At 35.2% G+C, this 63,158-nt stretch overlaps 1 protein-coding gene and 1 pseudogene across 1 annotated transcript in view; both read left to right on the forward strand.

The window, feature by feature from the left end:
* The window catches only part of LOC132162077 (DNA/RNA helicase protein), a 10,384-nt gene extending 151 nt beyond the window's left edge, over positions 1 to 10,233 (forward strand). Inside the window, exons 1-3 of the mRNA XM_059572325.2 lie at positions 1 to 1,772; positions 7,769 to 8,060; positions 8,985 to 10,233. The exon at positions 1 to 1,772 is cut by the window's left edge and continues 151 nt beyond it. Coding sequence (XP_059428308.1) covers positions 219 to 1,772; positions 7,769 to 8,060; positions 8,985 to 9,790 — 2,652 coding nt within the window. The 5' untranslated portion in view covers positions 1 to 218 and the 3' untranslated portion in view covers positions 9,791 to 10,233. The remainder of the gene's footprint in view (positions 1,773 to 7,768; positions 8,061 to 8,984) is intronic.
* Positions 10,234 to 23,033: 12,800 nt separating this feature from the next.
* On the forward strand, positions 23,034 to 49,494 carry LOC132162265 (putative mediator of RNA polymerase II transcription subunit 26b; annotated as a pseudogene).
* The last annotated feature ends 13,664 nt before the right edge of the window (positions 49,495 to 63,158 follow it).

Raw genomic sequence — 63,158 nt, forward strand, 5'->3', positions numbered from 1 at the left:
TTTGTACCTTCACAAGGAAATACCGGGTATTGGTATTTGCTCTGCCTCGCCGCTGACTAATTTATCTTCTTCTTCTTCTTCTTCTTCTTATTTACTCTTTTTTCTCTCTCTAAACCCGCCTTTCTCTTTGCATTCAAAACGACCAACCCGAAACTCGGCGAACAGAGCCCACTGCCATAACCCTAACTCTGCAGTCTGCACCTCCGGTGTATTTTGCCATGGAAGATGAAGACCCAGTAAGCCTTTTTTTGAGTCTTGACAACTGGCAGGAGTCCCAAGCCGACCCAGATGAGCTTTCGCTCTCCCAGGACTCGCCGCCGCAATCTCCCTCCGAGACTTACCTGTTGGGATTTATAATCGCGAATATAGTCGGAATCCAGTACTACTCCGGCACCATCAGCGGTCGGGAAATGGTGGGTCTGGTCCGGGAACCCCTCAATCCGCACGACTCGAACGCCATCAAGGTCCTCAACACCCGAACCGTCCAAGTCGGACACATCGAGCGCTCTGTGGCGGCGGTCCTGGCGCCGTTGATAGACGCTCATACCATTCTCGTCGAAGGCATTGTGCCCAATACTCGTGCCTCGGGAAACAGGGTCAAGATTCCTTGTCAAATTCATGTGTTTTCGAGAATTGAGGCATCTGAGGCAGTTAAATCGGCGATTTCGGGAGCTGGGTTGCACTTGATTTCGGATTCAGACGCGTCGTTTACGCTGTCCGAGGCCATGGTGGTGAAGGAGCAGAAGAAGGGTGGGAAGGAAGGCAAGAGTCTGGATGAGATTTTCAAGCTTGTTGATGAGAATGTAAGCAAGAAAGGTGCGTTGGAACCGTTGGAGCCGCCGAAAGATGTGATCAAATCGGAGCTCTTTGTGCATCAGAAGGAGGGGTTGGGATGGTTGGTTCACAGAGAGAACTCGGACGAATTGCCGCCTTTTTGGGAGGAGAAAGATGGGTCTTATGTCAATGTTTTAACCAATTACCATACGAATGTGCGGCCGGAGCCTTTGCGAGGTGGGGTTTTTGCGGATGATATGGGTTTAGGTAAGACTCTAACTTTGCTCTCTTTGATTGCTTTTGATAAATGCGGTAGTGCTCTTGCTTCTGCAATGCATAGCGCTAGTTTAGAGGTAGAAAAGTCTGATGAAATGGGTGAGGAGAGTGGTAAGAAGGGTAAGAAGGGAAGAAGTAGCAAGAAGGGTGCCCTATCCCGGAAAAAACGAAAAATTGGTGATGTGAGATTGGATGGCAATGTGAAAGGAAAATCTGTTAGTCTTTGTGATAAGTCTTTCTGTGATTTTGGCAGCAAGACAACTTTAATTGTGTGCCCGCCTTCTGTGTTTTCAACATGGATAACGCAGCTAGAAGAGCATATTTGGCCCCGAAAGTTGAAGGTGTACATGTATTATGGGAATCGGACAAATGATGTTGGGGAGCTCAAAAAGTATGATATAGTATTAACTACATATAGTACTCTGGCTACTGAATATCGTTGTTCAGAATCCCCTATGAAGAAGATTGAGTGGTGGCGGGTCATTTTGGATGAGGCACACTTGATAAAGAATGTAAATGCTCAACAAAGTCGAGCTGTCACTGATTTGATGGCCAAGAGAAGGTGGGTTGTTACGGGAACGCCCATTCAGAATGGCTCATTTGATTTGTTTTCTTTGATGGCATTCTTGCGGTTTGAGCCATTTTCAATCAGGAGTTACTGGCAAAGCTTGGTACAGCGTCCACTTGCTCAGGGAAACCAGAAGGGGCTCTCACGTCTGCAGGTAATATTATGTGATAGATTGGATGTTAATGTTGTCTTACTGAAGTACGCTTGCTTTGGGGTTGGAATCTCATGTTCTGTATGGCTAATTGCTTGAATATTTTCCTGAACGTTTTCTCACATGATACTTAGGTTCTTTGCATGTAAAATTTACTGGTTTCCGATATGATTGCAAAGAATAGGGAGTGTCTTTTGTACTGTAAGTATCGTGTATGTTTTTTGGAAACTTATATTGTACTTTCCATTTAGAACAAAATAAAATATATAGAAGTGAACCACAGGAGTTTGTTCATATATCTATTTGAAGATTGTGCTGCTTTTGGTTGTTTCAACTCTTCTTTTTATGTTTCTGGTATGACTTGGAAACAATTTTTCCTTGCCATGTGAACCTTAAATGTCTTAAGAACTCATGAAACTATTGCTTCTTAATCTCTTTCTACTTGATTACAGCTACTGGAATCAATTATTTAGCTTTGCTTGATCCTAACATCTTTCTCTCTCTCCAGTCCCCATTACTCACTGCTCTTTATTTTCTCCTCTGAACATCTTTTTGGTTCAGTTATTTTCTTCTTCAAAGGAAATATCCCTCTTGCCATTGCCATTGCCATTGCCAAAGAGTTGATTTCCAACTGCATATTAAACAATGCTGGGAATTCATCACCAGTATTAATGAGGTATGGTTGAAGGGTAATTAATAATAAGCATTGGGTTTTGATTGTTAGGTTGATATGGATGGCTGATGAATGGTGCTCTTTCCAGTTTATGGGAGAGGGGAACGTGTTATAGTCTTATAGGTGCATAGACCATCAACAATAGTAGGAGTTAAAATAATAATAATAATAATAATAATAATAATAATAATAAGTATAGGACTAAGATATGTACTCGAGGGAATCAACCATGTAACTGTTATACCCATGACTGCCAGATGAAACTAGTACAAACCATGGCATGGGGGAAGAACGTGAATAGAATTCCCATTTCACTCAAATAGAGTTGTCATAATCTTATTTTCTCTATGAAGTAGTGGTTAGCTTTGTAATATACTCATTTAATTTCTCTCTAGATATCACTAAATTGATTTCAATACCTAATATGAATGATGAGTTTTTGCATTATTAAGCTTCTTATTATTTTTTTATTTTTTTATTTTTTTTACTTCCTCTATCCTACTAAGAGTGCTTGTCTCCTTTGAAAAGTCAAAATATTAAGGAGATTGTATCTGGTGCATTAGAACTTACCTAGTTAAGCTTATCTTTGGGGTTTTTTTCCTCTGAGTTTTTAACTCAAAAATATGGGCAACAGTAAAATAAGATTTGTTGGAGTTGATGTTTCATGCTGCCACTTCTGTATTTGATCATATCATTTGATAAATGTGAAGAACATTTTTTTAGCATATTACTAAAGAATCTAGTGTAATTCATATTGGTATAAAATTATGAAATAGAAACTGAGGTACTTAGATTATATGTGGCGAGTCTTGTTGAGCTGTAAGTGGTCACAACATTCTGCCCAAGCCATTCAGTAGTTGATCGTCGAAGATGGGGGTGGGATTGTCTTTAGGCCTGGGAGTTTTCCTCGTCTGGGTAGGCAAGTAGGCCTCCACGAAGGCTCTGTGTCTGATTCTGTTTGCTTGAATAAAGTGGATTTGAGGGCCTGTCCTTATGAGGAGGTGCTTCCCTCTAATCTGAGCACTTTACAGGCAAGCTTAGAGTGGGTTTTTATTTCTAGGGGATGAGCGGGTTCCAGTGCTGAAGTATTTTTTCTTCTCTTCTCCTTCTTCCAAAGAGGTGTTGTAGGGGGCTGTGCGAGTGTAGCAAAGGATGTAGTCTTTAAATTTGCTGAGTTGGGGAGGGGGGGGGTTGGGTAGAAGCAATGCTCTTGTAACCCGGCCTTGTCTAGAGTTGGATTTGTTCTTTGAAGAGTAGCCCATGCCGTTGAGATTCTGTTCAGCAGTTGTTAGCAAGAAAATAGCAGGGACTCTGCCTTTAGCCTGGGTTCTGTAGATAGTGAAGGAAATTGGTCATTTTTTTGTGGGGCTTTCGTGCAAGGGTTTAGAAGAAGAAGAGCTGCTGGCCTTGTTTGTAGCCATTGAAGTGAGCCACTTTGAGCAGGTGTCGGACTGTTGCTCCAATTGAGGAAAAAAGGTAATAGAGAATTAAGAAGGTTATTTTGTTCCATAAACTATTATGCGAACAATGGTAGTGTTTGCCGCGGTAGAGTCAGTAGAGTCAAGGAGAGGGCTGCTAGTCTTTATGCCACCTTCATTGCTCTCATTTTGAAGAAATCCGGGGCTATTGATCTTAAGGACTTTCGGCCTATTAGTCTTGCGAATGGAGTTCATAATATTATTGCCAAAGTCCTGGCCCATAAGTTGAGAAGGATTATGGAAAATATTATTTTGAAGCCCAATAATGCTTTTGTTAAAGGTATGCAATTCCTTGATTCATTTCTCATGGCAAATGAATGTCTGGATAGTAAAATCAGATCTGGTGAGCCAGGGGTGCTTTGTAAACTGGATATTAAAAAGGCCTATGATCATGTCAATTGGGATTTCTTACTTTACTTGTTGAGCAGGTGTGGTTTTGAGGAGAAATGACGATCTTGGATAGCACATTGAATTTTTTTGTTGCCTTTTTTTTTTTTTGGTGTTTTGGTGAATGGCAATCCGTCTAGTTTCTTCAATATCTCCCGTGGTTTGAGACAAGGAATCTTCTCTTTGTTATTATTATGGAGGCCTTAAGTAGAATGCTTTTTGCTATTGTTAATAGGGGTTTTCTCTTAGACTTTTCTATGGGGTCGTGGCACTTTGGTGTGGTTAACATTTCATACTTGTTTCCGTATGACTCTTGGTTTTTTGTGGGGCCCATCGTAACCACCTACTCTATCTATTTGCTTGTTTGTTATGCTTCGAAGCTGTCTCCGATTTGAAGATTAATCTAAATCATAATTAGTTCCTATGAGTAATGTTGATAATTTGGATGGGTTGGCCGGCATTTTGGGTTGTGGGGTCTCTTCTTTGCCTTTGAAGTATTTGGTCTTCCGTTGGGGCCCTTCTATAAGGGCAAGTCTATTTGGGGCAGTGTTATTTAAAAGATAGAGCGTTGGTTGGCTAGTTGAAAAATGATATACTTTCTAAGGGTGGTATGGTTACCCTTGTAAAGAACACACTTTTCAATTTGCCTACATATTTCATGTCTTTCTTTCCTCTCCTAGTGGGCATTGCAAAGCACATTGAGAAGCTTCATCGAGATTTCTTATGGGGTAGGTTAAGCAAAGAGTTCAAATTTCACCTAGTAAGTTGGCCCTAGGTTGGTTCTCCAATCTCCAAGGAGAATTGTGGGTTCAGAACTTGCTGATATTCAATTGTGCTCTTTTAGGAAAATGACTATGACTCTATGTGCATATGGGAGAGAGGCTTGGTGGAGAGTTGTGATGGATTCTAAATTTGGTAGTTTGTGGGGTGGATGGTGTTTTAATGAGCCTCTTGGGTCGTATGGGGTGGGGTTATGGAAGAATATCAAGCGGGGTTGGGGGATGTTTTCAAGTCATACTATATATGGGGTGGGAGATGGCTCCAAAGTTAGATTCTGGCATGATTTGTGGTGTGGGAATAAGGCCCTAAAGGAAGCCTTTCTAGATTTATATGGTATTGGTTGCATGAAGGATACTTCTATAGTGGCTCACTTTGAGCTTTCTAGTGACTTCAATCAATAGAATGTAAATTTTGCTAGAGTGGCTCATGATTGGGAAGTGAATGTCTTTGCCTCATTCTTCAATTTGTTATATTAATTAGAGTGAGATGGAAAGGTGAAGACAAGCTTTGGTGGGCCTCTTCCAAAAGAGGTTTGTTTGATGTTAGATCCTTCTATTGTATCATTGTTTGTAATGATGCCATTCCTTTCCCTTGGAAGTTTTTTTTTTTTTTTTTGGATAAGTAATGTATATTCATTCAAAGCGCAGTGAGGCGCAACCCAATTATTTGGTAAACTAAGGTCCCTTTGAGAGCGGCTTTATTTGCTTGGTTGACAGACTTAGGTAATGGACAACCTTAGGAAGCAGTATGTCATTTTGGTTGATGGGTCACGTGTTGTATGTGCAAGAGGAATGGGAAGTCTGTTGACCATTTTCTTCTCCATTGTGAGATTGCTTGTACCTTATGGAATGTTTTATTTTTCAATCGTTTTGGGCTGTATTGGGTTAGGCCTAGACGAATAGTTGACTTATTTTCTTGTTCGTGGACTGTTGTTAGCACTAAGAGTGTTGTTGTGTGTAAGATGGTGTCTTCTTGCCTTTCTTTGGAAGGAAATAAATGATAGAAGTTTCGAAGGTCGCAAGAAGATGTTGGTGGAGTTTAAGTCCTTTTGCTTTAATACTCTTTATCTTTGGATATTTGTGTTTGTATCTCCTTTGATGCTTAGTTTTCATGATTTTGTTGTTCTTTTTTCCCCTTTTAGTTAGGTGTTTCTCTTGTATACTTGGCTTTGCTTTACGATTTTAATGATATCTCGATTACTTTAAAAAAAAATAATAATAATAATTGTTGGACGCAGGGTTTGTTTTGCAAATAAAGAGAGAATACATTTAAATTGACATATTTTTGTGATAGATTGAATGGGATGAAAGAAATCTTAGTGGGACGCAAGGAGATGTGTTTAAGTAGTTGAGTGTAAGTATTAGGCTTATTGACCATAGACTATGAAATCTATCTATCCTATTGCACTATAGCTGTTCAAAAATTTACAAGCCACCTTGTTGCAATTTTAATGACTTCAACATTAGTATTGGATATATTTGTATACAAAATTGAACCAAGTATCCACTTTTTTTAACTCATGATAGTATCTTGCTAGAAGTTCAGGTCATTATTGGACGAGTTGTTCATGAACTTTTCTTTCATCACCAAGAGTGGGAGGCAACTAGGAAAACATGAAATAGTTTCTTCTGTCAAATTTTTATTTTGTTAGAAATTTATAATGAGCAATTAATCTATGTAATTATGGGGTTTTGGTTTTGGCAATAGACTTGCTTGGGTGGCTGTGTACTAGAGCTGCAGGGTGTGCTCTAGCAACCTTAACTAAGAAAGAAAAGTTAAACTTAGCTAAGGATTTAGTCTACTTTACAAGTATGTTTTTTTATGAAAGGTATTTTCTCATATGGTTAAATATTCAAAGGGGTTATTATAAAGCTGATCCGAAAACCATTGATAGATTTGTTGCATACTGTTGATGAATTATTGCTATATTTGTATCTAGAGAACATTTTTCTTCTGCCGGAAGCAGTATGTTTTAGTAGTCGCACTATTTTGAGTTTAAACCTTTTTCTGGAGCTGCCTGCCTGAAAAAAGAAGATTAAAGACACTTGTAGAGTGAATAATTTATTTACCAATATGTTTTTTTTTTCTTTTTTTAATTTTTTAATTTGTATTGACTTGTAGGACTTTTATCGAAAGACCTATTCAATCAAAGAACATGCTTTACCCCCTAAGCCAAGGCCCAGGGGTAGTTCTTACCAGCATAATTTTGTGCGACACATCAGGTGTTTATTTTAGGATGTTGATAAACCAGAAGACCTTTTTGATGTTTGAGGCAGTAAAAAGTCTGAACTTTATATGTAAACCATGCAATGCACAAACTAGGTTTTAACAGATGAGTTTTTGAATTGTATATATATAACTAGCTACTGGTTTGGAGGAGAGAAAATTGATTCCATTGGAAAAATAAAGAGATCTAGTTAGTAACATGAAGTTGATATCATGGATTAATAAGAAACCTTTTAGGTTTGTTAAAAGATAACAAAAAGGTTTTAGAGCTTCTATTTAGAGAATGATTTCTCTATACTTTTTCCTTAAAAGTGTTTTTCAGTTGCTGGTAATTAATTAAATTGCATCCATTTCTGCTTTTTGATTGCATTATGTGTTTTGTTTTGTGTGATTGATTCATCTGTATGTAATTTTCTAATGCAAATTGGCTATAATGCAACTTAATACAATTTCAGGTTCTAATGGCAACTATTTCTTTGCGAAGAACAAAAGAAAAGGGATTGATTGGGTTGCCACCTAAAATTATAGAGACTTGTTATGTGGAACTTTCTAGAGAAGAACGTGAACTGTATGATAAGATGGAAGGGGAAGCTAAGAGTGCTTTCCGGTATTATATCAATGCTGGTAATATGATGCGCAACTACTCAGCTGTACTAAGTATACTCCTCCGACTTCGCCAGATATGTATTGATTTGGCCTTGTGCCCTTCAGATCTCAAATCACTACTCCCTTCTCAGAATATTGAAGGTACCGGGGGAAATGCAAATTAGTTCATCTATTCTTCTCCTACTTTTTTTTTTTTTTTTCAATTTATTTTTTTAAGTTACTGCAATTTCGTTGCTTAGATTCCATGAAACCCTTCTACTATTCCTAGATAGTTCTATCTTTGCTGTTTTTTATCTGCCATCTCATACTCTAGTCTACATTTTCAGAATTCCTTTGGGTGTTGCGATTTCTGTTGTCTCCTTTTTGCAATAGAGGTGGTATTTTTCTTTAGAGATATTACTAGAGCTTTTCAACTTATATTATAGAAGAATTCTGAAGAGAAGATGGTGGTCTGTTGCTTTCATAACAAGGCATCTGAAGGGTTTATTAAAGACTGCGCTGCCTAAATTTATTGTGTGATAGATTTAAATGCTAACAGCTTAGAAAACTAGCAAAAGAAGAAAGAAAAGGTTAACAGCCTGGAGGTATGATAAGACCAGTGTTGTATATATTATTTTTCATATCTGAAGTACAAAATGTAAGGAATTTGAGTGCAAAACTCAAACACCATAAATGACAAAATGTTACAAAAATATTTGGAAGTGAGCCCTGCATTATTCTAGGCAGAACCTTTGAAGGGTATGATAACAAATTTATTCAAAATATAAGAATTATCATAACATGAAAGAGATATCATAATGTGTTATGGGAAGTATGACCTTGTGGGTTCTTTAATTGTCAGTTTGCAAACAGAGGCTGCACAATTTGGGTGATCAATAAGAGAAGTCTTTTTGTGAAATGTTGCACTTGTATTCCAACACTTTTTAAAGTGGTTTGGTTTTTTCTAAAGGATTTTATACTTGTGTCATTGAGTTGTCATTATCTCATGCACATTACAATCGCTACCATTGTCTTCACCTGGTGTGTTTATTTTGTACTTACAACTTATATATTGATTATAAGCAGATGTATCCAATAATCCGGAGTTGCTGAAAAAGATGGTTGAGGTGCTGCAAGATGGTGAAGATTTTGACTGTCCAATATGCATTTCACCACCAACTAATATTATTATTACACGTTGTGCCCATATTTTTTGCCAAGCCTGTATTTTGAAAACCCTACATCACAAACCCCGCTGCCCCCTTTGTCGGGGTCCTTTGACACAGTGTGACCTGTTCTCAGCCCCTCCGGAAACTTCTGATAATGATGACACTGGAGTACCCTCTTCAAAAACAACCACATCTTCCAAAGTCTCTGCTCTTCTAAAATTTCTCATAGAGTCTAGGGATCAAAACCCAGCTACAAAATCAGTAGTATTTTCACAGTTCCGTAAGATGTTGTTATTACTTGAAAAGCCCCTAAAAGCTGCTGGTTTCAAGATTTTGCGCTTAGATGGGTCAATGAATGCAAAGCGAAGGACTCAAGTAATTGAAGAATTCGGTGTCCCCGGACAAGATGGACCCACAGTTTTGCTTGCAAGTCTTAAGGCTTCAGGAACAGGCATAAACCTCACTGCAGCTTCTAGAGTCTACTTGTTGGAGCCATGGTGGAACCCAGCAGTTGAGGATCAGGCAATGGATCGTGTCCACCGGATCGGGCAGAAGGAGAATGTGAAGATTGTGAGGTTGATTGCTCGAAATAGCATCGAAGAGAGGATAGTAGAGTTGCAGGAGAGGAAGAAGCAACTTGCAAGGGAAGCTTTTGGAGGTAGGGGCCCAAAGGATAGGAGGGAGATTGGTTTAGATGATCTCCGTGCCCTCATGTCGCTGTAAGCTCTTTTTACCCTTACCATATACATGTGTGTGCATGAATATTACATTTGCTAGCGCAAATAGTCGAATGTTGCACCCTCCCATTGCAGAACTTGTGCACGCTTCTAGATACACAGGCAAATCTACACATTTGTGTATATAGAGGATAGATTTTTGGACTTGCCAACAGTTTCTACAAAGTTTAGGTGCTAAAGAGAAAGATCCAAATTGGAAGTTTAAATCCACTTGTACGCTTGGAACTGTGGCCAACAGGAATATATGCAGAATCTTTGAACATTACTGTTAGCTAGGTTTCAGGGCAATGATAATTTTCATTCTCTGCCTTGTTTTGAAACCCTTTAGCAAGTGTAATTTGGGTGGGATGAAGCAATATTTTGATTTGCAAGTGATTGCTCATGGTCATATCATGTTTACAGAGGCAAAATCTATCATGCTTTCTTTTCTCTCTTGTGTGCACGAGTATATTTGTCAATGTGTTTGGATGGTGTTTTTTGTTTTTGGTTTGAAATAGTGTTCTTGACGTGACATAAACGTAAGAACAGTTTTGAGACATGTTTTTTGGTGGGAAACATTTGCTTGCAAAGGAAAACTAGTCTTTTGTGATATTATTCTGGCAATGATAGTTGGAAATATTCTAAAAACTTGTGTGAAGATGGATGAGTTTAGATCAATTGATATTTCTTTTTCCTTAAAATGAGTTGAGGATTAATCCGTGGTTTCAAGATTCACCTTTTCATATGTTTGAAATTGGGTTAGAACCTCAGGTCAACTCTCCATCATTTGTGTCACAAACTTCCCCATTGTGCACGAACTCATCTATCACATTTATTTTATTGATTACCGCATTTTTGGCAGCCAAATTGTCTAATTCAGATGTTCATCTTTCACTACGGAAATAAACTTTTGGGAAAGTAGTGTCAAATCCTGTGCAAGGACCGATCAGGTCATGACCATTACCTTTTGGACGGTTGTGATTATTTGACCCAGTGGTTTGATTTAAATCATAGGATACTTGTGAGTGCAATCCGACAGTAAGATTTATATGATAGTTAATAAAAGTTGTCATTTTTATCATGGATTTGTATCAAATTGATCCCTAAGGTACAAAAATTATGTTAAGGATCTTTGTGGTATGATCCCATATAATATTTTGATCATTCCATAAATAAATCTTTGAGATCTGCTAATCAATTCATAAAATATATTTATACAATCGATATACCAATACAAAAAGGCTGAACACAAGCAGTATCATTTTCTTTTTGTTATAATTTATTTTTTAGGCAAGTGCAGAAGCAATATTTCCCATATTCGATTACTCTGATCACTTCCACATCTTCTACAACATTCAAGCCCCATGCATTTGAGTATGCCACAATTTTCATGAATTTTGCCGGTGAGACTCAAGTCTTGGATCATATTAAATAGAACAATTCTTGTTGAAGGAGATTTTTGGATGGTTAGATCGGCAATAAGTCACTCTCTACCCGGTTGACGTCATCTGGAGGGGGCTGGCGCTCTGATGCGTAAGTCAGTCAAGCTCATTTTGAAGAGAAAACTAAGTAGAGAGTTCAAGAGAGGAGACCGTACTCGTGCCAGGGTGGTGTACTTCTTTTTATGAGAGAGGCTCCTTGTCTAATATGGTTTATAGGGCATTATTATTTGGGAAGATCATTGATTTATTTTTCTGATTAAGTTGAAAAGGAGAGAACTCAGTTGCATCTGAAAATATGAGAAAGCTCAAAAAGAAATCCAATATAAATTAATAATTTTCTGTGCGATAACAGATTCAGACCCATTTGAATGTAAGATGGAATGGAAGTACTAGATGGGCCCTTGTGAAGAGGCTCACATGACTAATTCCCCTTGGGCCACAACTGTGACACAAAGATATGGCGGGTTACTAGAATGGAAGCCATGCTCCCACTAGACAATTGGCCCAAACACAGCTTGCTTGAGCTTTGAAGCACACATCCATACCCTATATGAAAAGCAATGTATAATAGAAATTAGGGAATGACAACTAATTAAAGGGTGGTAGAATTCATGACAACTGCCTTATGAGACACACGACATAAATGTCATTTACCCTATATAAGGTAAGTATGAGGTTAGACTCAGGTTTGCTCGTATGCCCTAATCTCCATCTATATTCTTCATTTTCGTCTCTATATACTTTATAGACTTAAACATCGGAGGTGGCATCGGTGCTCCCCTACCTCCTTTGCAGCAACCCCGAATTGAGGACTAAGCATGAGTGGTCACTGGTTAATTGAAAAGGAGAGAACTCAGTTGCATCTGAAAATATGAGAAAACTTAAAAAGAAATCCAATCTAAATTAATAATTTTCTGTTTGATCACAGATTCAAACCTATTTGAATGTAAGATGGAATGGAAGTATTGGATGGGCCCTTGTGAAGAGGCCCACAAGACTAATTCCCCTTGGGCCACAACTGTGACACAAGGATATGGCGGATTACTAGAATGGAAGCCACGCTACCACTAGACAATTGGCCCAAACACAGCTTGCTTGACGCACACATCCATATCCCATATGAAAAGCAATGTATAATAGAAATTAGGGAATCACAACTCATTAAAGAGTGGTAGAATTCATGACAATTGCCTTATGAGACACACGACATAAATGTCATTTACTCATTTAGCCTATATAAGGTCAGTATGAGGTTAGACTCAGGTATGCTCGTTTGCCCTATTCTCCATCTATATCCTTCATTTTCATCTCAATATACTTTATTGAATTAAACATCGCCGGTCTAACTTTGGTTGTCTTGCAAAGACCCCAAATTGAGGACTAAGCATGAGTGGTCACTGGTTAATTGAAAATGCGAGAACTAAGTTTCATCTGAAAATATGAGAAAACTCAAAAAGAAATCCAATCTAAATTAATAATTTTTTCTGCGATCACATATTCAGACCCATTTGAATGTAAGATGGAATGGAAGTGTTGGATGGGCCCTTATGAAGAGGCCCACAAGACTAATTCCCTTTGGGCCACAACTGTGACACAAGGATATGACAGCTTACTAGAATGGAAGCAACGCTCCCACCAGACAGTTGGCCCAAACACAGTTTAGTTGAAGCACACATCCATATCCTATATGAAAAGCAATGTATAATAGAAATTAGGGAATGACAACTCATTAAAGGGTGGTCGAATTCATGACAATTGCCTTATGAGACACACGACATAAATGTCATTTAGCCTATATAAGGCCACTATGAGGTTAGACTCAGGTATGCTCGTAGGCCCTAATCTCCATCTATATCCTTCATTTTCATCTCTATATACTTTATTAACTTAAACATCGGAGGTGATATTGTTGCTTCCCTACCTCCTTTGCAAGGCGCCAATATGACTTTGGTTGTCTTGTAGAGACCCCGAATTGAGGACTAAGAATGAGTGGTGACTGGTTAGTTTTCTTCATCAACGTAAGAAAACTACAAGAACTCTAGACTACTAAGAAATAAAACCTGTTAACATGTTTCTACTCTTCCCAAAAAAAAAAAAAAAAAAAAAGAGTAATAAAACTAATTAGCAATCATAATGACATTATAAAGCATGTCACGTCAATTGAGTATGTTAGAAGAATACAAAATAACATTTCTTGATAATATTAACCTCATATTGCTTTTTCATAATGTGCCACCCGGATGTTGACAGTAATGCTAGAACGTATATTTTTGATAGAGTTGAAGTATATGGAAACTTGAATACTTTTTTTTTTTTTTTTTTTGAATCATTGGAACTTAAGATAGCTAATACTAATTAGGCTTGTGTGATTAGTTCTCCATTGCATAAAGTAGACAAACTTGAATACTTGATCGGTAACTTCATAGATTATTATTTTATATTTGGCTACAAGTTTTGCCTAAAAATTTAATCTTTTTTTTTTTTTTAAAAAAAAAAAATGATTGAAAATTTGTGATAAAATTAGGAAGATTTTTAAATTAGGGTTACCTTATTTCCCATGTGGTTTAACTTTTTTTTTTTTTTTTTTTACCCCCTAAGATTTACTTTTTATCACAGGAGAGACTTCTGATTTGCTTAAATACGGAGATAGAACCTCCGTCCAAAATTTGACGGAATGTCACATTAGCACTAATAAAAAATTAACATGTGTCCATATAATTAATTAAAAAATAATAATTTTTTCAAGACATAAAAATTTTAAAAATTATATTTAATTAAATTTAGGGGTAAATATTAAATACTCCCAGGGGTTTCACTTAATTTTTTTTTTCCCCCAATGGTTTATTTTATATTACAGGAGGTCCTTCTGATTTTGATAAAAGACCAAATTTGTTCTTCCGTCCATTCACCGTTAGTTGACCTAACAGAACTCCACGTGGACCAATTAAAAACTGACATTTGGCATAAGTGGTCATGTCATCAGTGATGACGTGGCACCTAACTAATTTTTTTTTAATTAAAATTTAAAAATTATATATATATATATATATATTTCTTTAAAAAAAAATTGGGGGTGGTGGAGCCAAGGGGGTGACCGAGCCACCCCAAGTACCCACCGGGGGTGGTTTAGGTGTGGTTTCGACCACCCCCTTGGCTCCATCGACCACCCACAGTACCCACTGTAACGCCCCGAGATTTAAGCTAGCAAATATCGAAGTCGTTACGCTGCAACTTTAGAAAATATAATCTTACAACGAAGTATGTATATTTTTTTTCTTTTTCTATGACCTAGGAATAACTTACACAACACAATTGAGCTGATTGAAATACCTTAAGGTGATATAAAATAGAAACATGGTTTTCATTACAACATATGTACACACTAGGTGTACCAAATATATGCCACAGACGACACCTAAATTAATATAGTAATATTTACTAAGTTCACACACATCACCATACATAATAAAAGCGATTAACATAAATGAGTCTTGCTCCATAGAGTAAGCATCAATCCTGCAGTAGATGGTTTATCAACCATCAAAACCAGTAAAAGGACCATTGTCCTCACTTTCTATTCCTGCATCAAGATCTATGCAAAGATGACGTTATCATATTTACATAGGCAAACAAGTGAGTAACCTATTTTCCTAGAGATAAAGACTAAAAGGACTAGTTTGAACAAGTAAAATTAAAGACTAAAATATATAATAATGAATGAGTTGTGAATGCAGTGTAATGACAGATTAGTTTGTGTTTTATAATAATTTTTCTTTAGATCTCTTGTCATGAGCTCTCAGCCCGCTTACGTCCGTTATGTCTTTCACACTTTAGTGATTTACCTGTTTGGTGCTGGCAACTACACCGCCCCAGCTTAGTTATATATTAGGCCTGTTGGATGGTTATATACCTCCATCCACTGAGATACCAACAGTTCCTCGCGGCAATCCACCCAGCTTGTTCTTAAGGTGGCTATCTTATCAGCCCATTTTATTAGACACATTATGCAGCAGTTGTATTGCAAAATTATAATAATAAGACAAAATAAGAATTCCTATAACAATAAAACAAAGCTAGTACTCAGTAAGTATATCCATACTTACTCTCTTTAGCGTAGTATTCTGCTCCACTTCTGCATATAATACATACATACAAACAATACTTAGTTCATTCTCCAATAATATCATTGTTTAAAGACCCTCATCTTTTTATATTTATTTATTATCTGTCACTTCATCTTTACTTACTCATTTTATTATATTAATCTAAGATAGTTACTTATAACTAGCTTTATGCCTGAATTCATTTTTGGTGACGAGGCTAATGGCCAGTATCACTAAATACAAATTAGTATTATATATATATATATATAAAGCACGACTCATATTTTGGAGATGAGACCAATGGTCCATATCTACCAAAGTATAAATCAAAATTTAAATGACAATAAAAGAAATGACTGAATGTAAATATTAAATTCATATTTCGGGGATGAGACCAAATAGTCCTTACTGCCAAAAATATGAACTAAAATTTAAATGACAATAAAAGAAATGACTGAATGTAAATACTGAATTCATATTTCGGGGATGAGACCAAATGGTCCTTACCACCAAAAATATGAACTAAAATTTAAATGACAATAAAAGAAATGATCGGATGTAAATACTGTAAAGTAAATACTGTAAAAATAATATTATAAGTCCTTAATTGATTTTGTCCACTAACTCATTTTTATTAATTCACTTGTATCTATTACTTTATTTTACATTATACGCTTATTGGGTCTTTAAACAATTAAATGAGAACAAGTGATATAAGCAATAAATCATTATATTTAATTATTTATACAAGAAACAATTACCCAATAATCCTTAGAAGTAAAACTCCACCAAATCTTCTCTAGGTAGCTAGTTTAGAAAAACACTTGGACACTACAAGAAAGATCTAGGCTATATGGTATTTGACTAGAACTAAGAAATAAAATGAAAGGAGGAGTAAACAATTTTACTTGTTCTAAGATTGTAAAAACTCAAGTGAAAGTGAATTTAGCTTAGGCTCTATTTATAAGAGAATGAATGGTTAGGATTTATTTTTACACATTTGATCTAAGGGTTGAGATGTATTTAACCAAAAGAATGAACGTAGTCCATATTTCATTCTCTATACCAATTAGAATTTTCGCCCAAAATGAGGGCAGTGTATCCCGATCAATTTTTCAATGTCCAAACGTACTCTGATTGACATGAAATTTTGAGAGTAGATAGAGGACTCCAAGACAAACATTTTATATTTTTGGTTTGACTTCATCCGAGTTCATTTGAGTCTATTTTTGGCCTGTACAAAGTTTCCGATTTAACTTAGACTTTAATTATTTGCATTCCCACTTAGCCACTTGTCGTATTACATTATTATAATCATGATATTTCCTATAACCCTTATTATTAGAAGCTTTAAGCTTTCAACAACAAAGGTGGCTAGCCTTGGTGTCTTTCTTTTGCAGTTTTAATCTCATTTAGACAGTATGAAAATTAAAAAAACTAATTTTTAGGCTAAAAACTGAAAAGCTTCAAATTAATTTATGACTTGGCTAAACGCCAATATAAATAATTATTTACTAAATTGGGTTTAATTATGCCCATAAACATATTAGTGAAGCTAAATTTTAGAATTGAAGTAATATACATAAGATGTCAAAAATCAATGTAATATACCTTTAACACTAAATAGTTATTTAATATCATTAATCCACATATCATTGTTCTAATTTATCGATTATATTTTTAATCTATTTAATATTATTTAAATAAGAGTTTTAAAATCTAGGTCGTTACACCCACTGGGGGTGGTTTCGGCCACCTCCTTGGGCACCAAGGGGGTGGCCGAAACCACCCCCAAACCACCATTGGGGGTGGTTTCGGCGACCCCCTTGGGCACCAAGGGAGTGGCTTGGCCACCCCCATCAGGCCAGATGGGGGTGGCTTGGCCACCCATATGGCCAAAGGGAGTGGCTCGGCCACCCGCAAAATGGCCGAGTGGGTGGCTCGGCCACCCCCAAATTTTTTTTTTTTTTTTTTAAATGAAAAAATATATATTTTTTAATTTTTTAATTTTAATTTTTTTAAAAAAAAATAAAAAATTTAATTAATTACATGGACATGTGTCAATTTGTTATTGGTGCTGACGTAGTATTCCGTCAAATTTTGGACAGAATTTAGACGGAGGTACCATCTCCATCTTTAGGCAAACGAGAAGTACCTTTTGTGATAAAAAATCAATCATAAAGGGCAAAAAATAAATAAGTTAAACCACATAGGGAATAAAGTATTTAACCCTTTAAATTATCATAAGGGTAAAGATAACATGAAGAATTGCTTGAATGCCTTTGAACCAGAGTCTTTTTTCTTTCTTCTGTTGGATATCTATGAGGTTTTAATCGCCAACCACAACACAAATGCATGCTTTGGAACGGCCATGAAAAACCAAGAATTGCTTGAATGCCTTGGCTGCTTCTCATAAATTGCTTCCTATTTTTCCTGTGTATCGCCCTCAAAATTAAATAATTTAATTTATTTAATTTGAGTGTTACTTATATTGTATTCAAACTAATTAAGGTAATTAGCTGAAATCACTACTCAGCATTAATCATCAAAGTATACCATAGCAAAAAACAGAAATAAATGATTAAAAACAAACTAATGTATATACCTGCAAACTAACACCTATTTATGCAAACTTGACAACACGAATGATTCGCTTAGTATCTTAATCCCAGCCAATTCTCATTCTATAGGCTGGCAACATGTTAAGCTGCAAAACATTGAAGTATTTCAAAGGTGAAAAAGTAATTGTGTAAGTCCATGACTTAGTATGTAAATTAATATGAATTTGTTATGTAAAGAGCCTGTAATGACGTTTCTTGTTTTCACAAAATTTGTAACGTAGAGACATCATGATATTTTTCAAAAGATTTTATGTTGCCTCTATTATTATGCTGGTATAAAGATTAATGTGATTTGAAAATAAGGTACGCATAATCCCAATGATAAATCACTTACTTTAATGCAGATAAAGCATGCAATATTAAATATAAGCACTCATTGTTTTCTTTTGTATGGCCTATACAAGCCTTTTACCCTTTATTGATAGGGTTGGTACTGTTTTGAAGGACTTGTAATACAATACCGGTGCCTTGGACATTAGCACATACGGTTTATATTAGTAGCTCGACTGAATCTAACCTTAGGTTGCTCAAGCAACTAGCAAAGCCGTCTTGGTGATCCCATCCTTTCATGGTACGTCGGTTACAAAGAACTATTGAATCCAAGGCTAAAACATAAAAATAAATCTCTCTAACCACAAGGTCAGGCCCATATATAACATGTACCTGCCATCCGTTCATGACAATACACAAAATATGTTCAATTATTATAAATCGTATGATAAGAAATATCCATATGAAACATTTATAAACATGTTATAAAGATCACTAAGTTGATGACATATTCTTTTTGAAAATTAAAGCATGCCCAGTTCATCGACATATTGCATGTTCAAATAAGACAGTTTCGTAAGCATTTACTTACCTCAAGCGATCATCCCCACTCTTGGACATCTTAACAACCAAGTCACTTCAAATCATACTCTAATATTAGATACCAACATACTACAAATCCTAATCTTGCACGTAAAACCTTAATTATATAATAAAAACCCTAATCATGTAGATTACTACATTCACCGAACATTCGGTATTGGGGTTGATTGTTCGGCCAACAAGGACCGAACATTTGATATATACAGTGAAACGTTCGATGAATACCAAAGTACATGAATGACCCAAAAATTCTATCCAAACTCATCATCCAACTCAACCATAACGCCTAATGATCCTTAAAGGTCTATCAAACAATATTAACGTCATATAACATGGGAAGTATGAGTAAGTTCATATCTTTTTGAAACTATAACTAACCCAATTTTGTTTTAACAACTTTTGTGTTGCAAAACCTTGACCCTTTTTTGATTTTATTTTAGTCATGAATAGTAGGCTAAACATGCATTGACACAAGTTAACCATTCAGCCGACCATACCCAAACATCACCTCTGCATGAATATTATAAACCCTAACATAACATACTTAGATGTTTTTAAAACCTACATGATGAATGTTAAAAAACTAAGATGAGTACATCAAAACAAACAAAAACATCTAACATACACAAAAATGAGATTGAACTTTAGGGGTTACCTTCCCTTGAGGATGAAGTCACATTAAGAGTCACATTTTTTCTCCCTAAAACTACTCTCTCTCCTCTAAGGTTTTAGGTCTGAAAAATTGGTGAATTTATGGTTCTATGATGTAACGCACGCGTAAGGATGACTTTATATGGTTTCTAGCACAGTCAAAGGGCTGAGGTGGCTAAAAAATAAAAATGCTCTTAGACCGGTTCAACCAGTTGAGAGGAATCTCAAACGTTCGGAAAAGAAGAGCTTGATCGTTTGAGTAGGAACTCGAATGTTCGAAAATCAAGATTCTACTTAAAAAGTATATAAATTGTTATAAGGCCTTTGAGAGCTTCTTATTTTTTTTTATTTTTTTTTTTCTTCTAATTGAACGAGGAAAGGACTACAAGGGAGGATCTTTTCCATTCTTGATCCGAATGAAAGAAAGAATGGGGGATCATATGAAAATGCTTCCAAACACATGATGGGAAGTGGCCTACTTAGCTAAAGCATGTGTTCTAAAGTTGGCACATCAAGACACTTTCAGAGCATTCCGTCTTCGAAAGGAGGAAAGTTCTAAATTAATATCATAAACAAAGCTAGCAAAATTCCAAGAAAAAAAGAAGAAGAAAGAGCAGGATTGTTGATAGCCAACAAAACCAAAAGAGCATCTCCTTCAAGAGAGAAGGAATCAAAACTGGAAGACACAGCCAATCTAGAGACTAGGAGAGCAGCAGCAGCTTCTCCTTGAAGAGCATCAAGACCAACCAACTTGAGAGTGGCAGCCATAATAATTCTACCCGAAGAATCACTCACCACAGCAGCTGCCACGGCAAAGAAGTCCCTAACCGCCACATTGAAATTACCTTTAATGCAACCCGGGCTAGGAGGAACCCAGAGAGAAAGGAGAGAAGCATCATTCCAAGCCAAGAGGTGGGCATCCAAGGAAGAGGAGATCTGCTTGATAAGCTTACTAGGAACCGGTTGGAGAGCATCATGGACTAATTTATTCCGTGAAAACCAAATTAGGTCCAAAGTAAGAGAAGCAAAGAGTTGAAATCTTCTAACTTCAATCTTGGGAATGGCCAGCCAAGCAACCGGATTAATGATAGCAAGGATCCAGTCCGAAATAGGCTTGGAAGAAAAACCTGCAGTAATAATGGGCCAAGAAGAAGATCTCCATAGGATCCTAGCCGAATCACAGTACACCAAAGAATATATGGCTCAAGGTCTCTAAGGGGCCTTTACAAAAGGGACAAACCCAGGCCAGGCCTTTGAGAGTTTAATTTAGAGAATTACAACACTTCATTGGAAAACCTTTTCTATGTGAATTGAAATAAGGGTTTTCAGGTTTTTAATTACTAAGATCATTGTAAGTTAAATATAGAGGTAAGTCCACGTATCCCCTTCAAACTCTCATTCAATTGACAATGTTTCTTCTAATAGATAAAATAAAATAAATAAATAGATAAAACTAAAAATTTAAAATCGGAGTGGAATTTTTCAAAAAAAAAAAATTGTTTTTCTTTTAAGAAAAGAATTAAATTATTTTTTTTTTCGAATTTATTATGGGTATTTTTGTCTTTTTGACAAAAATTTAAGGTTATTTTTGTCATTTTACTAGCCTTGGAGGATATTGGCAAGTTTTTGGTAGTTTGAAAGACAATGTCCCAATTAAACGTTGTCAATTGAGTAGTTTTGAGAGGGGTATATAACCTTTTTCCTTAAATATATTTATTTTCGTTGTTTTAGACCCTACTTGTGTAAGTGTTTGACTTTCAAACCATCCATAAAGGTCTATCAGCAACCCCAATTCAGCTTACTTTGAATGTTCACCATACTTTCTGACCTAGCAAGTTGCCATTCCCACTCTTTCCCATTTATGACACTTGATAATTTTGCATCCAATTTTCTCCTTGCATCATAAACAACTCGATAACCATACTGATCATAAAGCTTATGGTGCTGCCATCACCCGCCAAAAATTTTAAGAATTGCTTTGTTGTATCCCAAAGCTTGAGAAATTAGATAAGGACTGTGAGAAGTCATTTATGGTATGTGAATCCATCAACCTTTTCCAGATTACATTCTTTTAATTAAGGGAAAGAGCAAATCTTCGTCCCTGATACTGTTAACTTTTTTTTTTTTTTTTTTTTGGACATGTCCGCATAAGAGGGAGGAGGGAAATTCGAATTAGTGACCTTTAGTTCATTAAGTGTAATCCTAACCGATTGAATTACCTCTTGCGGACCCGAATAATGTTAACTTCTTTTATTTTTAACGTAGTTAACATATGATATTATATTGTATGAACTTCTTAGATATAAACGAGTTATTTTTAATTAATAGGGGAAAGTCCACATACCCCCCTCAAACTACCACTCAATTGACAATGTCTCCTTAAACTTTCAATTGTGACAATGTTCCTCCCAAACTACAAAAAATTATCAATGTTCCCCCTAATGACGAAAATACCCTTAATAAAATAAAAACAAAAATACTAAAAATAAACATAAAATCCAAGCGGTGGCCAAATTTTATTTTATTTTATTTTATAAAAATTAATTTTTATAATAAAAATTAAAATTTTCGTTTTTTTATAAAATTTTTTAAAAAAATCGCTTCTTGTTTTTTTTAAATAGTTTTTTTAATAAAAATTTCTGTTTTACAAAAAATAAAATTTAAGTTTTTTTTTTTTTTAAATTAAAAAAAATTTCTTTAAAAAAAATTAAAATTTTCTATTTTTTTTTTTTTTAAAAAAAGTAATTATTTTGTATTTTTCCGAATTTATAGTATTATTATCTTATTTAAAAATATATAGGGTCATGTTTAAATAAGATAATAATACAATTTTCATTGTATTTTTGCTAGCTTTGAGGGGTCATTGTCAATTATGTGATAGGGGGATATGTAGACTTTTTCCTAATTAATATTATGAAATACAATGAAAATTGAATTTACCTCTAAATATTTCAAGATATGCATCTTTTACCACACCAAATAAGTTCTCTCGTACTAAATACTGAGCATATATGGGATATTATTTCTTTTCATGAAATAAGCTCTATTTACATTTATACCTCCAGGCTACATATATGCATATATTACGAATATATGTAGCCTGGAATTGAGCATATATTACGAATAGAGGTCAACAGGTTTCACTCAAAAAAGGATTTTTAGTGAACCAAAATGTGATGATCATAATATTACGAATTGAATTTAATTATTTAATTAATATTCTAATAGTCTGTTACGAGAAGAAACAGTAAAAAGTCATCTCTAAACTCCGACACCTATGAAAGGCTTTTCAGAGTAATGTTAGAAGTCACACTTGTACTTCTCTTGTATCACTCCAAGAATGATGTGGCATTTAAAATTACTATTGACCTTGTGATTGATCATTATTGAATTTTGATCAAATATTAATTTTAAAAGTCACCTCATCCTTAGAGTGAAACAAGAGTGATTTCTAAATTTACTCGGATTTTCAACATCCTGAGTCCTCAGCAGTAGCTGGTTTACACAAAATTGGTAAATTCTCATCTTTGGTACCTATACAAAATATTGTAAGAACATAAATGCCACTAGCATTGAAGGAAAGGCATTTACCAACTTCACTTTCCTCGTATTTTTACAAAAACTGGGAAAGTAAAAGATTATCTGAAAATATTGAAAAGGTAACAGCAAAGAACCTACACTTTGATTCCACCAGAGGTTTTGTACAAAACCCGCTTAAATCTCCGACATCTCTTTGGATTTTTCTCTAACTTATTTGGCAGTTTTCTTTCATTTCCACCATAAACTTGTCTTTTTCTTGAATAAGTACTCCAGAAAAAAGAAAACATTTTCCCTTCATTTCTTTCTTCTCTCTTTTTCTATTTTATCTGTTGTAAAAGCACCACAGTTTTTGGTCACGTCAGATATGTCATGTTGATCTGAGAACCCACGTCTTCTATGCTCCATCTGCATCTAGAGAATAAAATATAAGGAAAATGATGTACACCAAATTGTTCATGTCATTTATTTACTTCAAAATATTGCAGTAAATGTCTGATTTTTGGCTTTGAAATGTTCCTAGAAGTCTCCTTGTAATAATAATTTTGTTTTTCAGGTCATCAGGAGGATGAAGGAAATTAAGAATCTTGATTACTGGAGAAATTACTTCGAAGGAGTAAATTCTACTATCTTTGAGATTATTTACAATGCAATCATAGTGGCAGCTACAGATCACCCAAAGGAGTTTAGGCTCCAAAGGGGTCAGATTGCAGAGAAACTCTACTGGTGCCACTGGAATCAATGTTGTGGGCATGATGATCACAATGAAGAATGTGCAAGTGATCTGAAAATTGGTGGGGGTAATAGGCAGAATACTGTCAATAGCAGTAGGGATGTTCATGCAGAGATGAACAAGGGCAAATTTAGTTACAGCGAAGCCGAGGCATTAACCGATGAGATTGATGAAGAAAATCAGATTTTTGGAGAGGTTATAAGGATCAAGGAGATTCTTGATCATTTTCAAGATGAGGTTTGTCAAAGATTCTTTGATAACTTTAAGGATTCATTGTTTGGTTTCAAATGATTTGTTGTTTATTTTGTTATGGTACTTCAGTCTGAAACAGGATTATTCGAGTCCTTAAGGAGGCTACAATTGATGGTTCCTTCTGTGGAGATTCTGCAGGTAATTTAAAAGCTGAATCCTTTTGGAGAATTAATGTTGATTTGTTTTTTTTTTTCTCTTCATTAATGTTTACTTAGCATGCTATTCTTAGAACAATTTAAATCTCTCATGGTGCGCTCTTATCATTTGAATAGAAATTAACCAAACACTCGTTGCATTCTATATATATTTTTTCTATTTTTGGAACAATTTACATCTCTCACGACGCGGTTATACTTCTAATAGAATTGACATGCGGCAATGTTTTATAAGTCTTATGTGGTTTTTTGTGCACGTGGCAAAAATTCTGTTAATATTTTAGACAACTGATAGATAGAAAGACCTTAAATTTTGATGAAGGTAGAAATCACGAGGATTAAATTTGGAGTAATTTTTTTTTTTTTTTTTTTTTTTTTTTGACATGTCCACACAAGAGGGGGGAGGGGGATTCGAACTAGTGACCTCCGCTTCATTAAGCGTGGTCCTAGCCGATTGAGCTACCTCTTGGGGACAATTTGGAGTAATTTTATGTGTCACTCTTGTGTCTCTCTTAAGTCCCTCCAAGAATGATGTGGCTATTAAAATTATCATTTCATCAAAATCCAATAATGATCAATCACAAGGTCAATGGTAATTTTAATAGCCACATCATTCTTGGATAAACTCCAAAAGGACATAAGAGGAACTTGTAGCTTTACAATTTCCTTTATAGAATTTAAATTAGTCAATTATAAAATTGTCCTCAGTTTTGGCTTGAATTTATTTTTACCTCTAGCAATAAGTAATATATGTCAGCTTTTTTGTTTTGAATTTTTCTATGTATATATGAGCTTGTGCCATTAATTTTTTTTCCTAATAATATTGCTTGCATTTATTTCCAAAATTTAAATCTCTGAAAGCTTAACGTTCTATGTAACAAACTCATTTTTTGACAAAAGCTTAAAAATGAAGCTTTTACAAAAAAAAATGTTTTTTGACTTCAAAACTCTATTTTTTTAACACAATCACAAATATGCTCTTAGCAATAAGGAAACAACATATAGGCGACTATAAGTAGAAGGATAGAGAACCTTAAGGGCATTGAGGAATATGACGTTATATATTGAGGTTTTTCTCCCACCCTAGGCGAAGATAATTATCATATTCAATATTCTTTCTTACAAGCATTAAGATTTCCTTATCCATCAACTTGGTATCGGAGCCATGGCTGCCTGCGTACAAAGACATAATCGAGAAGCTGGAGTTGGACATGTATAGAGCCGGCTTAATAGATTTTGAGGGATAAGACGACAAACTTAGGTGGGGCCTTTTTTATATTTAAATATTTAATTAAATAGTTTTAATTTGAAATCATTCTTCTTGCTTTTCGCCCGTAATTTTTTTCCAAACAACTTGCATAATTCATCTCCGTTATGAGACATTTAATTTCACAAATGTCATATTTTGTGTTGAGCTATATACAACTCTTTTTATGTAGAATTTAATTTGCGCTGAAATTTACTTTATTCTAAAAATTATTTTAATAATAGAACTTAAGCAATATGTTGGTCTTTAAGTTCATGTGAAATTATGAGTTTAGTGACTGCATTAGGGGTGCAATTAATGTGACTTTCTATTTTTCTTTCTTTTACTCTAAAGTCTTAATTAATATATTGGAATTCAATTATTTGTATTTATTTTTTTACCTCAATAGGTGCCTTAATTAAAGAGCATTGACTAACTTTTTGTCATAATTGGAGTTTAAGGTTTTTTTATTTTTTTTATAGAAGGAAACTTAATAAAACTATAATTATTTGGGGCCTTATTTTTTTCTAAAAAAAAAATCTTAATAATATTTTCATTATTCGGGGCTTTATTTATTTATTTTTAGTAGAAATTCGTGATCACTTTTATAAATCAATCAAATAGAAGGAGTAGTAAGCTCCCTCAAAATTATCTTGTGGATACAATCAGAGTACACACCCCATCAAGTCCTATATGTCTCCTCTAAAGTAGCCATCCTAGCGATAGTATGCACCGCATTGTTGGCGTCACGTCCCACCGCTTGTACTTGCCATTGTGAAAAGCTTTGCAGCAATGTCTTCATGTCCTCCGCAAGGTGTCCTATTTTGCTCCAGTTGGTATCCTCTGAGTTAACTACCTCCACCACTAGCTTTGCATCACCTTTCAAGACAAGATGAGGCAAACCCATATCCTTCCCAAGCTTTAGAGCCTGAAATCCCACCCACGCCTCTGTAGCCAGGGGGTCAAGGAAACCCCTTTTAACCATGCACCGAACACCTAGCACCCTTCCTTCCCAAATTCGTACCATAGCCCCCTTTCCAATCAAGCCATGTTTTGGACAGGGCCGCATCCCAGTTTAATTTGTGCCAACCTTGGTGTGGAGCTACCCAGCTAGGCAAAACTACGTTCCTCTCATCGTTGTGTGGAAGAGCATTTATGTATTGTACAATTGCAGAACAATAATCAGCCAAAGACGCCATAGGTTGTTAGTGCAGTACATTGGGGTGAGTAAAGGATCCACCATGCAACACTTCATTCCTACGAACCACATTTTCCTTGAAAGCCCCACAAAAAGCTTTATTTCCTCCTCCTCACAGCTCTTGAGAACTCCCTCCACCATGTGAAAAAAGGTTGGTCCACAGGAGGAACTTTTCTGAAACTTTCTAGCGCTAATGCCCCACACATCCCTCGCAGAGGGGTAGTCCAATAGAATATGAAAACTTGTCTCTGCAGCTAAACCACAAATAGGCACTGAGCATCGGTTGTTACCTTTAGTTTGCATAAGTAAGCTTTAGTAGGTAGGATCGCATGGCATGCTCTCCAAATAAAGTTCTTTTCAACATAAGGGTGCTTGTAGTTTCCACAAGGAGCCCCATATTTCACTAGATTTCACCCTTGTTGAACATTCTGCCTACATCTGCATCTCTCTATCCTTTGGAATAGGATAGGCACTTCTAACAGTGAACACACCCTCCACATCAAAACACAGCTTGGTTTGTGCTACTAAGGGGGATCGACAAGATTGCCTTGACCTCAGTTGGAAGAAACAAAGCCTCAATTATTCCACCATTATGTGTCTCTATCAATTAATTCACTTACAGTCGCATCTGGATCTAAAAGCCGAGGAGGTGATTGGATGGAAAAAGTAGCTAGAATTTGAATCCATTTATCCCCCCATGTTCTCATCTTTTCCCCATTCCCAATCCGCCAAAACAAACCCTTCTTTAGCAATTCACTCAAACCCAAAATGCTTCTTCGTGCAAAGGACGATTTATTCCCCAATTTTGCTTCTAGTATGGAACTACTTGTGTAATATTTTGCCTTCATGATTTGGGAGGCTAAGCTGTCGGGTGTGTGCCAAAGACGCCAACATTGCTTGGAAAGAAGGGCTTTGTTGAAACATTTAAAATCCCAAAAGCCTATCCCTCCTTTTGCTTTAGACACACCCATCTTGCTCCAACTCATCCAAGGAATATAGGCCTCTCCCCACCAAAATTTTGCATGAGTGAATTAATGTTTGAACACAAAGCTTTAGGGAGCATAAAAACACTCATACAATAAGTCGGAATGGCTTGTATAACCACCTTGAGCAAGATTTCCCTCTCCGCTTGAGAAAGGAATTTACGCTTCCCATCTTGTAGCTACTTCCACACTCTATCAATAGTACCATTGAATTCTTTTGTACGTAATTTACCCACCAGCGCTGGCAAGCCTAGATACGTGTCATACCTTTGTGAGCTGGGGATGCCTGACACTTCCAGGATTTGTTGCTTATTTTCCATAGGGATATTACGACTATAAAAAATGGTCGTCTTTGAAGCGTTCAACTGTGGCCCCGAAGCGAGCTCATATATCCTGATAGTGTTGGACAACATGTTCCAATGAGACATATTCGCTCTGCCAAATAAAACACTTTCATCAGCAAAAAATAGAGGTTGAGACGAGGGCCCCTCTTAGAGGTCAAAACCCCCTTCAACTCACCCACACTATCGACATGTGTCAATAATGAGCTCAACGCTTCTGCACAGATAAGAAATAAGTACGGGGAGATAAGGTCTCTTTGCTGAATACCCCGAGTCAAATTAATCCTCCCCGTTGGTATCCCATTCACCAAAACTGCATAGTGTGCCGTGGTAACACACATCATAATAAGTTGGGGAAACTTCACTTTAGTCCCCTGAATTTCTACTCGATTTTACAAACCACCTATGAACTTCCAAATCTCTCATTTTGGACCCCTAAACTTTCAATTACTCTCAATGTGGACCCCTCCATCAGATTTTAAACGTTATATGACACTTATACCCCTGACTTTTGTATAAAATTTCAACTTCCAAAACGTTTTTTTATTTTAAAAAAAAATCAAGGACATTTTTGTCTTTTTTTTTTGTATTTTTAACGGCTAAAATTAATGGAAGGGTTCTAATTGAAAGTAATTGAAAGTTCAGGGATCCAAAATGAGAAATTTGAAAGTTTAGGGAGGGTTTGTAAAATTGAGTAGAAGTTCAGGGGGCCAAAGTGAAGTTTCCTCTAATAAGTTTAACCCAATTTGGTCCAAACCCCATCCTCACCATCACTGCCTCTAAGAACCCCCATTCAACCTTATCATACTCCTTGCTTATGTATATTTTTACCGCCATATAACCCTTCTTGCCACACATCCTAGAGTGCATCGTGTGCAGGGTCTTGTAAGCAACCAAGACATTATCCATGATCAATCTCCCCGGGATGAAAGCACTCTGAGTTTGGGAGATGATGTGTAACAAAATTGGACCTTTGAAATAATTTTATAAAGGACGTTGAAGAGACTAATGGGTCGAAACTCGGTAACACAAGTGGGATTTTTAGTTTTTGGAATAAAAGCTAAAAAAGTGGAATTTAACTCACTATCAATGACACCATAATTAAGAGAATGAAGAATAGCTTTGCAAACCTCAGGGCCCCCAATATCCCAGCTCTTTTGGAAAAACCTAGCATTGAACTCATCTGGTCCAAGAGCTTTTAAGGGAGCCATCTTAAATAAAGCAACCCTAACCTCATCCTCTATAAACGACCTCAAGAGAGAATTGTTCATAGACGCTGTTGGCCGCCCCTCCAAAGCTCCCAAACATCCATCAATATTCTCAACACCCCTGTAGAAAATAACCTGCCAAAATAGTAAGCAAATGCACCCCCAATCTCCTCTTGAGTTTCTCACATCATGCCCCTGTCATCGCTTATGTTACTGATTTTATTCACCTTACACCTCTGATTTGCACAAGCGTGATAAAACTTAGAATTCTTATCTCCAAATTTCAACCAGTCAACTTTAGCTCATTGTCTCCATTTCAATTCGTCTTGCTTCATCAAAAGTTTGAAGTCATTTTGGATCTTTGAGGCTTGTTCCAAGTCTGGATTGTTGTCCTCCCCTTGTAAAACAGCAAGCTTTTTGCATTGCTCAGTGAAGACCCAGTTTGACCTGCCCACCTCATCACGTCTCCACTTCACTGAACCTAGTCTGCAGCTATCCATTTTATAGGAAAGGGTATGCCATAGGTTTGCATGAGGCTATCTTTCACTCAAAGCCTAAGCAATAATATCATGACACTTTGATTCCAACTCCCAGCCTACTTCAAACCTGAATTTCCGTTGCCTTTGTCTCCCATGATCCTGACCCTTTAATTGCAAGAAAATAGGGGAATGATCAGAGCAAATAGCAACCCCCACAGAGACCTCCGCACCATGGTAAAGCTCAAACCAACCTTGATTGGCCACCACCCAGTCTAATCTCTCCTAAGTGAAAAAGGACCCCTCTCTACAGTTGTTCCAAGTGAATTTGGGTCCCCTATACCCCAAATCAGAAAGACCACAATCCTCCAAAGTATGCTGGAAGGCTTCCATCAACCCCCTTGGGCGGCCATTCCCACTAAATTGTTTAAAGAAGCATAGTATTTCATTGAAGTCACCTAGACAGACCCAAGGATCTGGATCCAACCGAGCAATGTGTCGAAGTAAACTCCAAGCTTTCGAACGCTTACTAGTTTCTAAGTGACCATAGAATCCGGTAAATTTCCAAGGTGGGTCGGTCATAAAAGAGCAAACAATTGCATTAATGTGCCGACGACTGAAATTTTGGATTTCCACCCCAGTTTCCTTCATCCATAATAATGCCAGCCTCCCACTACCTCCCACGCAATCCACCACAAACATATAATCAAAGCCTAGTTGAACCCTCACTCGTTTCATCCTATTAGTACGTGGCTTGGTTCCCATGAGGAAAACCATATCGAGCTTCTTTTTTTTCACCATCCAGCGAAATTCTCAAACTGTCCGAAGGTTCCCATGCCCTCAGCAGTTCCAACTTATAATACTCATTGCGGTCGGTGGGACTGTTTTGCAGTTGCCGCCATTCCCGATCCATATCTGTCTTCTCGTAGCACCACTCCACTAGACTTGTTAAAATGCCCTCCTTTTGTACGTCCTTTTTCAGCATCTCCTCCCCTCCTTCTTTGGTTTCTCTCATCTTTCATTTCCCCAAAGTCTCCACACTGTTACTCACAGGTTGCACCATCTGCCCCATCATTACTCTGTGCTTTCAAGTGTTATCACTGGCCCCTCTCCTCGCAGGTCCCTCCCCTAAATTTACGCCTTTCAATCTTTTCTTCCACACCAGCCATAGTAAAAAAATTACCATGCACTTTAGGTCCCTCTGAATGTGGCTGAGAAGCAGACCCATTACCAACGTCATTGCCCAGTGGGTTAAAATCACCATCTTGCCCCCCTGCATTTGTAAGGGTTTGCAAAACAGGTCGGCGGGTCAACCCGTTTACGACCTGCCACCCGTTTAGTGTAAACCCAGACATGACCCGTTTAGCTAACGGGTCACCCTCCCAAACCCGGACATGACACGACTATTTCACGGGTTACTCGACACGACCTACTTAACCTATTTAAAATAATGGATCGTGTTGGGTTGACACGACCCAACACAACCCGTTTAACCAAGTATAAAGTAATAGGTCGTGTCGGGTTGACACGACCTGTTTAACGTTTAACCCGACACAACCCATTTAGCTTAGAAAGTGATGTGATAATATCATTGGCATTCACAAATCATAATAGTTTTAGGTTTAATTGTCTATTCAAATAGCAATTCATCTCTTCAAATTAAACTCCTAACACCAAATCACTTAATATGTTTAACTGTCTAATCAAAATATCAAATAGTAACTCCATCTCTTCGGAATTAAACCCACAATCACTTATCAAATATCAAGTAAGCTAAAAGCCTAAAACAAAAAAAGCTAGTAAACAAGAGCTACCAAAATCATAGTAAATTTAGTAATAACGAAAAAAGAAACAAAACTACATCATCATTACAAATACAAAATGGGTTCCCATTTTTTTCCAGTGTTGTCCACTCTTGAACGATCCACAATATGCTCATTTTAATATGTTCCAGATGAACTTGGAATGTCACAGGAATTGATACTATCCAATGTTAGAACATCCTCTTCTTTGTTATCCAACTTCATTAAACGTTGTTCTATATCAAAAGATAAAAGGAATTAATGTCATTAAAGTAAGATAAAAAAAATACAACTAAATGAAGAAATTAAATATGCAAATAACTAATATTACCTTGCATTCCATATAACCAATCTCTAGTGCAAACTAGTGCCTCAACAATATCAGGTTTGAGTAAAATCCTATACTGATCAATCACAAGTCCACCAATACTAAAAGTGGATTATGAAGCAACAGTAGAAACAGAAATACTCAAAATATCATGAGCCATAGCAGCTACCTCAGGATTACAAAATTCATTTCCTTTCCAAAATAAAAGGATGTCAAATGTCGCATTCATAGTAGCTAATTGATTCTTTAGGTTTAGGAGGTCCTCCGCCCTTTAGGGGTTTTTTTAAAATAAATAAATATATATATATATATATATATATATATATATATATATATATATAACGTGTCAAGCAGGTCACCCAAGGGTCACCCGCGGGTTGACCCGCCAGACACAAAATAAACAGGTCAACCTGTTTATGACCCAAACCCATTTAGGGTAAAGCCAAACTCGGTAACTTCGTGTCGTGTTCATGTCGAGTTCGCGGGTCATGTCAAAATTGCAAGCCCTTTGTGTGACTCATCTGGTGCCTTCTTACTCGCCAACTCATTCAGGAAAACATTAAATAGTCCAGCATAATTCACACTTTTCTTCCGTGATCTGCTCCTTCATATAAGAAAAATCTTATGTCCCCCCATAAACTGCCTTTTTGTGCGTAGGATCCTCTAACGGTTTTTTGCATTGAATGTCTCCATGATTTGCAGCCCCCAAATCCACTCCCTTTTTGCCCCCTACCATTTTCATATAGAAGTTTGATCCCTGGAAGGAAAGGTTTGGCGCCTTAACTCAGTTTCCAAAGATGTCCCTGCCATGCTCGCTGACGTACTGTAACACTCACCGCCACCCTCAGAAGTTTTGCTAAGGGTCCCACTATAAAAAACCTTTTGATTAGTAACAACACTTTAATAACATGCCAATAGGATTGACACATTACTAAATGTTAGTAATGTGTGCGGCGTGTTACTAATTTGGATGTTACTAAAAAACATTTAGTAACGTGTCAAACTTGACACGTTACTAAAGTATAAAAAATTAATTAAAAAAATAATAATTTTTTTTTTCAAATTTATTTCCGGAATTTTTTTTTTCAAATAAAATCATGATACTATTTGAAAAAAAAAAAAAAATCCAGAAATAAATTTGAAAATCAAATTCCATGATCATCGAATCTGATTTTCAAAAATCCAAACCCATGCAGTAGCAAATCAAAATTTAATTAAAAAAATAATAATAATTGAACTTGGAATACGGTAAGAGCAAATATGGTAAGAGCAAAAAATTGAACTTGGAATACAGTAAGAGCAAAAAAATTATTAAATCCAAACCCAAATGGTGGAGTTTTGCAACTTTCTGCTTCAACTTGGCCACATTTGCTTCAGCAAGAGCAAATAGAACACCCCAATCGGCTATATAAAACAAAGACCCACCATAAATCAACCAAAAATTATTCAACATCTACCAATTTAACCAATGGGTATCCCAAAAAGGGAACTGTATTCTCATGGGTAGCATTCAAGATCGAATTTTGAGCAACCCAAATACAGTGGAGAAATTTTTCCGGTTTACAGCCTAAGCTCTAAAATTTTTTAGGGATTTTGGCTAAATCATTAAGTGGGTATAATCGAAAATCATCCATGCATACTATATTACTAACCCATAAATTTTCCTCAACAATCAGTCAATATAACAGAGATCGATCGATCAAATCAACAACATAATCAACAGATTAATGCATATGTATACCTGAGGAGAGGAGTTCAAAGGAGATGCAGAGGGTATGGCAGCCGGAGTATTGCCGGAGGGAGATAGAGTGACGGCTGGAGGTGATTTTGGCAAAGAGAGCACGACTGAGACACTGGGCAACGGAGGAGAGAGTAAGTGAGAGAGAAAACGACGAAGTGCTACTGCGAGGAAATGAGAAGAAGAAAGAAGAAAGAGAAAGTGTGCGCTGGGAGGAAGAAAAAAGAGGGATGAACAAAGAACAAGAGAAAAGAAGGGACTGGCGCGTATGCGTGTTTCAATGCCCATTTAGTAACGTGTCAACTTTGACACATTACTAAAGTTTTCGAAATTTTTTTTTAATTTCTTTTTTTTTTTTTGAAGTTTTTGAATTAGTATCGTGTCAAATTTGACACGTTACCATTTAGTAACGTGTCACCTTTGACACGTTACTAAAGTTTTCGATTTTTTTTTTAAGTTGTTGATTTAGTAATGTGTCAACTTTGACACATTACTTAAGTTTTTGATTTTTTTTTTTATTTTTTTTTTTTAAGTTTTCGATTTAGTAACGTGTCAACTTTGACACGTTACTAAAGTTTTCGAATTTTTTTTTTTTAACTTTTCGATTCAGTAACGTGTCAACTTTGACACGTTACTAAATGGTAATGTGGTCAAAAGTAATGAACAGTAGACACGTTACAAATCGTGTAGTTTTTTGTAGTGTCCACTATCTATTTGAGGACCTGCTTCCCTAGTCATTCCTCCCAAATCTTTCTTTAGTGCCACGATGGAGTGGATCTCTTTTATCCGCTATCTGGCCAAGTTTTCCACTATACTAACTTTTAGGAGATGTCGCACGCAGCCATGGCCCAAATTGGGTAGCAGCATTCTGTGTTCTAGAACCACTTCTCTCAGAGCACCCAGTCACCCCATGCTTAATAATGCCACACCGGAAGCAGAACTTCAACAGCCTTTCATATTGGAATGCAATCAACTCAAATGATCCATTGATTTTCAATAACCATCCTCTTGAAAGGGGTTTTTGTAAATCAAGGATGATTTTAACTCGCAGAAATTTGCCTTACCTCATACCGTCTTCAGCAGCATCCCACTCTTCAACTTGTCCCACCCATGAACGTCTTTGGTGACCAATGGTCGAACACATACAGGCCAACGGGAGGTTGTACATACGAACCCAAAAGGCTCACTTCTCAAAGGGATACTTCGAGGGAGGGGTTGACCCATCAAAATCCTCAGCCGCGAACTAACTCCCCTCAAAGACCCAGGGTCTTCCCTCCAACACTCTCTTCTTATCCCTTTCATTCTCAAAATCCACCTAGACCAATTTGTCCCCTAAAACTTTGAAATAAGGTGTTCCTGATGGTTTCCAACCTCATAGTAACATGGAGCGTATAATCTTCTTCCTGACAATCCGATCAGCAATCAACTTCCCAATTAACCAAGATTTCCCCCAATGGGCAACTTCTTCCAATGTCTAACATTGGATTTCCATTTCGGCATAGAGGTGGCAAAATGGGTAATCGGGTAGACCCGATTAAGACCCGCTAAGACCCGCGACCCGATTACCTAAGACACAAACACGACCCGTTTAGCTAATCGAGCTAACGGGTCTGACACAATTATAACACGGAAAATACCCGGGTAACCCGACACAACCCGTTTAACATAACTGGGTAAGGTCAGGTAGACACGACACGACACGACCCGACCTGATTAAAAATACCAATATGAAATTCTGAATTGGAAGTTAGCTGCCAATTTGCCATCACAGTCTCACAGAGATAAATTGAGAAGAAGAAAAAAGTAAGCATAAGAAGAAGAATCGGGAGATACAGACAAGAGGGAGAGAGGGAGAATCGCTAGATAGGGAGATCCGGAGATAGTAGATACAGCCGAGAGGGAGAGAGGGAGATAAAGAGAGGGAGAATCACTGAATCGGGAGATCCCGAGATAGTAGATACAGCCGAGAGGGAGAGAAGGAGAATCAGGAGATAAAGCCGAGAGGGAGAGAGGGAGATACCGAGATACAGCCGAGAGGGAGAGGGAGAGTCGGGACAGTCCTTGACTGAGGTGACTCCGGTCGCCGGTTTGGGAGGGGGGGCCCGGGGGGGCTGGCGACAGCTATGCTAGGGTAGTGCAGCGCCGTAGGTGTGACCGTGTGAAGAAAATGCTGTGTTAGACTTTTAGACTTTTAGTGTTTAGGGTTAGTGGGTTCTGGGTACCCCACACAGCTTACACGACACAGTACACACTTAGGATTTTTTTTTTTTTTTTTAATTTCAATGTGTGACGGGTCTGGCGGGTCGACCCGCGGACCCGCTGGGTCGATCCGCCAGACACGAATTTAATCGGGTCTTAATTGGGTAGACCTGATTAAGGCCCGAACCCGATAAGCCTAAACCCAATACCTGCTAACTTCGTGTCGTGTTCGTGTCGGGTTCGCGGGTCGTGTCAAAATTGCCGGCCCAACTTCGGCACACTCCTCTTTCGTTAGGGAAAAATTTCACCACATCCGCGTCAAGTCCTCCACCATACCAAACAGTGATTCAGGTCTCGCAGTCCATAATACTTTCACTACTGTAAGATGGATTCGAAAACTACTCCTTCTACCCTAGGGTTTTTAGGCTCTTAGAGAGAAAACCTAATAATGTTAATATTTTAAGGTGTATATATTCGGGGCTTTATTTTACTGGGGGCCTTAGGCGATTGCCTAATGTTTCTATGCATCCAGCTAGCCCTGGACATGTAGAAGGTTTGTGATGGCATTTGTTACATCTAGGCATTTAAAATACAACATATGGAAGAAACAGATGTGGCATTTTTGTGTCAAAAAATGTCAATCATAAAAATAACCACTCCCAATAGTACGAAACCTGTAAGATATGGCTATATAGAGGGTGTTAAACCTCAAGGACTGCAGGGGTGTCGTTATCAAGTTTTTCAGTATTAAATATAACTTAATTTAAAAGAGATTGGTTTGATTTTGTTTTTATAAAAGTCAATGCATAAAAATAAAGATAAAAAGTATGAGAGATAGAATAGGGGGTTAAATTCACCACTAACTATTGTGTCAAATACTACCTAAATTAATAGATAATATTTAGTACGTTTTAAATCGCAAGTGCACAAGATCAAAACAATAGTATAGTGCAGCAAGTACAAGGTGGATCCCACGAGGATTGTGATTTTGTTTTGAATTAATTAAAATATAAAATTGTCACAGATTTGATATTAAGAAAAATAAAAAGATATAAAGATAAAGTAAAGGTAAAGGTAAAGGCATGGCTTTGATATCCACCACTACTCATACTTAGATAATATAACAATATGCCAATGCTTTGATCATGTTATGCATATCTAATGTTTGTCAACCTCAGAGCATGGCGTATACTCCTTAAGCTATAGATTTCTCTAAGCAACGAGTTAGGCATGCCGTATACTCTAACTCTTTTCTTTTCTAAGGGATTTAGCATGGTGTATACTAAGTTGTTCCTAAGGAAAGCATATATTCTATGGAAATCGACAAACACATGACGCCTAGGGCATGGCATATACTCCCGGTTCTCATGTTGATTAACCCAAAAATCGTGGTGTGGATTCTTTTGTTACTTCTATTAAACCCAGGACTCGGCCATCCAAATTGATTTAACTAACTAGTTCATACCACATGCATATGTTGATCAGGCACACACATATGAGGAATTCATGCAAGTAGGCATTAATCAAGTTAAATAGCACAACAAGATCATTACAAGGGCGCCAATATTGAAATATTAACTAAACATAACTAGAGCTTCAATCAAGCCCTACTAATTAAATTAGCTACACATAAAATTGATGTTAAACATCTTCATAAAGAAAAGAAAAGAAAGGAAAAGAATAAACCCGAAACTTGAACTTGAAAAGCTCCTATTCTTCTCCTTACAAAGTATATATATTCTAGAGGCTTAAGGGTCTATTTATAGGCTTTAGAAGTCCTTGACAAAGTAGTAAACCTAGGAATTTCGTAGGGTCTCAAAACCTATTACAATTGGGAGTTGAAAAACCCTAATATGGAAAGAAAGACATTCTAGCCGCCACTTGATGTGTCTCATGCTCACGGGTGCGATCGATCGCAATCCGTGTGCGCTCAATCACAAGTCTGCAATCGATCCTTCTTCTGTCATGCGCTCGATCGCTCCTGGCTTGATTTGTGTTTGATCTTCTCGGGTACTGCGCTCAATCGCAGGTACCCTGTGATCGATCGCAGTGTCAGAGAGCTCCTATTTTTTCCATCTTCTCTCTTTTGAGCCCAAATCATCTACGATTTACTTCATTTTCTTCCAAAAGCCTACAAAAGTATGAAAAACACAAAAATGAATTAAAATGACCTAATTAACCAAAACCAAAGGATTAAAACATGCAAGTTAAGGGCTGAAAATATGAATATTTTAGCACTTATCACACCCCCAAACTTACATATTGCTAGTCCCTTAGCAATACAAAACTAAAAAACAGGAATGAAAAAACAGAAAACAAAAAGATAAATCCATCTTTCGCGGGATGTACGATTGCATTTAGCTTATGCAACAAGCATTTTAAACCCCTAGGAATTCCCTAGTGGACGAGTGAAGTCTCGTGAGGGCTTTCTAGAAGTGTTACCCACAAACATCATGCACAGTTCATGTTATTTCAAGAAATTAAAGCATCACTTTAAGATCATGATTTTCATTCATTAGCAAGCTTAAAAAAGATGAACTCCATCTTCACAATGAATTTGAATCTCAAAGTGCAATTACTTACAAAGGACATGCTAAATCATCACAAGTTTAAAATTTGTGTAGAGTGAATTATCACTTAAATATGAAGCTTCGAATTATTTCCAATGTCCAATGTCTCTATATCTCAAAGTTCACTGAAATCTTTATTAGAATGAACAACAATGATATATTTTTCTTCCTTTTTTTTTTTTTCTTCTCTTTTTTTTTTTCTTTTTTTTGGTCAGGTTGTGCAATGATGGTTCCCTTAAGCTTTCTAATTGACCCTTGTAGCGAGTGTTAAGTCAATGGCTCCCAAACCAGGTGGTTTTAGGGTATTAGGTGTAGAGACACCCCTAAGGACCTACTAACTCGAGTAAAAAAGGCTACAAAACCAACTAACCATGACATTGATCAAATCAACAATTTTCACCTTTTAACGTGAACACTCAATGTTTGAGGACAAATGTCCAGTTACTCAGTGAAAAGCCATCAATGATCATTTATTTCACATCTTTTTTTTTTTTCATATATATATATGCCAAGGTATCCATCTAATAAATCATACAGTTTCACTTAAGACATAGAAACACACACATTAAACTTTCATGTCATACCCCACAAATTATGTGCTAATGTGCTTGAGTGATCAGATCAAACATGTGATTTTTCAAATGTCCTAAACAAGTAATCAAACTAACAGATTCACTCATCAGATCATGTGTTCAAAATTTTAAGCTCATTGATGAATTCAAGCCACAATTCTTTTAGATCAACTTAAAATTTTAGAGCAAACATGAACATGCATAAACTTTATTTTTATTTTTTTAAATAAACAAACCAACAAAACAAATAACTTGAAATTGGGACAAAGTGTGTGAACAATCATGTGTGCCCATATCCCCAAACTTAAATGACACATTGTCCCCAATGTGTCTAAGTAAAGGAAAGAATGTACCCGGGAAATGGTCGATATGATCTTGGAAAGCATGGCTCATAGCACACCCCCAAACTTAAATCAAAGCACACTTGTCCCTGCAAAATAATAAAACACACAAACAAGTAAAAAGAAACAAAACTAAAGATAAATAAAAAGATTAACTTAAAACACACTACACAAAACAAAATAAAAAGATAACTATGGGATGTTGCCCAAGTGCGCTCGATCGCACGCATGGTGCGCTCGATCACACTTGCACAAGGTTGTGCATGTGTGGGTGAGGTGCGCTCGAACGCACACATGGTGCAAGCGATCGCACTGACAGAATGCAATAAACCACAAGTGGAGACCTGCGCTCGATCACACGCAGGTTGCGGTCGATCGCAGTAACAGAATGTAAAAACATGACAAAAGACTTGAAACACTAAAACACCAAAGTAAAATAAAACACAAAGGAAAACAAAAACAAAATATAAGTCAAATAAAATAAAATAAAACAAACATCAAAACAAAAAGGATATGCTATGGGGTGCCTCCCATGAGCGCTAAGTTTAACGTCTTCAGCCAGATTGTGGCGTTTTAAACTTAAAGCTCTAATCTTTTCTTCTCTTGCACCAAAGGGAATTAATCTTTCCTGCTGCACGGTGCTTCCTAGTGTCTATAGATCGGGGAGGACCACTCTGAGTTTTCTCAAACAGTTGCTCATCCGGTGGGGAATCATGAACTGGAATAAAGTAAAAAGAAAACTCAGAGATCTTCTCTATCTTGACGTTCTCAATTTGCTCATGTAGTAGCTCTAACAGACTTCTCTCCTGGCCTCTTAGTGTTTTAGGAATAAAAGCTGATGTTGAAGAAATTTCAGTGCTCTCTTCTTTTCGTTGACGCCAGTTGATGGGAGATGCCTTCAGCTCCCTGGCCAATTTTTCCATTTGTACTTCCAGTCTTTGAATGGCTTGAGTGGTCCTTGTATTGAATTGTTTTTGATCAGTCGTTGATTGCTGTTGTAAAGTCACAATCTGTCGTAAAAGACTCTTCAGGTCCTCCTCTTCTGGGTCTTGGGTTGGTTCAATTGTTTGTTGGAAATTGCTTTGATGTCCTTGAGGGTTCCAAATGTTCCTACTGTTACTCCATGAAGAATTGAGATGGTTGTGCCACCCTGAATTATAAGTGTTGGAGTAAGGATTGTTCTTGGGAGGATAAGTGTGTTGTCCCACATAATTGGCTTGCTCCTGATCTGCAGATGAATACAAAGGACATGTTTCAATAGAATGATCAAAATGAGAACATGTGGCACATACCTGGAGTTGGGTGGCCGGTTGAATAGGAGAGATGTTTCGACTAGCCATAGATTTTACAAGTATATTTAATGTCTTTTGCATGGCTGCCAGCTGATCTTGTAGTGGTGGATCCGATTGAAAGGAATATGAATGATTTCTAGGAGCTTGAGCTTGCCACGGGAAAATTGACTGTTGGCTCCAAGTTGGGTTGCAGGAATCAAGATAGTTGTCGTTCCCCAATCTAGAGATCAATGTGTTCTTATGCCCATTAATTCTGTTAGAAATTTGTCTTATTATAAGACATTCTCTAGCATGGCGATAAGGGTCATGGCATAAAGAACATGGTCCATAGGGTGTCAGAGTGCCACCCCACATGTGTGAAAGTAAAAATAACAAAAGATTAAAATAAAAAGGGAAAATAAAAACAAAATTAAAAATAAAATTTACGAAAATGCAGACTCAACTGACCCTGCATAAAACAAAAGAAAAAAATAAAATCAGATCTATAATTATCGCAGTACTGTGCTGCTCTCTGGATGTGCGATCGATCGCATTGTGAGGTGCGCTCGATCGCTTGGCTGGGCGATCAATCGCACCTCCAGAGGCATAGAATTGCGGAAAAGACTATAAAAACAGAAAAATTTAAAATAAAAATAAACTAAGGAAAATAATTCCAAACAAAATCAAACAATCCCCAGCAACGGCACCAAAAGCTTGTTGTGCCACATACTACCTAAATTAATAGATAATATTTAGTATGTTTTAACTCGCAAGTGCACAAGATCAAAACAATAGTATAGTGCAGCAAGTACGAGGCTGATCCCACGAGGATTGTGATTTTGTTTTGAATTAATTAAAATATCAAATTTTCACAGATTTGATATTAAGAAAAATAAAAAGATATAAAGATAAAGTAAAGGTAAAGGCAGGGCTTTGATATTCACCATTAATCATACTTAGATAATATAACAATATGCCAATGCTTTGATCATGTTACGCATATCTAATGTTGGTCAACCTAAGGGCATGGCGTATACTTCTTAAGCTATAGATTTCTCTAAGCAACGAGTTAGGCATGGTGAATACTCTAACTCTTTTCTTTTCTAAGGGATTTAGCATGGTGTATACTAAGTTGTTCCTTAGGAAAGCATATATTCTATGAAAATTGACAAACACATGAGGCCTAGGGCATAGCATATACTCCTGGTGCCCCATGTTGATTAACCCAAGAATCGCGGTGTAGATTCTTTTGTTACTTCTATTAAACCCAGGACTCGGCCATCCAAATTGATTTAACTAACTAATCCATACCACATGCATATGTTGATCAGGCACACAAATATGAGGAATTCATGCAAGTAGGCATTAATCAAGTTAAATAGCACAACAAGATCATTACTAGTGCGCCAATATTGAAATATTAACTAAACATAACTAGGGCTTCAATCAAGCCCCACTAATTAAATTAGCTACACATAAAATTGATGTTAAACATCTTTATAAAGAAAAGATAAGAAAGGAAAAGAATAAACCCGAGACTTGAACTTGAAGAGCTTCTATTCTTCTCCTTACAAAGTATATCTATTCTAGAGGCTTAAGGGTCTATTTATAGGCTTCAGAAGTCCTTGACAAAGTAGTAAACCTAGGGATTTCGTAGGGTTTCAAAACCTATTACAATTGGGAGTTAGAAAACCCTAATATGGAAAGAAAGACATTTTGGCTACCACTTGATGTGTCTCATGCGCACGGGTGCAATCGATCGCAACCCGTGTGCGCTCGATCACTCCTGGCCTGATTTGTGTTTGATCTTCTCAGGTACTACGCTTGATCGCAGGTACCCTGTGATCGATCGCAGTGTCAGAGAGCTCCTATTTTTCCCATCTTCTCTCTTTTGAGCCTCAATCATCTAGATTTACTTCATTTTCTTCCAAAAGCCTACAAAAGTATAAAAAACACAAAAATGAATTAAAATGACCTAATTAACCAAAACCAAAGGATTAAAACATGCAAGTAAATATTTTAGCACATATCACTAACCTCATAACAACGGTCAATCAGATTTAATCCAGAAATTCATTCTATGCATGCTATAAATAAACAAGAAACTACCTTATTAAAAAAGTAAGTATAATCCATCTTCGGTTGGCACAGATCGTCCACCTAACCACTAAGATGCGGTACGACCCGTCTTCCCTAGGTATGAATTATCAAATTCTATAACAGGATACATACAATCAATGAATAAGTGTAACCCATCTTCGGTTGGTACAGACCTTCCTCAAGGGGTGTAAGGCTGAGCAATCCACAGTAAAGCATGTCAACAAACTCGTAAAAGGAATCAATGCTCATCACATCTTGTTCTTTGCATTCTTCGTGTTCTTCGAATTATTCATGAATTTGAAGAACTTCTTGATGTTCTTGAAGAACGTATTGATGTTTTCGAAGTTCTTGATAAACTTAAAAATCTTCAGACAGTTGAGGAAATAATTACCCCATCATATTTTCTCTTTGATGACTAAACATGATTGCGAATGTGGTCTCATAATTTTTTTCCTCAAGGACTAGAGAAAAAACTAGAACCAAAACTTACAGAGAAAATTCCTTCTTGGCCATGTATATCTCTTGTGGGGAGAGAGGAGTGCTTTTTGCATTACTCTGGCACATCTATTTATAATACTGGAACCTGAGAGAAAGTATGAGACAAAGCTAGGTGAGACTAATCCTAGTCTACATAGAAGTCAGCCAATTAAGGGGAGAGAAATTACTCCCATTGCCACTGCAAAAACCGGCTATGGGGAGAATATTATCTCGCACATGTTTTTAGCTTAGGCCTGAGTTTTATTCTCAACCACAATACTCCTTTAACTTAGCTTTAAGCCTTTAGAATTAATTATATGGAGCCCAAAGCTCATGCTCAAGCTTATAAGAATTAAATCCCTAAGCCAAATGCTCTTTTAGTTCTTAAGCCTACAGGAATTAAATTTTAAGCCCATAGCTCTATTTAATTCCCTAAGCCCAATTCTCTCCAACTAGCCACTTAGATTAATAAATCTCTTTGGGCCATGTTTTTTTAAATAAAATATCTCAAGTAAATAAATAAATATAACTGAGACTCAATATAAATACTAGTCAATTTACATTAGCTCAAAGCAAGACATGAAGGAAAAAAAAAATATGTTATTAACTCCAATAGGCTCGTAGCCATGTCTACCTCGACTATGTCACACGACTCTATTTAATCGCAATTAATTCCATTAAATAATTATAACTGCACGCTAATAAGTTTTTTTGATTTAATCAATTAATCATCATGACGTATTTATTTATTGCATGTTACCCTTCCATGGAATCATTCTGTAGTCGAAACACTCAAGCCCGAGCTTCAGGATAATTTTTCCCGCTAAATCTAAAATAAGGGAAACATTCCTTATTGCTTTGTTTTCTGACAAAGGATTTTGATTCCTTCTTAAAGCGAGTGTACCCACAATACTACATACGATTACCCAACATATCAAGGTTATTTCAATCATTAATAGATCTTACTCTTTGATACATCAAAGTAACGTGCACTTCACGTCTGAATTCATGAACTCCTCGGGATTTAGCTAAATGTTATAAGTCTCAGTCCACATTTATCATTCTTTATGACAACATTTATAAACGAATGATGACTCACATGGTCCGTTTGGTGTATGGCATTTCCTTGCCATTATCCCAACATATCAACCCGAAGCCAACCTGCTTCTCCTAACCAAGATAGGTCGTTGAGGTTTGATAAGTTATAATCTAGATGGAGTTCTCAGTTCCATTTACGACTATGAACAATATTTTTATAAGTTAGAAGAACCTTTGACTATAATTTTCTGTGTAATAAATCCATTATTCATATCATCGCTCAAGTACAATGCATCTTAGGAATCTCACATGTATATAATCGGACAATACACAATCACATATATGTACCATGTGAGAATAAATGTGTATGCCCATTGTTCAATAATAAGTATTAGAGAATAAACAATATTTATTCTTTTATAATCAAAACACCATCCAACTAATTGGAGTTTTGGACACCAATTCCAACAGTAGCATTAGCATCTTTTCATTTAGAAGGAGAGGCAAATCCGTGGTGGTAGTAGCTTCAAGGAGTCTATCAAGATGAGGGCATGGAAATTACATGCGAGGCAATTGAAAAGTAAATTTTGGCATGCTTTAAGCCAACCAAATATGAAGACTATGATGAAGCCCTATCTTGGATTCAATGATACAGAACTCTCTTTGACTATTAAAAGGAATTTGAAATATTATCTAATTGATTGTTGGGATGTCCTCAAAAGCTCTAATTGGTACTTTCTTACAGATCTCTCTTCGGTATATCTTGATGATATGCTCATCTATTGGGCGTATATGTACATTACATTTTTGTGATTTCAATTAGTTAGATTGGATCTAAAGAAGCTAGAATCAATGCAAGAATGGCCAAGGCCAAAAAGATGTTACTGAGCTTAGAATGTTTTAGGAATTAACTGGTTAATACCGGGAATTTATGAAAAGTATGGCACTATAGTATGCATAATCATCAATCTCTTGAAGAAGGGCTAGTTCTTATGGAACATTTGAATTTTTTATTTTTATTTTTTTTCAAATTTTGTCATAGAAACTGATGCCTTGGAAGGAGGAATAGGGATTGTGAGAACTCCATATATGATCTTTCCAGTAATGAGTTCCATTCATTTGGAAAATGTTTCATTTTCATGGACACTTGTTCCTCAGTATTTTATATTCAACTTAATTATGTTAGTTAAGTTTAAGGAAGATTTCTGATTGATTTTTTTTCTCTTCAGGCCACAAAGATAGGAAAGGCAGTAAATGCTCTTCGAGGGCACAGGTCAAACCAGATTAGTCAGTTTGCAGGGACACTTGTTGAGTAAATTTCTGGTGCTTCTAGCTATTGAGTGTTTACAGTGATACTTAAACTTACATATTATCTTAGTTCCATGCCATTACGCATTTCAATTTGGTTCTGTTTAGATGTGTGGTTATGGTTAATTAGCTTTCAAGTTTTCTACACTCCCTTCTCTTCTCTTCAGTAGTTTACTGATCTACATTTAGTGGCAAACATCCAAAGAGTTATTCAGATTAGGGCTGTACATTCATTTATTGTGTCCTACCAGAAGACTCAAGTGGCCTTTCATCACCAAAGCCTTGCTCCTGGCCTTTTGGTTGATAATAGTACCGTAACAAAACTCAGGAAGAGGCCTAGCCACATCTGTGCTAGATGGATTAGTTAATTGCAATTGGAGCTCTTTAGAATCGCTTATGAAGTGCAGTCACACCCGATAAGAAATCAATATGGGACTTAGCACCCATGAGCTCATTTATGATCCACACAGTCTATATGGGCTAATCATATTTATTCAATTGTAAGACTGAGATGTTACAAATAGGGTTCCTGTTTCTTCCCTAGATACCACAATTATGATATAGATCTTGAGTTGCTTTACACATTTTTTACATTTAGCATATGTGAAAAAAATGACCATGAGTGTATTCCTCAATCCATGCTTTATGGCAATGAAGAACATATCAGTTTTGAGGCATATATAGCCAAATGGCTCTGCAATCTTTTATAGGGTCTGCTTTGGGCTAATGCTATACAGTCGAATGCATAATGAAGCAAATACTATTTGGTGATAAAGCATACTGAAACATATACTTTTAATAATAATTAGGATTTTCAGCAAATTTAGCCATTAAATGCTTACTTTTTTCAACCTAATGGCCATGTTTTTCCACTGCCCAACGTAACTTAGGTTGAAAAAAGATAAAGGAAAAGAAACTTGGTCGCTTAATTTGACAGTAATTAGAAGACTGCAGCTTTTGGAATGTAATCTACCATGATTATCCACTCTTAATTATTACAAGTAAAATCATCTCCTGATCATTACATGGGCACTCTAAATGTGTGGAGTGTTCATCTCATGCATGGACCACATGGATATATGATATGTGACCAATAATGTTTTTAAGGATGTACCAAATAACCATGTCCCTTGTCACACACACATACAAAACATTTAGGGCCTAAATTTAAGATACACTGCAGGTGACACTTGAGTTAGGAAAATAAATTTTCTCTAGAACCTAGTTTTTAACCTGTGAATTATATCATCTAAGATTTAAGGTATGCTTCAGAGAAGTAGGGTAATTTTAAGTCCATTTTCGAAATATGCAGGCAAGGAAGTTGAAAGTAGATTGTAAAAAAGTATTTGGCGTCTTGGGCAATAATGCATCTAATAACATAATTTCCATTCTACAATTTTTTCTCATCATCTGTATGGACTGATGATTTTTAATCATTATAATGCTATGTCACTAAAAAAGAAAAGGCGTCCATAAAGGGTAACTCAATCGGCTGTGGATCACGCCTAATGAAGCGGAGGTCACTAGTTCAAATCCCCCCTCCCAATTCCCTTGTGTGAACATGTCAAAAAAAAAAAAAAAAAAAAAAAAAAAAAACTAAAAAAGAAATGGCTAAAATGACCCTCTAATAGACAAAAGAAATTCCTTTACATGTTGTCATGTGCTGCATTAACATGAGCATGTATCAGAAACTTTTCAGCTTTCATCTGTATGATCAAATTTATCTCAAAAATTAAGAAGAGGTGCTTATGGGGTTGCAATTTGTCTCAAACCCTAGTAAAGTGTACTATTGTCTGTGATGGTGAAAACATCTCTTAGAATTTTTGTTGTTTATTCCAGTGGTGGGAAGATAATGGTAACAGAATGGATTGATGCTGCAGCAGCTATTGTAGGTAATGAAACTGGCTAGGGGTCTGTAGAATGATTTTCCTATTTATTTAGCCATCATTTGATTTAGACTAAATTCTAGGGGTGTACAAGCGGTTGCGGTTATTGGCTAAAACTGCTAACCACAACCGCCTAAGGGCGTTATTAGATTTTAATAACCACAATTGCTCCGCTCTGCTTTTTTATATTTATATGGTCTTTTGGGCTTTTTAAGGTGTTTTGGGCCTTTTTGTGCCTATTTTTTGTTTTATTTTAAATAGTTTTCGCTCAAAGTATTTCTAAAAATAATGAATATGATAAAACCGTATCCCTAACTCGTATTTAAAACGACATCGTTTTGGTGTTTATCACCACGGCGTTGTTTTCATGTTATATTTTTAATATAAAATATAAAATATATATTTATATTATTATATATAAGGATAGGCAATTAGCAGTTATTTACCGCTTTTCCCTACTCCTAAAACCGCTAACCACCCTGCCCTAGGCAGTTAGCGGTTTTATATAACCGTCTACCAAAGAGGTTATGCGATAATTAGAAGTTAGCAGTTGCGGGGCGGTTATACTGAATTCAGCAGCTTTATTTTTCTTGTGCAGACAGTTCTTCACATTTGAACCCTTCCACTGTTGTTGAGGAAGGGCTCCCTTCTCCTCCACTTGATGAAGGGGCTCTCTTTGCCACTCAAACTCCAATTGAGCTCTCACGTGTATATGTTTATATCTGTTAGCTTTTGAGTTTCAAAATAGAATAATAGTATTCCGTAGACTTCTGTACGACTGTTATACAACTAAAATAAAGTGTCAAAACGGATTTTAATTCCCACATCATTCAGTTTTATGACAGTTTTACAGGAGTCTAATGAATAGCATTACTCTTGGAAGAGAAATGTTACTCAAACTCCCAAGTTTACGCTCTCAAATATTTACTCTTTAATATGGCAGTCAAAATCACCATTGAATTTTAAATGGATTAGCAGTAAATATGGATCTAATTATGATTTTCACTATTACGTTAGAGAGTAAGCATTTAGAAGTATAAACTTTGCAGTTTGTGCAGCATTTCTCCTTAGGGAGATATAATTGTGGTAATTACCAAAAAGGTATTATAGTTGTGATTTTATAGTTGTGTACTGACTACAAGCTGCTGCTTTGTTTACTTTAACTGGCCTGATATGAAGTTCTTTGATGGCATTGATGAAGATGAAAGTGAGTTAATTATAAGATATTTTTCTTTACAACCTATAGCTTCCCTATTCTTTTCGTTTCTTAGAACTTAGAATGTTTGGTCATGAAATGTTTTTTGCAGATCCTAAAAACAACATGGAGTACCATGAAGAACATCATGAAAGTAGAAGACATCCCCTGCCAGAAAATCAAAACAATTCCAAGCAGAAGTCACAGCTTCCCAAGCATTTCCTGCAAGAATCTGTCGATAAGTCAACTAAACCATCAAATTATGAATATTCATGCAAGAAGAATATAATCCATAAGAGTCAATCAAGCAGTCAACAAGATGTAAGTAGCATGAGTATATATGAAATTTCTTGCAGTTTTCAACTAATCTCCATGATTCTGAACCCATCTTAATTACTTCTTGTTCAAGACATGTAAGCTTTTCGATGATGCTGCAGTCGAAGCAAAACTCGAAGCTACAACACGAAAACTTCAACAAGGGTACCAACAAGCTGAGAACGGTTTGTATACTACCGTTATGTAATTGAGAAATGCCATTTAATAGCCTACTATACAACTTTTATACAACTCATATGCTATAGCGGTAAAAATCAACTTTTTGATCAATACAGGCTTGTCAAAAAAAAAAAAAAAAAAAAGCAAGAGCTGATTTTCACTGTCACGTCATTCCAATTGTATAACAATGTACTAAATAGCATTTCTCTTTGTAATTTGGTTTGTGATTATTGTTATATATATTTTTTCCAACAATTATATAACGTGGCAGTGAAAATTAGACATTGATCAGAACTTTTTTTTTTTTTTTTTCTAAGTGATGATTTAAGAGCTGATTTTTACTACCAGTCATTCAATTGTATAACAGTTATACACGAGTCTACTAAATAAAATATATTGTTTTAAAGTAACTATGACATAATTTTTTTTTTTCTTCTTCTTAAACAGCTAGAAAGCAAAGGACAACGAAATTCATGGATTTCAAAGAACTTCCCAAACAGAAGCTTGGCCCTAGAAACCCATATCTGAAACGCAAGAATTATTTCCGGTATCTCACATATGCAAGGCACTGACTTCTTCATCTTGTGGATTGGGCATTCCATATGTTTATTTGTCTACCTATGTGTAACTCAATAATACAACAAAATATTTAACTTGAACTTTTCTTTGACAAAACCCTAGCTAGTGCTTAACTTGAACTTTTCTTTGACAAAACCCTAGCTAGTACTTGTGTTATATATATATATATATATATATATATATAGCTGAGCTAGCTGAGAAGCTACGCTATTAATTAGAACCTGATTGTATCGTTAGATTATAATTTCTTGAGAAATGTTATGAATACCAATTTTTTTATCAAGAGAAGGATATCAAAATGATGTAGAACTATTCATTGGTCCCGGTAGCATTTCTCTTTATTAAATATTTTGATCATCTCCAACATATAAATTTCATGTCATTTTGGTACTCTTAGCATTTCTCTAATTTCATTCAAGAAACTTTTGTCGACCTTCAACTCGTGGAGATGAATAACACTATTCTCACTCTATCTTCTAGATCTGCTATTGTTTGGTCTTGTACAGGAGACCTTTGTAATTGGCGTTCGTTTCTTGTCGACAGATCCCGTTTAGTTTTCAGTTTTACTTCCCCTGTTCATGGTGGTTGTTCCTTTTACCATTTGGGGCTCCTCTCTGAGCCTCTTTGCCCTTGGTTACCGCTTTGTGTGACTCTTAAAAAGGCCCAATTCCTTTTTGCATCTATTGCTTACTATTTGTTTTTCTCTCTCTACATTGCCTTTTTCCATTATTGATTAAAAAATTAAAAAATAATAATAATAACCACAAGTATAAAAATTTATTATTAAAAATAAAAATAAATATTAATATTAATATTTAGTAAATTATTGTACAACTGTAATTTAAAAGCGAAAAGCAACATTTCAACCAACTGCATTCAATGAGCAAGATTGTGTATGGATCTGGCAGTCCAAAAAAATAAAAGAATCAACAAAATTCTTTGTCTAATTGATTATTCTACCAAACAATTGGCGGTTTTGACTTTTGATGAATTTTACATGTGACTTAGTATAAAAGATTTTGGACCTTCAACTGCTAATTAATAACCAGCTTTTATAATTTATAGAGGTTTGACGGTTGACACTACCAAACACGCGGTATACTTCCTTTTCTGCATTTGACTTCATTTCTTTGGTGTAACAACCACCGTGAACGGGGGAAGTAAAGTCGAAAATTGTCTCAGTAACATAAATTTTTTGTATTTCTTTAAATCGTTTGATAAAATAAGTGAATCATATTTTAGAATATGAGAATCTCATATTTTAAAAAATATGAGAGATCCAAATCTGATAAATATCATATGACTTTACTTCAATATTTGTTTTTTTTTTTTTTCCATTTAAGGAAGCCATTTTTTTTTTTTTTTTAAAGTGGAAATCATTTCAGTCTTATTAATTGATGAAGGATCACAAGTATAAAGCTCTTATATCACAAAGAAAAAGTCCTAAGAAAGTTATAGCCGAAGTTACAAGATTACAAGTCATAGATACATATATAACAATCTGATATTCAAGACCTATCTATGACATCAAAATCCGCTAACACATAACTAATCTTCAGTTGTAACAACAGGTCTACTCTAGATAGACTCAATCCGATACATAGGTAGCAACATCCTCCTGCCGAAACTCATTCTCTTTGACTCGCAAGTCAGGAAATTATTCATATTCTCAACCCAATAGGCCAGTATCACAAAATACAGGGAAAACAGAAACAAAGAAAAAAATAAACTAAAATAAATTTTTTTTACAAAAAAAGTACAAAAGCCCACAAAACACCACCGGAGGAAGGTTGCAGGATGATTCTAGCTTGAAAGCGAAAAAACCACGTGCAGGCACATGCGAGTCACAATCCGTTGCGAGGTTGCCGGAATCAGAAGCGACAAGTGCCATTGGAAGTGGGCGGGGCCGGTGCGCGTGGTAGAGTGGCGCTATCAAGGTGGGTCTGACGGAGGGACGTAAATCGAGCTTTGAACAGTTCAATCCAAGAACCCCATCAACTCCAAAAAAAGACATGGCAAAAATGGTGTATGGCACACCCGGTGCAGTGGCGCTTGAGCCAGTAATAAAGAAAAATAAGCAAAACGAAAAAGTGGGGGGGGGGGGGGGGAGAGTCGGGGAAGGGAGGCGGGGAGGAGGAGGGGGAGAACAAAACCCCAAGTCCCAACTGTGCAAGGAAGGCATTTTTAATAGGTATTAAGAAAAGAATGAATGAAGTCTAAGCATGCTCCTCTATCTTACTAATGCTAAAAAAAATACCCATATTTTCCTTGTGTCCTCATGAGATTGATATGATTTTTAAAATTATTATTGAATTTGTGATTGATCTAATAATGATTTTAAAAGATACATCAATTTTAGAGGATACAAGAAAGACATGAGGATGTTATTCAGCATTACTCATCTTGATAGCACAAGAAATAAAACAACCCTTTGAATGACGAAAATCGGAAAATATCATTTGCTCTACACAGTTCAATAGATTTCCTTACAAATTTGGCCTTTACAATATCACCCTTGACTAAAAAATGGCATTTAATGTAGTCTGTTTGAAATTGCGTTAAGAAACTTTAAAAATATTTTTAGTATATAAAAATTTGTGTCAGCCTAATAACAATTACTCACTTAAAATGTGATGCCTGTACTTTTAGAGCTTTTTTTAAAATAAAAAAAAAATAAAAACAACTTTTGTAGGCAAAGATAACTAGTCAGGTTAAATTTTATTGTTGTATCCAACGCTTAGCCATTTCTTCCTTTTTTTTTCTATCTATTTTCATTTTGTTTTTTATTCAGTTATAACTTATAAGTTCAATTTTGTATCCGTATGATCACACTTCTATTTGTTTTCTTTGTATATATATACATGAAGGACTACTGCCATATCAAAGGAATTGTTATTTTCCTTGTAAAATTTAACCTTTATACAATTACTAGTGTATATATTCTTCAAAACTTTGATTAAGATTTTTGGTCAGTTTATAAATACGTTTCCAATGATAACGTACTATAGTATACTTTAAAAAAAATAAAAATAAAATAGACACCATGTATCCTATAGAGAAGCTGGAATATCCTCTTTATTTTATGTGAAATTGAAAAGAGCCTGTCCTTTAATTTGAAAGGGTAAAATTGTTTTTTTTTAAAAAAAAAAAATTAAAAAAAAAAGTGAAATGACAAGTATACCCTTCTAAAAGTAAGGAACAGGTCGGGTTTATCCAAAAATTAATAACAAGAAGAAAGCTAATTTCTTAATTTGACATCATCTATCAATTTTTTTTTCTTTCTTTCTTTTTTTGTGATAATAATAGAATACGTACATATGGACGTGCAAATGTGCAATGGACCCGAAAACCCAACTGCATCTATGTCGCCAACTCGAAACTGACCGACATCATTGTTCCAAATTATCTCCATTTTTCCTCTAAAATTTCTTGGTTACTGTGGCTACTCAAGAACAATCGACTCTCTTTGTTCCTAATTAATCTTGGTGTGACTTGGGAGTTGGAGGTGTTGATTGAGTGTTGTTTAATGATGGTGTTGAGGGTTTTATTATAGTTCATGTGATGGTGATGGGTGTTTAGGAATTTGGAGACAAACATGATTGGGACTCTGTCTGTTGTATGTCCTCACCTGATGGCTCTGTTTGGGAAGAGCCTCCAAGCTTCTTTTTTTTTAGTATTTCTTGTAACAAAAATTGATTATGTAAGAAAAAATAAATAAGAATGTTTGTCACGTGGCAAGAGGCCATTAGCCAAAAAAAACTTGTGATAAGATCTCGAAAGAAAAAAGAGTCTTCGAATCTGAGCCATGGGTTCTAAGGGAGATTGTAAGAAAATCTGATCTCCAATCTCTCAAAGCAATACAAAGGCTACAAATAGGATATATGTATATACCTCACATATAGATTTGCACAAGTTTTTTTTACAAATGACTTCACACTTGGAGCTTTGGAAGCAATTTACACAATCTTAAAAGAGAAAGTGTTTTAAGTTGTTTGTTTTATATAAAATGTTGTAATGAATCTCACTTAGCGACAATTTTTTAATAAAACACATCAATTATTATAAATAGCTCGAGTCGAGTGGAGGTCGGGTAAAGTTTTGAGTTCTTAAAAAAACACCATTGCACCACCTTATTGTTCTAGCACGTTAAAAGGGATTTAAGTGCTTCGATTGTACTTGAAAAAAAAAAAAAAAAAAAAAAACATATTTACTATTGTGTAGAATGTGACATGACAAGTCATTATCTCAAATTGGATGCATGATGCAACATCACAATGGAGTTGATTGTAAACCATAAAAAGAGATGGAAGAAGCTAAAACCTCTATGACATCTCATTGTCATTATGATTCATTGCACTTGCATTTTGCGTTAATCTGATTTCACCCATTTGTTCGGCTCTGAACCCATGAGTTAGGTCTCATCACTTATTACTTATGGGTTCAATGGAATGGTGGGTATACCATATTTTTCATCTTAATTATGATATGAGAAAGTCATGTGTAGTGGGATTCTCTATTAAATGGTGGAATTTTTCTATCATGCGATGCGATTGCCATTCGGGATAGCGATATACATTTATTAATTGTTTAAATGGCTAATAATTTGAGTAGTTATTGTAAGACAATTCACGTAGGATTCAGTTGTCCAAATAAATTTTAGGTGGTTCAACCACCATCCGAACAACTAAGTTTTAAATTAACTCTTTCACAAATAAACAACTAATTACCATGAATCTCAATCATGCTATCCCATTATCCCATATGTATATTATTGGCATCAGTGTGGTATTGAATTCCATATTACAAGCATGTGTTTTTCTCATTTGTTATGATCACCAAATTTTTATCATACAATGAAATGAAGGATGACCATCTTATTGGTTAAGCCTCCTCATGGCTTTAAAGGAAGCAAAAATGAAAACAAAAATTGAAGGAGAATAATTGCAAGACCACATTGGACTATAAGGGTTACCTTAAAAGCATCATTGAGCAATTGAAAATTCTCGATCTACATTATACAAGGTGCTTATCGAAACACGATTTGTCACTTGAATTTTTTTTGCACTAATTAATGATAAATCTCAAAAATGTAAAATAATAATTAAAAGTATTATTTATGAGCATCCAATCAATCTATTCCACACGTGATGTAATCCTAGTCGTCTATCTCAATAGGCAATTCAACACACCTATATTTATATAGAGAGAGTTAATAACCGTCTACCTTTTCACCCCTATTGTTCAAATGGCACTTTCTTATGTTTGAACGTGCCCATTTAAGATTTAATAGTCAACCGTTCATTTTCACATGATTGCTACTAAGTGACAAGTGGCACCATTCGAACGGGACTTCCTTCCATTTGAACAGGGCATTTGGTTTTCCCAAAATTCTCTAAGCCTTTTAAGCTTAGATTTCATCCTCATTCACCCTAATGCATACGGGCCTATCCATGCTTAACTTGCTATCTCTCACGACACATTGTAAGTCTACATTTTACCTTCTTCTTCTTAAGTTCTATAATTTCGTAGATTGTTATTTTCTCCCGAGTGTTACATTTTGTCGCATGTTTGACCACGTTTAAAATTAAGAGGATTTGACAAAAGAGTAAAAAAATAAATAAACTCAATCATCATTTGGGAGCCTCGAAATAATTTTTGAGGGAGCCATTTAATATAAAATAATATTTTCAATGGACTTTAAAAAAAAGAATTGGGGTTGCCCAATCCACATACGTAGTAGCTACGTAACGTGACTACGTCCTTGTTTAATAAGTAAATTCCATGATTCAAAATAGTTAAACATATTTCATAATATACCTTCATTTACGCAAATATAAATATAAAACTATAGACTATGTAAATATAAATATAAAACTATATATAGACTATGTATTATCATCATTATAATACATATTTCATATATTATTTTTAAATCTTGGCGGCATTCATGCATATCCAACTTCCTTTTATCCCACGTTCTGGATAAGATAGAGATGTCCCTCCAATCATATAACTGGAAAATAAATCCATTAAATACTTTAGCTGGATATGATATAATATAAAAATAAAAATAAAAATAAAAAAATAAAGTACTAAAGAAAAAACTCTTCTTTATAATCTTACCACCTATTTGATAAAGACTATCAAATAACTTTGTTCTATTTCCAGAAAAGAAAAATATAAAAACACCATTACCCTATAAACAAAGTTGATTTGGAAAAATAAATAAACCAAAAGAAAAACAAGTATTTATTTTCATTGTAATTCTTTTTCGATTTAATTAAAATAAAAAAATTTAAAAAAAAAAAAAGTTATTTACGTATTTGTTATTTTTCTTATTCATCAGTTTAGTTGTGGAGTACCGTCTTTCCCAAGACAATGGCAGTACACCTCAGCCAATCATAGGGGTGTCAATGCGGGTGGTAAAAACCGCCCGCTAACCGCTTAACCGTTTAACCGTATTAATCGCTAACTGCCTAACCGCTATAACCGCCTAGCGGTTAGCGGTTATTGGGTTTACTAACCATAACCGCTAACCGCCTTTTTATATAATATATTTTTATAATTATAATTATAAAAATATTTATACATATAACATAATCACTTGATCATTAAATCACAATTTAAAAAAAAAAAAAAAAAAAATTAAATCACAATTTGAGTATTAATATATTATCACTATAATTTATATGATTATATCATATAATCACTTGATCATAAAATCACAATTTGAGTATTAATATATTATCACTATAATTTATATGATTATATCACATGATCAATTGATCATTAAATCATTTGATTATATAATAACAAATTATATATATATAATATGACATAACTCATAAGTATACCAATTCATACTAATACAACAATTCAATATCTAGAGACTTATTTCCAATGTATGTTATAAACTTATAAGTCTATATATGTTAAGTCTATATAAGTCTACATATGCATATGAATAATATAAATGTATAATATCAATACTTAATCATATGATTCAATGACAATTCAAATACTTTATTCAAGACTTCAAGTGAATCATATTATTAATGTACAATGATGATATGATTCGTATAATATCAAATTAAGTAATTGACACTGGATTAAACAATGACCAATGTGTTACTTATAAACACAATTTAAGTATTAATGTATTATCATTATATGTTGTGACGGTTGTCTGAATTCTGAACTTTTTTTTATATGTTGTGTTGAATTTTTTTTTTAAAAAAAAAAAAAAAAAAAAAAAAAAAAAAAAGTTAACGGTTTATAATTTAATATTTAAGGAAATTTCTTTAAAGTACAAGTAAATGTAAATTTTTGGTCAAATATTTTTTATTTTTTAATATGGGCTCTTTTTATAGCAATTTAGCCCAAAAGACACTAAAAAAAAAAAAAAAAAAAAGAAGCCCAAAAACACCCAAAAAGTCCCAAAAAAAAGCCCAATTTTGAAAAAGCGGTTAGCAGGCGGTTATCTATTTCATTAACCGCTAACCATTAACCACTAGGCAATTAGCGGTTGCGGTTAGTGAAATCTAGTAACCGCCTTGACACCCCTAGCCAATCATCTTCCATTTTAGTTGATTAAACAAACTTAAACACGTGGACTGTTCAAAATCATGTGATGCGATAGCACCAAAAATTCATACGAAATTAATAGTATTTATTTTATAGCTAAATTTAAAATGGTCCAAATTTAACGGTATTTACAAAAATGTTCATATCTCTTTGCTAAAAAGAAAGAGATATTTTGAGAATTTTGTTGAGATTTAATGAAAAATTCTAACAAGTGATATTAAAATTAAAAAAAAAAAAAAATTAAAAGATTAATACAATAAATTGAAAAGGCTTAGAACTTGGGGAAAAAAAATTATGGGAAACTTCACTTTGCACCCATGAACTACGACCCATTTTGACATGCCCCTCTCAAATTTCAAAATCTCTCACTTTGATCGCATCAACTGTCAGTTTATATAATTTTGAACCCATCGATTAGATTTTAAACGTTAAAAGTTAGAAAATAACATTTATACTCCTAATTTTTTTATAAAATTTTAAATTTATCCTTCTTTTCAAATTGAAAATTTTTTTTTTTTTAAAAAAAAAAAAAAAGTTCAAAAGGTGACCCACGGTTAGGTCACCTTTGTGACTGTTTTTTTCAATTTTTTTTTTCATTTTTTTTCTTTTTTAATAAAAAGAAAACTAAAGGGTAATTTTGTCTTTTTAAGAGTTTTAATGGAAAAAATTGATGGAGGGGGTTCAAAATGATAAAAATTGAAAGTTCAAATGTCTAAAGTGAGAGGTTTTGAAGTTTAAGGTGGGCGTGTCAAAAATGCTGGTAATTTAAGGGTTTTAAGTGAAATTTTCCCAAAAAAAAAAATTAGGGAAAACTTCACTAAGCCCCCCTGAACTTCAGGCCGATTTTGCAAACCCCTTCTCAACTGCCAAATCTCTCATTTTGGACCCCTGAACTTCCATTTGCTCTCACTTTAGACCCCTCTGTTAGTTTTCAACATTAAATTCAAACCATCTAACTTTTTATGCCCATTATACCCCTACCCAGCCCACTTAAAATTCCAAAAATGCCCAAAACTACAGCACCCACCTCAGTCAAAAACGACACCGTTTTGGGCATTAAAATTATTGTTTTTTCTTTCAAAAAGAAAAAAGAACAAGAAAAATATTAAAAAAATTAAAAAAATTAAAAAAAAAAAAAAAAAAAAAAAAAAAAAAAAAAACCGAAGAAAGATTGGGGTGGCTGGAGCCACCCCATGGCCAAGGGGGTGGTCCGGCCAACCACGAAAGGCCAAAAAAAAAAAAAAAAACAACAACAACAACAACGGGATGGTTTTGGGGCTTTTGGGGGTGGTCCGGCCACCCCCAAAAGCCCCAAACCCATTCTGTTGTTGTTGTTGTTTTTTTTTTTTTTTTTTTTTTTTTTGACCTTTTGGGGGTAGCCGGACCAACCCCTTGGCTATAGGGGTGGTTCGACCACCCCTAGACCGGCCATGGGGGTGGCTCCAGCCACCCCGATCTCTCTTTTTTTTTTTTTTTTTTAATTTTGCTTTTTCTTTAAAAAAAAAATTTAATACCCAAAACAACTGGGTGAGTGCTGTCGTTTTGGGCTGGGTGAGTGCTGTAGTTTTGAAGCCCAAAACGGTGTAGTTTTAACGTGGGGGTATAATGGGTTTAAAAAAGTCAAACCGTTTAATCTAATGTTGAAAACTGACAGAAGGGTCCAAAGTAAGAACAAATGGAAGTTCATGGGTTCAAAATGAGAGATTTAAAAGTTAAGGGGGGGTCTGCAAAAAATTATAAAATAAAGGGAGAAACTTCACTTTGGCCCCATGAACTTCCACCCAGTTTTACAAACTCAATGAACTTCGAAATCTCTCATTTTGGACCCCTGGACTTCCATTTGCTCTCACTTTGGACCCCTCTGTTAGTTTTCAACTTTAAAGTCATATGGTCTGCCTTTTTATGCACATTATACCCCTACCCAGCCCACTTGAAATTCTCAAAATGCCCAAAACTATACCACCCATCCAAACCCAAAACGACACCATTTTGGGCATTAAAAAAAAAAAAAGCAAAATATTAAATATATTAAAAAAAAAAAAAAAAAACACCCCAACCCAAAACGGTGTCGTTTTGGGCATTAAAATTGTTTTTTTTTTCTTTTCTGAAAAAAGGGTAAAAAAAAAAAATGGGGGCCGGTATGGGAGTGGTTGAACCACCCCCATGGCCAAGGGGGTGGTCCGGCCACCCCCAAAAGGCCAAAAAAAAAAAAAAAAAAGGTTTTGGGATGGGTTTGGGCTTTTGGGGGTGATCCGGCCACCCCAAAAGCCCCAAAGCCATTCCCCTTTTTTTTTTCTTTTTTTCTTTTTTTTTGGGCCTTTTGGGCAGTGGCGGATTTACACAGGGGCGCTTGCCCCCAAGCGCCCCTGGTAAATTTTTTTTTAAAAAAAAATTATTAAGTATTTTCAAAAAAAATTTAAGGGTGCCCCTGGTAAAAAGAAAATACCAGGGCACCCTAGGCCTTCTTTTTTGTCGTTCAAATGGTCATTATATGGAGAAATATCTGAAATGAGGCTATTTTTTATTAAAGAGAAAGAATAAAATTATATTTTATTAGTGGAGAGAGAGTAGATAATAGTTTATTATTGAAAAAAGATAGTGGGTGAATTTTTTAGTATTTTTGGTCATAGTTTATAGATAAATGTGGTTTTTTTTTTTTTTTTTTTTTTGTTGCTAAATTTAGATTCTAGTCTCTTTTATGTAAGCTTAGACTCTAATGTAATTTATGTTTTGAGATTTGAGGCTTTTCTAAAAGAAATAGCCGTATGCTAATAGCCCACTAAAAGTACTCATTTTTCTTAGACACTAGTAGTCATTTAATTGTGCTTAGTTTATTTCGTAAGTAGTTTAAATTATTATGTGTTTGTGACGTCGTTAGATGAAGATTTTTAATAGTTACTTTGATTTTTGTTTTTTTTGTTTTTGTTGGGTAATTTGATGAGTTTGATTTGATTTGTGATACATATATTATGGTATAATTTATTTTTTGATTGTATTTACTGTATTATAAAAAATATATATAATACATAAAGAGAAAAAAAAAAAAAATTACGCCCCTGGTAACTCCAATTCCTAGATCCGCCACTGCTTTTGGGGGTGGGCGGACCACCCCCTTGGCCATGGGGGTGGTTCGACCACCCCCAGACCAACCATGAGCCACCCCGATTTTTTTTTTTTTTTAATATTTTCCTTTATCTTTTCTTTTCTTTAAAAAAATAATAATAATTTTAATTTTAATGCCTAAAACGATGTCGTTTTGGGCTGAGTGGGTATTGTAGTTTTGAGGTCCAAAACGATGTAGTTTTAACGTGGAGATATAATGGGTATAAAATATTAAACCGTTGAAAACTAATAGAGGAGTTCAAAGTGAGAGCAAATGAAAGTTCAGGAATCTAAAATGAGAGATTTGAAAGTTCAATGGGTTCTATAAAATCAAGTTGAAGTCCATAGAGGCAAAGTAAAGTTTCTCCTAAAATAAATGACAATGGGAGGTTAAGTTAAATTTTCTCCAAATTTAATATAATAAACTCTCTCAAAATGCCTATTTAAATTGCTACCAAACAATCTGATCTGGTTAGATACAGAGGAATCGGCCACCACAGAATGTACACGATAGTCGTGAATCACGTGTCAAATTCAAATACTTGAGTGTGAACCACGTGTCGAATAAGAGACCGCGCGACCTTAAAAGTCTTCGCCACGTGTCATGAATTAAATATAAACAAACAAATCTGTACTTACACGGCACCGCAGACCGTGAATAACATGCCCATGTACGCTACCAGACAACACGGGACCGATGCAATTGCTGAGGTTTCACTGTTTCACAGTCTCGTACCATTATTTTTAATTTTCTTTTATTTATTTCCCCAATTTAATTATTCCTCCTATAAACAATAAATAATAATTTCAACTCCAGCAATTTTAAAAACAAAAATCTGAAATCAAGATTTTAACCAGCATGTTCAGATAATTACAAATTCAACTTTCTCTTAAAAATTCTCTTGTTATTTTTTCTTTTTTTTTTCTTTTTAATTTCTGAACAATAAAAAAGACAGAAAAATGCTAGGAAGCTAAACAAATAAACTTAAAAAAAAATTTTAAACTGACGTGACAGATCGCAAATAACATACAAGAGAGAAAAAAATTACAACTTTTTAATATTACGTCAATTTAAAATTTTTTGTGAATTTATTTATTTGAACTCCCTAACAATTTTTTTAAAAAAATAATAAGATAAGAAGTTAAAACAACAACATATGGAGGACCCAACAAAATAGCTGCAAGCACTGGTCGTGGGGATGCTACACAAGAACAGACAGACAGCATTGTCTTTTAGCTCTTGAGATTGCAGCCCATCGGTTGTTGAACCATCCTTTGTTTTTTTCTTTGTTTTTTTCTTTTTCTTTTTTTTTAATTTATTTTAAGAAGAGTATAATAATATTTTTTAAAAAATACATATATTTTTCTCTTATCCTCGTAAACTTCTAAAACATGTTATTGTTTTTCCAATTACACAAATACCCTTCATAATTTTTTTTTTTTTAACTTCAAATTATATATAAAAAATAAAATAAAAACGAAAAAATGGAAAACAAGGTGGTGGTTTTCTTATTTCTTTTTTCTAAAAATTTTTTTTTTTTTTTTGAATTTATAAAAATACTTTTATCTTATTGAAACTTTTTTGTCAATTTTTTGTCGTTTGCTGATCTTGTGAGAAAATTAACATTTTTTTTTTATATATATAGCTTAAGAAGAACATTGACAAATTTGATAGTTTGAGGAGACATTAATGTACTTTTTTCTTAATATTTTCATATTATTTATGCTATTGATTGAAAAAAAAAAAAAAAAAAATCACATTTACTTTGTGTGGATTATGGAATCTCTTGAATTAGAAATTGAGATCTTAAAATCACATAAAATATTGATTTTATGAAGGAAAAAAAATTAAAAAGAATAATTTCATTTATTTATTTATTTATTTTATTTGTAAGTAATAGGTTTATTTATTGGATAGTTGTGAGATGAGAAAGGTGAGAGTTATCGGTTAAAAAGTCCCAAATTATCTTAACAAATAGGGAAAAGCATCTCTTCCTATCTATCCACGTATGGGCTTACATGCTACGTACACTCATAATAAACCTCCTTACCTCTTCCATTCCATTCAAATAAGATACTCCACACCTTTTCTTCTCCAGAGACAAACTTCTCAAAAGAACCTAATGATCTAATTAAGGAGGACCAATAAGTCTATGGCATGATAAGATATGAGCATGAGGAGGAGAAGGATAAGATCCACCACAATTATTTGGTCGAATTGTTAGTAATTTAGGCATGTAATGTGAGAGATTTCATATGAAATTCACCTGTCTGAATAAGAGGTCAGACAGCTCAAAATTTATTTGAGCAAGTGGGTCTCATATGTAGTCTCTGTAGAAGCAAAACTATTAAGAATATGTTTGAGACTGCAATAGAAATTATAGTTTTTAAGGTCAAAATGAGTTTTTTTTTTTTTTTTTTTTTAAAGAAAAAACTTGATTTTTAAGCTTTTTTTTAAAGTGAATTTTAATCATTTTTTATTTTTAATATGAAATTAAGGGAAATTTTAGAATTTTATAAAAGTTTTAGCGATATAAATGTCATTTCATCTATTTTAACGTTTGTTTAATACCAAATTCTAACGGAATGAGTAAATTACATCAAATTAGATGTTCGATGAGTGAAATTGAGAGTTTTTGAATTTTATAAGGTCTTTTCAAAACGCGTGAAAGTTCATGGAGCCTTTGTAAAATTTTTCCTATTTTTTTAATGTTTCCTAACACAATTTCAAACACACTCTAAAAAGTTAGTGAGGGCTTCAATCTCTCAAGTCTCAAAATATTCTCTAACTTTAAAAAAAAAAAAAAAAAAAATACTCCTATAATTTTTTTAAAATCAATTTTTTTTATCTTTTTAATTTCATTTCCCACATCTAAAATTCTAGCTCCAGCTCCATCATCGAATCTCTCATATTACTTGTACAAATTACTAACCATCCAAAGTGAAAGTGTTATTCTTTTAGCTACCTTAA

The sequence above is a fragment of the Corylus avellana genome, chromosome 10, assembly GCF_965113065.1.
Source record: "Corylus avellana chromosome 10, dhCorAvel1.hap1.2, whole genome shotgun sequence".
Taxonomy (NCBI): Eukaryota; Viridiplantae; Streptophyta; class Magnoliopsida; order Fagales; family Betulaceae; genus Corylus; species Corylus avellana.